The sequence below is a fragment of the Macaca fascicularis genome, chromosome Y (genome assembly GCF_037993035.2).
Source record: "Macaca fascicularis isolate 582-1 chromosome Y, T2T-MFA8v1.1".
In the NCBI taxonomy this organism is placed as follows: domain Eukaryota; kingdom Metazoa; phylum Chordata; class Mammalia; order Primates; family Cercopithecidae; genus Macaca; species Macaca fascicularis.
Window position 1 is genome coordinate 10,241,710 of NC_132903.1, and position 72,089 is coordinate 10,313,798.

General features: G+C 38.5%; 1 pseudogene; it reads left to right on the forward strand.

The window, feature by feature from the left end:
- The first annotated feature begins 14,392 nt into the window (after window positions 1-14,392).
- On the forward strand, window positions 14,393-58,022 carry LOC141409583 (testis-specific chromodomain protein Y 1-like; annotated as a pseudogene).
- The last annotated feature ends 14,067 nt before the right edge of the window (window positions 58,023-72,089 follow it).

A 72,089-nucleotide genomic window follows, 5' to 3' on the forward strand; every position in this document is an offset into this window, starting at 1 on the left:
ATTAGATGTGTGTATTTTTTTATGTAATAGCTGCCTACAATAAGTGTAATAGTAATAATTACGTTTGCTAGGTAATAGTAATAGCTTTGTTTTTTCAGGGGAGGGTTAGAAACACATTTCTTTAGCTTCTTTTTATCTAGATGTTTTTTGTTTGTGTATTATTTTAAAAGTTGTAACTTCTCTTCATTTCTTCAAGCCGTTTTCTTCATTATTGATAGCTTAGTATCGTTTCATTAACGTTTTGTATAACAGCAATATACAAGCTAGTATTAGAAAAATACTGAATATGTATTAACAGATTGTCAATTATAAGATATAACTGCATTGTTTTCTCTCAGTAACTTAAATATTTGTGACCCATTCCTGGCATTTTCAACCAAGAGTGACTTCTGAGTTTGGCAAAACAGAAATAAATATGATTACTCAATTCATCGTTTATCCTCTAGAAAGACTATAATAAACACAATAAATTTAGCACATAATGGCTGTTTTACTCCTTCCAGAATCAAGAATCAGGTCCTCAAACTGTACACGTGGATTTCAGTTTTGAAGGCTTCACCTGTTTGGGAGGCAGTATGGCAATCCAAACAATTTACAATCATAAAGTTGTCTCTCTTGATTAAGTGTTCTTGGATGATGTGAAAGATTATTTTCCTGGCTGTAGACAATTTTTGATTGGTTTGAGGTTTCTTTGAATGGTTTGACCCTGCCTGCTGTGCAATTTTGGTGTCAGTTTTGTTTGTGAAGCACTATTTTTTTTTCTGATCTCAGAGTTTACTTTTATTTAGGAGATCTACAATTTTGTCCCATGAAAATGTAGTTTCAAATGCTGATGTTAAATGTTACATTTTTAATTGGGGTTTCTAGACATTACCTTTTTTTTGTTTTAGTGGTTATACTATAAAGTTTTTTGTTTTCTTTGCATTAATTGATACTGTAAATTTCATATATAATGCATGAGGCAAAATTCTCTATTGTGAGTATTTCTTGGTTTTAAGTGAAACAAGCATACAAGAATTTGTCTCCAAAGTGACTTTGAAGTAAATATCTAAATAAAACAATAAGGGAATAATCATGTAAGCATGCATCAAGATCGACAAGTGTGATGACCCTCACCAGAAGCGTGCTCCAATTCTTTGAAAAACAGCCAGGTTACTATGGCTAGAGCAGAGTGTGGAAGGGAAAGTTGTAGACAATGAGCTCATAGAGGTAACAGAGAGTCCATGTGACTGGCTGGGCTTTCTATAGGTCAGTAGATTTTACCTAACTTTACCCTGGGCCTTGTTCATGACTGGAAGTGGAATTGATAAGGTTGTTACTAGCATCTAGCCCAAAGAGGCTAGAAACGCTGCTAAATATCTAAAAATCTAGAGTCTCAGTCTTCTCTTTGAGAAATTAACAGTGATAAACCATCTTTCCAGAAAAAAAGGTAAAAAAAAAAAAAAAAAAAAGCACAGTTTGATTTTATATTTTCAATATTACTTAAGTCAATCTTTGGTTTCTGTAAATCAGAAGAATTCTAAGAACATTTTGTAAAGTTCAGTTGACTCAAGTTATGGTGTGTGTTAGTAAAGTGAAGTTAGTTCAGTTAATTTGTGATTAGAAAGTAATCGATACATTTCTTTTTCTCTCCTATTCTTTCCCATTACTGTTTCAATATTTCCATAAAACAGTAATATAGCAAAATAAAGCCCTAGGCAGCCTCTATTTTTGGGGTGCCAATAAAGAAAACGCAATGAATGGCTTTTGGAATAGAACTAAGTTTGACTACAGCTGGAAGACATATGGAAAAGACAAGCACACATGTGGATTGATGCACTATATTATGCATGCACATTGGGCATAATATTTGGCGTAAGGCAAACATTAAATGTGTCTTATGACATAAAATTTGCTAAGGCATTTTAATAACCAAGTTAAATGAAAATAAAGATTTCAAGGATTACAGTCGGTGTTAGAGAAGTCTTGCTTTTGCTAAAGTTGTTGAATAGAATTAATACTCAAGTATCTTCTACGGTTTTAAAATTTTGATAGAAGACTTTTATAGTGGGAATCTTTGATCACAATTACTGATACTCTGTCATGTTCTAAATTAACCAGAAATAAACACTTTCACAAAAGTTTACATTAGCCAGTAAGAGAAAATAAAACAAGTGAATGAGGAAGTAGCTATAATAGAAAAAGGTATGTGGAAATGTTAAGATAAATCCAAAAAGAAGGGTAATTCATACAATGCAAAATCTTTCATATTTGATTTAAAAATTCGTTTGTCAATTTGAGCAGCTAGCAGCTACATGATATTTAACATTGGCTTGGAGGCTAGGCCCATCTCACCAATTTACATTTTTCTGCCTGATTTATATTTGCTGAAAAGCTAATTAGATTGTGCCCACCAGATTAAGGTGAATCTGCCTTCCCCAGCTTACTGATTCAAAGATTAATTGTTTTGGGGAAAATATCCAACAGATGCACACAGGGTTAATACCATGTATACTTCAATCAAATGAAGTTGACACTCAGTATTAACCATCACAAATCCACCCTTTGACAATTTGAACCCATACACATCTCCTAAGATCATACCTAATCTTCAAGTAAAGACAATGATAACATCATAATTACAACTAACATAATACAACTATCTTTACTACAACCAGGAATTCACCAATCCAATATCCAAACACTATTATGTGAAGTTAGCAATATTTAAATGCTGATTTGTCATCAATAAATCTTATGTCAAATGGTAAGGTGACTGTAGCTGGTGTTGTTGTCTACCTTCTTCTACCAAGCTTTATGTGTTCTCTTTACTTTCAGCAAGTGCCTCAGCAGGGATTCCTTAATCCCTTTCCTTCCTTCCCTCCCTCCCTCCCTTCCTTCCTTCCTTCCTTCCTTCCTTCCTTCCTTCCTTCCTTCCTTCCTTCCTTCCTTCCTTCCTTCCTTCCTTTCCTTTCCTTTCCTTCTCTTTTCTGTTCTTTTCTTTTCCTCTTTTCTTCCTTTCCTCCTCTCTCTTTTCATTCTTTTCTTTTCATTTCTTTCTACTCTTTTCTTTTCTTCTTTCATTCCTTCTTTTATTCCTCTCTCATTTTTCTTTCCTTTTATTTTCTTTCTGTTCTGTTCTTTACTTTCCTTCTTTCCTTCGTTCCTCTCTCTTTTACTTTCTTTCCTTTTCTTTCCTTCTCATTTCTGTTATTTCCTTTTCTTCTTCCCTTCCTTCCTTCTATTCTTCCTCTCTCTTTTCTTTCCTTTTCTTTTCTTTCTGTTCTTTTATTTTTTCTTAGCTTCGTCACTCTCTCTTTTCTCTTCTCCTCTCTTCTCTTCTCTCCTGTCCTTTCCTTTGCTTTCTTTTCTTTCTGTTCTTTTCTCTTCCTCCCTCCTTCCCTCTCTCACTCCGTCCCTCCCTCCTTCATTCCTTTCTTCCTTTCTATCTCTCTTTCTTTCTTTCTTTCTTTCTTTTCTTTCTTTCTTTCTTTCTTTCTTTCTTTCTTTCTTTCTTTCTTTCTTTCTTTCTTTCTTTCTTCTTTCTTTCTTTCTTTCTTTCTTCTTTCTTTCTTTCTGTATGTCTTTCTTTCTTTTCTCTCTTTCTCTCTCTCTCTTTCTTTCTTTCTTTCTTTCTTTCTTTCTTTTCTCTCTCTTTCTTTCTTTCTTTCTTGCTTGCTTGCTTGCTTGATTGCTTGCTTTCCATTCTTTCCCTTCTTTCCCTTTCCTTCCTTCCTTCCTTCCTTTTTTTTTTTTTTTTTTTTTTTTTTTCCTGGTGCAGCAACCCAAAACATATCCTGAAGAGTCTGGATAATTTACAGTCCTGCCAAATTAGGCTGTTATAGTTTTCCACTGACCTTAATCTCAGGGCATTTAAGTACTGTCAGGCACCCTAATTGGTCTCCTGTGTTCTATGCCTACTCTTCCATACCTCCATTTTGGAGTAGTAGACTGATTTTATCCTGATAATCCAGGTGAATCACCACAGCAAACATTCTCACACCCCTCTTAGTCTATTGACTGAATGGTAGGAGTACCCCAAAATGCCAGGGGGCAATTTGCACTGTCAATTTAATCAAATTATCATTGTGTCTCATGGTGGCAGCATTTCTCCCTCTGGAACTAAGAACTCTAAGCCAGGGGAACATAATGTCATGTAAAGATGAAGCAAACATTTTGCTAGTGAATCACTAGGGGTAATGATGAGTGAGGACATTTTCACTTCTACCACTTGATTTCTGTACCCATTATTTCCAACTATGGGAGAAAGCACTAAATGTTAGACACAGACTCAGAACATACATTACCTTCTGGAGAACTTTGCCCCAGCTTTACAAAGTCTTGTCACATAATTGGTATTGTAATTGTAACTTTAAAAGGCCATTTCACCATTCTATTGATCTAGCTGCTTTAGGATGATGGGTAACATGATAAGACCAGTGAATTCCATAAGTAGGTGCCCACTGCCACACTTCTCTATCCATAAGGTGAGAGCCTTGGTCAGAGGGAATGCTGTGTTGAATGCTATGATAGTGGATGAGGCATTAGAGAGTCTACAGATGATTGTCTTGGCAGAAGCATTGCATGCAGAATAGGCAAACACATATCCAGGGTAAGCGCCCTGAGAAATAGTGCCATAACGATAGATCAGTGTTGGTCTCTGTTGCTGGCAAATTGGGCACTCAGCAGTGGGCATAGCCAGGTCAGCCTTGGTGAGTAAAAGTCTATTTCACTGAAGCCATGCATAATATGCATCCCTGCCATCGTGGCCACTTTGATTATGGGTCCACTGGGCGATGAGAGGAGTGGCTTGGGAGAGAGGCTGACTGGTATCCAGAGGATGGTTTATTCTATCCATTTGCTTATTGAATTTCTCTTCCTCTGGGGTCACCATTGTTGAGCACTCACAAGAAACATAAATATCCTCACAGTTTTTAAATATTAAGAGAGGCCCATCTACATAATTCTCTCTCAAACTATTTTGCCACCTCTTTACTGATAATGGTTCTTCCGAGTTCCTAATCATCCAGCCAAACCACTGACTATGGGCCATGGACAAGTATATCATTGCAGGTCTGGCCATTTCCCCTTGAAGTTCCGTCTACTGGGAAGATGTGCCTTCAACACTGTTCTTCAGGGATATCTCAGAAAAAAAGCTGTAGTACTGCAGTCGTTCATTTTTGGGTGGTGGGTGCATATATTGTTCAGAGCCATCTGGAGCCAGGCCATAGACTTCTCTTATTCTGCCAGTTGATCATAGGGAACTATCCGAAAGACCATCAGTGCAGGTTGGAGGGGAGAAGGCAGGGTGGCAGGATTGGAGACCATGGGCCCTTGAGCCCTTTACACATGTAACATACTTGTGCCTTCAGGACAAGCTTGAGACTGGAAACATACATTCCACTTCCATTTGATGATGAACTACTGCTATGGATAACCCACTTTATGGCTAGATGGGTCAGAAAGCACCCAGTTCATGATAGACATATTTCAGTTCACTTGGTGACTTGATGACCTACTGACAAGTGTTCAGTTTCTACCAAACTCAGTAACAGGTCAAGACCTGTCTCTCAAATGGAGACTGGCTATCTGCAGAAGACAGCAGGGACTTGCTTCAAAATCCTAGAGAGCTATGCTGTGATTCACCTGGGGGAACCTGGCATTAGACTCCAAAGAGCACCCCTATCTACCACTGACACCTGAATCACCATTAGATCTTCTGAGTCATATGGCCCAAGTGTCAGAAAAGCTTGCCTGGACCTGCTGCAGAACTCTCTCATGTTCTGGACACTACTGAAATCTGGTAGCCTCTTAAGTCACTCAATAAATGGGGGAGAGTAAAAACCCCGCCTAAGGACTGTGTTTTCTCCAACACCCAAAGAAACCCACTAGACATTGTCGCCCATTTTTTTGTTTGTATGAGGGGCCAAATACAGCAAATTATTCTTTACCTTAAAAGGAATATGTCAACAAGCTCTATACCACTGAACCCCAAGAAATTTTACTGAGGTAGAAGGTCGCTGAATCTTAGCCAGATTTCTTTCCTATAATGTGGTATAAACGTGCCTCACCAAGAAGTCCAGTGGGTTTGCTGCTTCTTGCTCACTGGAGCAAATCTGCATAATATCATCAATGCAATGGACAATGGACAAGTGTGATATCTTGCAGCAGCCAAAAGCGATCAAGGTCTCTCTGAATAATTTTAACACACAAAGGTAGAGAGTTGGCATACCCCTGAGGTAGGAGAGTAAAGGCATATTGCCAGTATAGTCAGGTGAAGGCAAATTGCCTCTGGTGGGTCTCATGGACAGGAATGAAGAAAAAGGCATTCGCCAAGTCAACGGCTGCATACCAGATACCAGGAGAGATATTAATTTGCTCAAGCAATAAAACCACATTTGGTACAGCAGCTGCAATTCGAGTCACCACACGGTCAAGCTTACGAAAATCTCCTGTCATTCTCCAAGATCCACTTGTCTTCTGCACAGATTAAATAGGAGAGTTGCATTCAGATGTGCTGGCAATGACCAACTCTGTGTCTTTCAAGTCCTTAGCGGTGGTACTAATCATTGCAATCTCTCCGGGGCTGTGATATTGTTTTTGATCTACTATATTTCCAGGTAGAGGCAGCTCAAATGGCTTCCATTTGACTTTTCCCATTATAGTAACTTCATCCTACGGGTCAGGAAGCAAATGTGGGGTTCTGGGAGCAGCTATGTGTGTCTATGGCAATAATGCATTCTGGCACTGGGAAAGGACCTTAGGATGAGTCTATGTACACACTGGATTCTTTGTGAGTCTGACCAAAGTGAAAACTTTATTAATTTCTTGACCTTCATAAAATTCTACTTTCACTGTAAAACCACAATGATGATTTGGGTCTCCTGGAATGAATATCAGCTCAGATCCAGTGTCTTGTAGCCCAAAAAGTCTGATCATTTCTCTTTCTTCAATGCACTGTTACCCTGACTAAAGGCCAGATAATTACTTCAGGAAAGATGGGAGAAAGATTCACTGCATAAATTGTTGGTAATGGAGTAGGGTCTTCCCTCAAGGGGACCCAGCCTCCCCTTCACTCAAGTGTTTCTGTGTTTTTAAATTGACTGTAGTCTGGAAATAGAGTGAAAAGCTGTGGTTGTCTGTTTTTATAAATTAGAAGAGTTCTTCATCCATTTGACACCAAAGTTTTCTGTTTCTATAACTTAAGCAGGAATGCAGTAGACTTTCCATCAGTTTCACTTCCTGGAACACCTTGGTTAATTAGCCAGTGCCACAGCCCTACTGATTGCTGTGTTGCCTCTGCTGTCCATTATGGTACCTACGTCCACCTTGCCTTTTATGGTCGTGTGCTGTCACTTGGTTCCTGACTCCTTGGGATTCAATGATCCCTAGTGTATTAAAATTTTGTAGTTTAGTGACTGCAGTCCCAATCTTAGATCTGACACACAGAGAAGAGTAATTACAGAGCTGTTCGAAGATGCAGGTGCTGCTCTCACAAATCTATCTCACAAAGCATTGATCAAGAGTATATCCTCTGGACTCTGTCAGCTGGGATGAGTAGGTCTAAAGTGAACTGATCCACTTCACCATTCTAATCTCCCAAAGCCTTTGGATTTCTTTTTTTACATTAAACCAATGGAGGGCAGACATTTACAGAGCTGACTCACAATGGGCCATCTTTGAATCCATATTTTAGCTAAGCAAGCAGATAAACTATTAGAACTTTTTAGCTCCCTGGGCTGCAACTTTAAATGCAGTGTCCCTACTAAGTCAGCCGTTGTCAATAAATTCAGCCTGATACAACCCTGTGTTCCCTCCACTATTATCCCACACCCTTAACATCCATTTGCATGCCTGTTCTCCAGCCTCCTGGAGACAGTTCTATAATATATATTATAGAACTCAAAACAGTTGTTTTTGAGTTTACCACAGCTTCTCACGGAATGTACTCCCAACATCACCTCAAAGATGCTGCCAGAACTTTAGTTTAGTTATAGGCTTAAAACCAAACAGAGATCTTGGAGGTGGCTTCTGAGGAGAATCAACAATATCATGTCTGGCAACTGACTCAGGGGAGGCTATCACTGTGGCCTCAGCCAGGGCACAGTTTCTCTCTACAGATAGAGACAGAAAGGCTGAAGGCAGCATGTACCTCTTCCTTCCTGAATGCAGAATAACATTTCAGATCGATGTAATGGAAGTGCCGAAAGACCTGTAACACAACTGTGGATAAAACTTGCCCCGTGCTTATTGTCAAAACACAAAAGTAAGAGGACAGCTGTAGCCCTTCAGGGTGCACAGATCTGGGGGCTCTCAATACCATGACTGTGACACCCACTTTCAGGCTTTGCATTTTCTGTAATCTCCAAGCTTCTGGGCCCCACTACATTTCCCAGTGTCAGCTGTGGACGCTGCCTGCGGTATGCCTGGCCCAGCTGCTAATTCTCAGTGAGATGGCACTTCTGTTGGCACCTGAAAATTCTTGCTTTGCCATAGCTGGCATGACTGGCTGAGTTTATGTTTGGAGCCCACACTTGCTCATATGCCACTTGCCACTCAGCTATGCTTGCCCTTGGCAGGTAAAAAGTCCTGGCTCATAATGGATGCTGAGTGCAGCATGTCAGGCATAGTGAGTAGAACAAACGTAGCAGGCCTGAGAAAAACTCGAGCAAAGGCACCACTGGCCACAGACGTTTTCATCTGGCAAAGTGACTCCCCTAAAATTCTGTAACCAAAGAGGCACAGTTAGTTGTGTTTCAATGCCTTACTTCTCTTAAATCTTGAGATACTGATAATTCAGTGTCCAACATTTTAGTATTTTTAATCTTATTCAGAAAGTATTATATTTCAACATTATTTAGAAATAAAATTTGAATAATTGGCATTTGCATTGAACCACCTGAATCCCAAGGAAATATTTGCATGGAACCACCTGATCACCTGATTCTCATAATATATATTACTGAAATGTAGGCACTGGGCTTCAGATTAGCACTCTAGCACTCTTTTAGTAGACTACAAAACTTACCAATGGAATACAATTTCTAACCCCTGGGCATTGAGATTTTGTTCTCATATACATTTTTGGGCAGAGGCACTGTTTTTGTTTTGTTTTGTTTTGTTTTGCTGTGCACTGTAAGAGGATGGACAGCATTTCTGGCCCTTTCCACTAAGTTCAATAGTAACATCCTTTTTCCATGGTTGAAATCCCCAAATATCTTTGTTTCTTGTGGAAGCTAAATTGTTGACATAGACTATTCTAGAGAGTTATAAAGAATGAATAAAAAACCACTTTTAACAATTTTGCAGAGGCCATGCAGGATGGTTCACACCTGTAATCCCAGCCCTTTGAGAGGCCAAGTCGGGCGAATCGCCCTCGGTCAGGAGTTCAAGACCAGCCTGGCCAACATGGAGTAATCCTATCTCTACTAAAAATATAATAAATAAATAAATAAACAAACAAATAAAGATGAATAAATAAATAAAATTACCTGGGTAAGCTGACAGTTGCCTCTAATCTCAGTTACCCAGGAGGTTAAGGAAGGAGAATCAATTGAAACTGGGAGGTGAGAATGAGCCAAGATCATGCCACTGCACTCCAGCCTGCATGACAATAGCGAAATTCTGTCTCAAAAGAAAACAAATACACAAATTGTATATGATATCTTATTTTCTCTAACTTTCTGTTTTTCTAATATCCTGTCACTTGTGAAATGAACCAACATGTCCTGCATGTACCCTGGAACTTAATATACAACAAAATTAAACATATTAAATAAAACTAGAAAGGCTTTCTTTTCTTAGAGGTAAGGATATAGTAACTGAAATGTGTGCCACACTTTATTTAAAACTTTTTGTAATTACAAATCAGAGTTGTAACATACTGCACTGAAAAGCAAATAAGTAGTGTAACTCAATTCTTAGTTGATTGAATTTATTTTCTTTTGCTTTTAGAATGGAATCCCACACTGTCTCTCTGGATGAAGTGCAGTGGTGCCATCTTACCACACTGCAGCACCTTGCTTTCCAAGTTCAAGTGTTTAGTCTTCCTCACCTTCTTGAATAGCTGAAATTACAGGTGTGCACCACCACACTTGATGGGTTTTCATAATATTGGCTACCCTTGTCTCAAACTGCTGGCCTCAAGTACTCTGCCTGTCTTGGCCTTTAAAAGTGCTGGAATTATAGGTAGGAACCACCAAGCCTGGCTGGCCCTCGACTAAATTTCCAGTTGAGAAGAACATTCATTTTGCAAAACCTGATTTTTTAATACCATATTTTTGATGATTTTCTTTATATGTCTCATAATTAAAAAAATATATATGTACATTGTCTATATTGAAATAAATTTATTACCATTAATACACAATTTAAAGTGTAGATTTATTTAGAAAGTTGTTTTTCTGTGGTGGAGAGTTCTCGGGTCTTAGAAATGCTTTAAATACCTCATTTGGAGAACTCATTGCATTTATTGATTCCACTCGGGATTTTTTCTTTCGATTTTCTTTTGTAAGAATATTCAAAATTGTTTCAGGATACAATGAAATGTTTAATTATGTCAAATACACTTAAAGGTATTTTCTTTGAAAGACAACTTTTTTCATAAGCTGTATTTTCTATTAATAATGTGTGATCACTTTTTCTAACTTACTAGGAATCAATTGATGTTTAAATCTTCCCAGCATCAAAAGTTCACCTGCAATATCTAAGAAATAAGGAACTGCTAGCAGAGCAGGCTTTTCTGATCTGTAGCTCACCCACTACTATCACCTCTGATTTTGAGCTATCTGAAGCACCAGCTATTGGCTGGGTAAAGAATCTCAAAAAGATACCAGACTGTTTGACTGAAATGTATTATACAGACAAACAAATAACTATTGAGTGTTAAAATTAAAAAGAGGTTCTTTTCATTAATAATAGTTTTGTTTGAAATTCTATTTTTACAGTTAGTAAAAATTAACTCATGCTTTTTGTTTTGTTTTGTTTTTGATCAACTAGCTTAACATTTTGTAGCCATCAGGTATATAATCAAAACCATTTATGTCAGAGAATATTCATTTTTTAAATAAGATGTGTTTCTTAAATGTTCTCTTATAGCTGTTTTTGCTAATTTACCACACTGGGGTTCATTTAATCACATGGGAAAAATTGTAAGACATTAGAGTAACTAGAAATTAATTTAATGGTACAAAAGTTTATATTTAAAATGTATGCACTAAAAAGATTTTTCTAACTCAAACATTGAAGTTGCTTAATGTTGTTTTAGTTAAATTCCAAGAGAAGTATTATTTTAAAAATAAAAATGTGAAAAGAGGTCATCTGAGTGCACGTTATTACTTTTCAATATGTACATCAATTAAACAAAATGGGTAGCAATGTTCAAATCTTACAAAGAACTGAAACTCATAATGAGAGGTAGTGTAAGTAAATAAAAAAACAATAACACAAAATTTCATTCATTTCAAGAGAAATCAGAGAGTTATGAATGTAATTAACAACAGTATTCTGTACAGATATTTAATTGAAAAATGTGAATTTGTATTAGTTTATGTTTTTCTCTCTGGGAGTATATTTTTTGGCACATTGCTGTAGTTTCTAGCTAAACTCACTGTCTGAAAGGTGAGATCTTTATTGGTCCTGTGGCATTTATTTAGAGAGGAGAGTTTCCTTTTTAGAAACACATATTTTTATTAGTTTATTTAACTATTGTATTGGCAAAGTGAATATATATTTTGAAATGATTTTTTAAGACAAATGCTACTGTTACAAAACATTTAGCCAATCTTTTCTGTGGTTAATATACATTTGTAAATATACAAGAGGGCAGGTAATAAAAATTTTTAACTTGCCACCAATATTGTATTTCTGGTCCAGAGATATTTTTTGAAGTATGTGCTGCTGCTCTTCTTCTTCCTCTTCTTCTTCTTCTTCTTCTTCTTCTTCTTCTTCTTCTTCTTCTTCTTCTTCTTCTTCTTCTTCTTCTTTCTCTTCTTTCTTCTTCCTCTTCTCCTTTTTCTTCTTCTTCTTCAACTTCTTCGTCTTCTTCATCTTCTTCATGGTTGGTTGTTTTTACTTAGTCACAGACCCATCAATATATGGAGATCTGTTTATTTCTGTTTTTTTTTTTTTCAGCTACATAACAGTTCAATGTGCTCTAATTTATGCCATCCACATCTAAGATGGATGGATGTGTCAGCTGTATTCAGTTTCACAAAATAGAGAAGCATTTCCAGTTCTAACAGGTATTTTAAATACACTCCCTAAGTAACTTTGTCTCACAATTAAATGAATATAAAGCGATCATCACTATTTAATGAGAAAAAAAGATATTTATGTGAAGATGATAGTTGTTAGGTTTCAGAACAATATTTCTTATAAACTGCTCAATTTAAACTGAGAAAACGCTAATGTTCTATTTATATAAATTTCTGATGACCGTGTATCTAATACACTTATTTTAAGTACAAAGGTTTTTTAATCAGTAAACTCACAATGGTTAAAGTTAAGTGTATGCTAGCCCATGAAAATTTAATACTTTACCATATTATATAACTTTTTCAAAGAATACTGTTACAGAAGCAATGTCATTAAAATTGCAGACTTAAGATATCACTAGTTAATGACCTGTATATTGGATCACATTGCTGATGATATAAAAGTTTAAAGTGCTATTTCAAAATTGCTGTGTTGGCCTGATAAAATGAATTTCCCAGGCTGATTAGAAGCACAATGGACAGAATCATCGTTTTTGTAGCATAAGTATATTTCTTCTTCTCTCAGGTTAAGAAACAGTCAGTTACTAAGAATATCTGCCCCAATTGGATTCTGCCCACACAAAAAAACTTGTGGGACTCAAAGAAGCTACCCATACTAGTCACATAAATTGTGTGATCGAGGAACTATATACATAATCTCAGTTATCAGAAACAGTATTTCTAACAACTGAAAACACACGTGGTGAGGTAGACAATGATTGCTCAAAGATGAGAAACAAAAGTGTGAGGTAACTTTTAATTATTTATTTGTTTTTAATATTCTGATACCAGGTACTCTTTCTCTTCCTGACATTACAGTACTTTCATGAGATTTTGTCAGGACTGCATTTCGATGATATGGTTAGAATGTCTGAAATATTATGACTGGCACATTTGTTGTGCTCACTATCTAATAACTTGAAATTTTACTTGACAATGTTTACTATTTTTTCTTTGCTTTCAAAGCACAATTGATAAAATCACATTTGTATGACATGGTAAATGCAATTCAGAATTTCAAGAGTAAAAAAATATTTATTTTTAATAAGTGTACTCTCATCTTGTGTGTAAAGTATGCTATTTTTTTTAACTTTTATCCTATCTGCGTTATACAAGTTGTGTTTATTTTTAGGATTATCTGGGTATTTTTCTCAAATTAGTTATTTTTCTATTAAAAAAATTGTTTTTCAAGTAATGCGACATGGACTTGTTATCTACATTATTTCACAGTTACAATAAGTCTGCTAAAGTTATAAAATCACCTGCTCGAAAATAAAAAGTGTTTGGTTCATAATAAGACAGCAAAATGTTAGGCTTTATTGGAAGATCACATATTAAATATGGAACAATTAAGTAAGCGAATATACAAAACTTCAATTCTGGAAAATATTTGTAGTCAAACTGTTTATCATTCCTTTTTTTGCATAGGTATTGATAGATACTAAATAAATAAATTAGAATATTTTAATTGTAGTAAACAGTTCTAAAATTTCTACATTTCTTTTCCTCAGTGGTCAGAAATAATTTGGCTTTCAAACAGCATCTTGGCACCTATCATATATAGACATATAGACCTATTCCTCCTCCTCCTCCTCCTTCTTCCTCTTCTTCTTTCTTCTTCCTTCTACCTTCCTTCCCCTTCCTCTTCCCCTTCCCTTGCCCTTCCCCTTCCCCTCCTCCTCATCCTCCTCCTCCTCTTCTTTCTTCTTCTTCTTCTTCTTCTTCTTCTTCTTCTTCTTCTTCTTCTTCTTCTTCTTCTTCTTCTTCTTCTTCTTCTTCTTCTTCTTCTTGTTCTTGTTCTTCTTCTTGTTCTTGTTCTTCTTCTTCTTCTTCTTCTTCTTCTTCTTCTTCTTCTTCTTCTTCTTCTTCTTCTTCTTCTTCTTCTTCTTCTTCTTCTTCTTCTCCTCCTCCTCCTCCTCCTTCTCCTTCTTCTTCTTCCTTCTTCTTCTGCCTTTCTAGATCTGGTAGATCACACTATGCAGGCATTACAATCTGGGTAGAGTTCCTTTTACTAGAATCTCCTTATGGGATATCCACTCTTGGCTTGGATGTCCAGTAGTGGTTTGGTTAAAAGCCACTACTAGACCAAAAGCTAGAATTTAAGTCCTCATCCTGTAGCTGTTTTTTCCCCTAGGGTTTGGAACTTAAAACAGATAGAGATGGAGGATGGTACTGGCAAGAAGCGAATGAGGTAAACAGAATATAACATTCCAATAAAGTTCCCACCATTATGCTTTGTTGCTTGTGCTTTATGTTGTCTCCGTCGTTCACTGTGGCATACATGTCTGCCTAGTTACTTTTTCTATGGGTGAACGTCGTTAGGACAGGAAGCAGATATTTTTTATTTCTGTATCAAAAACCTCAGATGCAAACCAAAGCATAGAGACATGTTGCATATGCATAAAACAACTGTATTTTGCTTTGTAGCTATAAGGAATTTGTGACATTTGGAGCTTCTGTGTATGCTCTCAATCCTTCAAAAGCTACTCTTAATAGCCATATTTATTGATTGGTAATAATTCTCAATACATCACATAATTATATCATATAAACTGCAAAAATGCATTATACAGACAAGAAGACATTGAATTCTATCAGAGCAAATGAATTAGTTCTCGTACGGTATTTACGGAAGAGGACTGATTTCTTTCTTATCTTATCTACTTGACAAGATTGTAGTCTATTTTATTACCTGTGATGTATATTATTGTTTTTTTATTTCTAGTGATAACTTTTCTGTGTCCTCTTCCTGTGAAATAAACACTAACGCTAAACATTAAAAACAACAAGTTCTTTGAAAACACTATAAAATTGCATATTATTTTATTAACTCAGTTTTGGCATAAATTTCATTCAACTACATTCATCATGCTTGTAAAGTTGGATGAGTGCATCACTGCCTTTTTTTTTTTTTTCACTTATATGTGGCATTTTATTTTATTTTTTTTTCCTTTTTTGTTTTTATTTTTCTTTTTTCTTTTTTTATTTTTTATTATTATTATACTTTAAGTTCTAGGGTACATGTGCATAACGTGCATGTTTGTTACATATGTATACTTGTGCCATGTTGGTGTGCTGCACCCATCAACTCGTCAGCATCCATCAACTCATCATTTACATCAGGTATAACTCCCAATGCAATCCCTCCGCCCTCCCCCCTCCCCATGATAGGCCCCGGTGTGTGATGTCCCCCTTCCCGAGTCCAAGTGATCTCATTGTTGAGTTCCCACCTATGAGTGAGAACATGCGGTGTTTGGTTTTCTGTTCTTGTGATAGTTTGCTAAGAATGATGGTTTCCAGCTGCATCCATGTCCCTACAAAGGACACAAACTCATCCTTTTTGATGGCTGCATAGTATTCCATGGTGTATATGTGCCACATTTTCTTAATCCAGTCTGTCACTGATGGACATTTGGGTTGATTCCAAGTCTTTGCTATTGTGAATAGTGCTGCAATAAACATACGTGTGCATGTGTCTTTATAGCAGCATGATTTATAATCCTTTGGATATATACCCAGTAATGGGATGGCTGGGTCATATGGTACTTCTAGTTCTAGATCCTTGAGGAATCGCCATACTGTTTTCCATAATGGTTGGACTAGTTTACAGTCCCACCAACAGTGTAAAAGTGTTCCTATTTCTCCACATCCTCTCCAGCGCCTGTTGTTTTCTGACTTTTTAATGATCGCCGTTCTAACTGGTGTGAGATGATATCTCATTGTGGTTTTGATTTGCATTTCTCTGATGGCCAGCATGGCCTCTAGAGTAAAGCTCGTCCTCACGATGATGTATTTTCGTATTATCATAAATTTGAAGACAAACTAGCATCAAACAAGACAGAAGATTGAAAAGAGTATACTTATGGAATACTAAGACAACTTCGCGTCATCTTTTTGATTTAGCTGCTTTCTGACTAAAGTTCTATGTGCCGAAAATGTTTTGGAAAACTGTTCAGGTAAGTTATGGGTGAATTATCATTTCATTTTCATAAAATCATCTCTACACAAACTAAAAATTTTAAATATATCTTAAAATCCATAATGTATTTGATGTTAAATATTTAAACAATAGTAATATTATAGTGGTCTTTCCTGTTAATTTCTACTATTCTTATCCCAATAGAAAGAGGTTAAAATTGTCCCAGCAAAGACAGGCCATGTATTCTTTCATCTCTTAAGGTATAATTAACTTCTTATTATAAGAAGATTTATACTCTCTGTATAAACAGAACTTTAAAATATAGTCATCTTTTTGATTTAACAGTTCTCTAATGAAGCAAATCTCAAGCATATCATTTTATTTGTATAAACGTTTCAATGTATCTCTAAACCTTTTCCTTAAAAAGTTGACTATGGTGCTGTCATCACACATAATAAAAATCACTGTAGAAGCTTGGGCAACATGACAAAACCATGTCTCCACAAATAATGCAAAACAATATTCAAGTGTGGTGGTTTGAGCCTGTAGTGTCAGCCACTTGCTAAGGTAAAATGCCATTTCATTCACTGACTTTCGGTATTCACGTAAAGTTCCTTCATTAGAGTTTTCAAATTAGATTACTGCATCAATGATGTCTTTTAGTTTCTAGAGTAATATTTTCCGTGAGATTATGTATAATATAATCATCGCAAAGATCAGCGTTACTCATCATCAGATAAGCATTTTTTCTTGTCAAATGAACATTTTCATCACTGACAAGAAAGTACCCCTTTCTAGCCCTGAAAGAAAAAATATATATGATATACTCATAGATACATATATAGTATATAACTTTATATATGTGTATATGTATACATATGCATATATACGTGTGTGTATATATATTTTATATATCTGTACATTTTCAAACTTGTAATCATATAGCTATTCAGCCTCATACAAAAGTCACCAGCCACACTGGGTCTTTCTTTAGATTTGAAACATTCAGTTAGGCCGGGCAATGTCCTTCACACTGGTAGTGTTAGCACTTTGGGGAGCCAAGGCAGGCAGAGTACTTGATTTCAGGAGTTCAAAACCAGCCTGAGCAACTTGGTGATAATCTATTAAGATACACAAAGTTAGCTGAGTGTAATGATCTGCACCAGTAGTCCCTGCTACCTGGGACACTGAGGTGAAAACATCTCCTGAGCTGTGATTGTGTTGCTGTACCCCAACCTTAGCAGTGAAGAGAAGCGCTGCCCCTCCCCACCCTTACACACACACACATCTTGATTTTTTAGCTTTGTTATATTCATTTTATCAAAGCCTAATTTGTGGCATGCATGAAAATAAAACACTGTCACACAACTTTTTACTATATACTGTAGTATGTAACTCTTTCTAGTTCCGAAAACAAGCTGCACCCCCTCAGAAGAGTTTACTGTTCTTTCAAGGAGGTGCTTCTTAGATATCTCAGAGGTAGAAGGAACAAGGGATCTTCTGATTTATGGGCTGCCTTGCGTTTCACTCATAGCAGCTCCCTTCCCTGTATTAGCATATCACTTAGATTTCTTTTAAATGTCTGTAGTGCACCTGTAATGCGGTGACTCCCCATTATATCTCTCAGTACAAGTTTCCAGATTCCATAGCTAAACTGTAAACCTAGGCTTGTAAATGTAACTTGTTTATGTAATTCTTATTTACCTATTTCAGTTCCATAGCCTTACGGGTGACTAACGCTCCTTTAACCTTGGTCAACAAGATAATTTCATTTCCCTGATCTACTCAAAACAATTTTTTTTTTTCTGAAATCTAGTCAACATTTCTGTTCTTGTTCATTCAAATTATTATAACACTATGAGTTTCTGTCTTTGAATCTTTCACTCAATAATTCAAGTGCTCATGCATCTGTGTGTGATTGCTTCCCAACTATTGGCACCAGGGACCATGTTTGTGAAAGACAATTGTCTATTGTCTTCACAGGAAAACAAAACAAAGCAAAACAAAAATGTAAGGAATATATGTTTATAATCTGTTTCTTTAATAATCCCTTTTGGTACAAATGTGAAAAATCTGTTAATACTTTAAATGTGGACCCTAACAAGCATCAAAATCTTCTTGGTTCTTTGGAACAGTATATCCAATGAAAGGGACAAATCCACATTGCTGTAAAATGTGATAGAATGTATGCTTTGTTCAGTTTTCAGAGAAAAAAGATGTCATGGAACAGAACCAGAAGACATTAGAGTTGTTTGTGCTCATCCACAAAATGAACTTCTGGTTTCTGTTTCCCGTTTTAGTGGTAACAGACAGGTAGTCCAGATGATAACTGGTTTAAAGGAAAATAATATTGAGAAAATACAGTGACTGACTTGAAGAAAAATGATTCTTGTTAAATGAATAATTCTGGATATAAAATATCTCACAGATTGTTTTCATCTCTCATCTAAAATAAATTTCAATTTAATGACTGAATATTGAAGAGTTGATAGAAGAAAACCTTATACGTTTTCTACTGTAGATACCTCTTGAAGGAAAAAGTGCCTTCCTCTTTTGTGGCTACAACAGATTTTAACAACCATGTATAGTTTCACAAACAGATTTCATTCTTTAGGCCTAACCATTCTATTCTGTCTCTTTGGAACTTGTTTGGGAGATGGAATGATAAAATATCTTTGAAGATGTTGTATGTTAACTAACATGGATGTCTTCCTTGGCCTTCGTAACTTCTCACCTTCAAGCTGCCTGTATTGTTGTGCACCTTGCTGCCATTTAGATTATGGTTTATTTAGAACATCATACTGTCTGCTATTGACATCTCTCAGAATTGGAATAATTTCTTTTCACCCTTTCTCTCACTCTTAACACACACGTCTTAAAGTAACTACACATAGATCTTAACATTTTTCATAAGACACTGAGACTGGCCTGGTCAAAAGGGTGAAACACGATCTCTACTAAAAATATAAAAATTAGCCAGGCCTTGTGCCAGGTGCCTGTAAAATTAGCTGCTGGGGAGGCTGAGACAGTTGAATTCCTTGAATCTGGGAGGCAGAGGTTACAGTGAGCAGAGATCCTGCCATTGCACTGCAGCTTAGGGAAGGGCATGAAACTCCATGTCAAAAAATAAACAAATAAAAACATGTGAGAATTAAACTTACTAGTATCTGTGCGTCTTTTAGTCTATTGACTCTTCTTTAAGTGCAATAAGTATCAGCTGCTGTTATTATTGCTTATCATATATCTTCAATTTACCCACCCCAAACTCTGCTTAATAGTATAAAAGAAAACATCAGAGCAGTAACACAGTCAGACAGTAGTGTCTATATGGAACCACATGAGCATCAGCGTCAGCATCAGTAATGTTTTCTAATTTACAAGAATTAAGTGACCTTTTACACCCACAGATTCTGCAAACACAGATTTCTCAAAATGGAAACCCTACCTAGTGTAAGCATTTACATTTGCTTCTAATGACAAGTAATTTGTGTTTGGCTTGTAGGATTTCTTTTTAGAAGGTGTCAAATGTGTTTAACCTCTTTCTTCAGTCTTCCTCCTTTTTTTGTAAAATCATTAGCTCTAATTTATATGAATGTGTTGCCTTTTTGGTTTAGTTATTTCAAGGTAAAATATGTATGATATCTGTACCTTAGAATATGGTTTTTAATATATGGAAATGTAGAAGAGCATTTATTTATTATATTAATTATTATTTTTCATTCATGCAGTTTGAAATATGAGTTAGTGAAGTGATGAGATAATCACAAAGATTTAGTCTTAACTGACGTACACTTTATTAAGAACTTGAAAATAAAAATGTTTTTGATTGCATATGTAATTTCTATTTGAAGAGTAGAATTATTTTTCTGCCTGAAAGAACATAATTTACTATGATTAGTATACAAATTGCCTCTATATTCCTGATTACCACTGGAATTTACACCAAAAAAAAAGTCTGTGTTCCTGCCAGTGACAGGGAAATGGCTTTGGATTTCATTCGTAGTTACTTACAATTGGTTTGGTTGTCTTTTTTTTTTTTTTTTTTTTTTTAATATTATACTTTATGTTCTAGGGTACATGTGCACTACATGCAGGTTTGTTACATATGTATACATGAACAATGTTGGTGTGCTGCACCCATTAATTCATCATTTACATCAGGTATATCTCCTAATGCACTCCCTCCCCCCTCCCCCCTCCCCACAATAGGACCCAGTGTGTGATGTCCCCCTTCCTGTGTCCAAGTGATCTCATTGTTCAGTTCCCACCTATGAGTGAGAACATGCGGTGTTTGGTTTTCTGTTCTTGTGATAGTTTGCTGAGAATGATGGTTTCCAGCTGTATCCATGTCCCTACAAAGGACACAAACTCATCCTTTTTTATGGCTGCATAGTATTCCATGGTGTATGTATGCCACATTTTCTTAATCCAGTCTGTCAGTGATGGACGTTTGGGTTGATTCCAAGTCTTTGTTATTGTGAATGGTGCTGCAATAAACAAACGTGTGCATGTGTCTTTATAGCAGCGTGATTTATAATTCTTTGGGTACATCCCCAATAAACAAACGTGTGCATGTGTCTTTATAGCAGCGTGATTCATAATTCTTTGGGTACATCCCCAGTAATGGGATGGCTGGGTCGAATGGTTTTTCTAGATCTAGATCCTTGAGGAATCACCACACTGTTTTCCACAATGTGAACTAGTTTACAGTCCCATCAACAATGTAAAAGTGTTCCTATTTCTCCATATCCTCTCCAGCACCTGTTATTTCCTGATTTTTTAATTTTTGAGACCGAGTCTTGCTCTGTCCCCCAGCCTGGAGTGTAGTGGTGTGATCTCGGCTCACTGCCAGCTCTACCTCCAAGTTTCACGCTAGTCTCCTGTCTCAGCCTCCCCAATACCTTGGATTACAGGCGCTTTCTGTCAGGCCCAGCTTTTTTTTTTTTTTTTTTTTTTTTCTCCAGGATGATCTCCATCTCCTGACCTCGTAGTCCACCTTCCTCAGCCTCCCAGAGTGCTGGGATTACAGGCATGAGCCACCGTGCCTGTCTGGTTTGTTGTCTATTATATTGCTTTATACTTTCCTAATTGGAAAAACATTATTTCAATTTCAAATATACAAAAAATATTTTGGCAGTAATTGTGTGAAAATTCTGGTGAAACATAAAGTTCTCTAATCTAAATATGCATTTATTATTTAAAAATTGGCTCTCACTCCAATAATTTTTTTATTATTCTACCTTATCATTCAGCATTAAGCTTTATCTATTCTAAACAAAATCTTACCTTAAAATTGAAAACCTGGATCATTTTTTACACCAGATTTTGTTTCTCATATTGATAATTCCAATAATTGGGAAGGCCAAGGGAAAAAGAACACTTGAGGCCAGGAATTTGGAACGCAGTTTGGCAAAATATGAAACACCGTCCTAACAAAAAGTTTGTAAAAATTAGAAGGATGTGGTAGCTCAACATCCTAAAGTGCTACCATAAAGTGGTAGCACTTTATGAGGCCAAGTTGGATGTATCACTGTAGTCCTAGAATTTGAGGCCAGCCTGAGTAACATGGCAAGATTCTGTGTCTATGAAAAAGTTAAAATATAAATAAGTTATCAGTTGAGCCTACTGGGCTTTTGGTCTAGAGGCAGCTAATTGGGAGATTGAGGAAGCAGGATGACATGAGTCCAGCAGTTAGAAGCTGCAGTTAGCGATGATGGCACCACTGAATTCATTCTGGCTAGAGCGTTATAGAGTCTGTCTCTTAAAAGGAAAAGTAAAATGACTAGTACTTAAGTTAGTACTAATTGTAAAAGCATAGAATACATTGCAATAACCTGACTTCGCAGCTCTTTCAGCATTGCTTATATTAAAATACGTTAAGATAATGTTATTGAACTAAAAAGTGTTTGATATAAATTTTCAGAGACCTACACACATTTGCATTTTACTTACTTCTTAACTTGACTGTGAAACTAAAGTCGCAGAGCTGTACTAATCAATCTCATATTTGTACTATTTTAGTCAATTTTCATGCACTTATAAAGATGTATGCTAGACTGGGCAATTTATAAGAGGAAGAGGGGTTTATTGACTTAGAGATTTATATGCCCGGCAAGGCAAAGAGGAGCAAGTCACAGCTTACACAGTTGGCAGCAAGCAAAGAGAGAGCTTGTGCAGGGAAACGCTGATGTTTAAAGCCATCAGATGTAATGAGACTTATTCACTGTCACAAGAACAGCACACACAAAAAACAAAACACCTGCCCCCATAATCCGATTACTCCCTATCTCATCCCCCCACCACCACATGTGAAAATTCAAGATAAAATTTGGGTGGGGACACAGTCAAATCATATCATTCCAACCTGGCCCCTCTAAAATCTCAAATCCTCACATTTCAAAACCAGTCATGCTTTTCCAATAGTACTTCAATGTCTTAGCTCGTTCAAGCATTAACTCGATAGTCTATAGTCTGATAGTTTATGTGAGACAAGGCAAGTTTTTTCTGCATATGAACCTGTAAAATATAAAGCAAGTTAGTTACTTCCCAGATACCGGTAGGTAGTGGAATTGGGAAAATATAGGCATTCCAACTGTGATAAATTGACCAGAATAAAGGGGTTATGGGCCCTAAGTACGTCTCATATCCAACGAGGCATGAAAAACCTAAGGCTCCAGGATGACCTTCTTTAACTTAATGTCTCATATCCAGGTCATGCTGATGCAAGAGGTGGGTTTCCATGGTCTTGTGCAGCTCCTCTCATGAGACTTTACAGGGCACAGCCTTTCTCCCAACTGCTTTTAGCAGCCTGACTTTGAGTGTCTCTGGGATTTTCTGGGCACCCTTCAAGTTGTCAGTGGATCTATCGTTCTGAGGTCTGGAGGATGAAAACCCTCTTTTCCCAGCCCCACAATCATCATCTATGTCACTACTTGTGTTTTCAGTGCTAGAAATACGGTTGCTGATGACAGGGATCAGGTACAGGTGTCGGATCACCGAATGTATTTGAGAAGCAGCACCAGCGTCTTTGAGCCCCACAAATCTTTTCCTTGACTGGGGTCCAAGAGGGGCAGAAATTCCCACTCAGTAAGTGTTTCACAAGCTCAGATAAGAAAGAAAAACCACTTTCCTTAAAATAGTTACAGAATATAGTATAGTATTAAATTTTCATGTGTTAATCGCAGGCTTAGCTTTAATCATTATGGGTTTACTCATTAAAAACTTCTGCATTTAAAATGAGTGTTTCAATTGATTGCCATTAGAAGTTTGTATAAACAAAACATTAGAGATTTCCCAGTTTTAATTGAGATTGTTCTGACTCATAAAAACTATAACCTTCACGTAAATATCTGCTTTCTTTCCTCAGTAAAGAATGACAATTGCTTTGTCTGTACTCAGAGTTATGTGTGAGATGAAGTCAATGAGACGGTGTGTTTAAAATCATGGCAGAAGTATAAATTCTTCTTTACTTAGTGTAAAACTGAACACCACTTAACACATCAATCCACCTTAGAGGTGGATTGCACGAATGAGAGCACATTGAACTGCAAGTTACGTAGCTACAAACAGAATTAAGCGATTCTTCATCAACTGACACATATGTGACTAAGTACAAAACAAAGTTAACAATATAGTCTATTGTGTGTACTCGTTTGCGTAAAAATAAACAAATACTATATGGATGGATTACTGCAAGGCCAGAGATAACTCTGGAACAGGAATATACAATTAGTGGTCAGTTAATAATTGCTAGGTCATATTCTCTTATGTATTTGAAAATATACGTTAGCCATGAAAAACGGTTAGCTAAAGTGTTTAACAACAGCAGTGCTATTTAAAAAATCTCTTTGCAAATAATATTTACTATGTCAATACAGTCATTAAATAAATTAACCAAAAAGTATATTTAAGAAGCAAACTTTTCCCTCTACATAGATCTCACAACACAAATAAAGACTTGATCCTTTAAGCAGTGAGTTTATCTGGGTACTCCAACAATATGCTAGAAAAAAATACACAGAAAGAAATATATAAATATAATTTCATATTTACGAATTAAAGGTCTCTACAGAATATGTTTGTGATTTATATACTTAACCCTCACATTTCTCTTGAAATACACTAAATTTTATGTTATTAAGTGTTAATTTGCTTACATGACCTCCCACTTTGAGTTTCAGTTCCGTGTAAGCTTGAAACATTGCTACCCTTTTTGTGGAACGTATCTGGACAGTTAGAAGTAATAAAATGCACTCAAAGTTTCCCTTTCTATATCATGATTTTCAAAACCATATCCTTATTAGAGTTTAACTAAAGTAACATGAAGTAACTTCAATTTGGGGGTTATGAAATTCTTTTTAATGTATGTATTTTAAATATTAACTTTTTATAGCATTCAATTTGGCTCCTCGTTAATGTAACATTTCAGTATTTTTTTTCACGTGTGATTAAAACAACTCACTGTGTTAAGCTGCCAAAAACAACAACAACAGGATAGCACTAAAGAAATGCATCTTCTTCAAAAAGTTTATATTCTCTCACTAAAACTCTTCTAATTACATACCTGATGGCTACAAAATGTTGGGCTAGTTGTCCAAAAACAAAGGAAAAAATCATGAATAACTTCCTTTTCTAAATGAAAAGAAAGAAAGAAAGAAAAAAAAAAACATTTTTAAACCAAACTAAATGAATATTAATGAATACAAGTGGCTTTATAATTTAAGCTTCTCATTAGTTACTGCTTTGTCTATGTCATATGTTACAGTCAAAGAGCCTACTCTGTTTTTTAGATTTTTTACACAGTCTATAGCTGGTGCCACAAGTAGATCAACACCAGGATTCACTGTATTGGGTGAGCTATAGATTGGAACCACCTGCTCTGCTGGCAGTTCTTACTTCTCATACATTGCAAGTGAACTTTTGATGCAGGGAAGATGACAATATCAATTAATTTTAGGAAGTGAGAGAAAGTAATCACAATATTATTTGTGGAAAACCTAGGTTAAGAAACACCTGTCTTTTCAAAGAAAATACCTTTAAATTTACTTGACATAATTAAACATCGCATTGTATCCTGAAAGAATATAGAATTTTCTTACAAGAAAGACCCTTAGAAAACACCCATTTATATCAAAAAATGTAATCAGTTTCCAAAGTTATATTTTTAAAGAAATTTCAAAAACCTGAGAGTTTTACACAAAAGAAAAATGACATTCTAAATAGAATAACTTTTTAATTACACACTAATGGAAATACAAACATTTCCAATGAAAACAATGCATTAAAATTATATTATTTTTCTTGACTTATGAGACATATGAAGAAACTCATAAAACTACGGCATAGAGAATAAAGCTTTGCAAGATGGATATATTTCTCAGCTAGGAATTCAATCAAGGGCCAGGCACACTGGCTCACACTTATAATCCCAGGACTTTCAGATAATGGGGCAGGAAGATTACTTGACATCAGCAGTCTGAGACTAGTCTGGCCAACATGGTGAAACCCCATCAGCTGTGTTGGTGCACAGGTGCAATCTCAGCTAATCAAAAGGCTAAGGCAGATTAATCCCTTGAAGCTGGGAGGCAGGGGGTTGCAACATGCCAAGATTGCACCACTGCACTCCAGCTGAAGAGACTATGTAAGATTCCATCCTCAAAGTGAAAGGCAAGAAATTCAATCAACCGCAAATTGAAATATACTACTTTCCTACTTATTTACTTTTCAGTAGTTTGTGAAAACTCTGATTTGTAGTTATTTTACAAAATGTCTTAAATAAGGTGTGACACACTTTGCAAAGTTAATATAACCGCTACAAAAAGGAATGTTTTTAATTTTTACTTTATTTAACTGTATTTCATATTAATTTCAAGATATATATGTAGGACATGCGTGTTTACTTCACAGGGAAACGTGTGCCGTGGTTGTTCACTGAACCCATCAACCCATCACCTTGGTATTTAGCCCTGTCTAAATTAGCTATTTGTCCTGAACCTGTTTTTATCCCTGCCCCCTGATAAACCCAGATGTGCGTGGTTCCCCTCCCTGCGTCCATGTGTCTTAGATGTTCAGTTCCCACTCATGAGTGTGAACGTGCTGCGTTTGTTCTTTTGTTTCTGTTTTAGTTTGCTGAAGATGATGGCTAACAGGTTCATTCATGTCTCTTCACGGAACATGATTTTGGTTTTTTTTATGGCTTCATATGATTTTGTGGTGTATTGTGTACCACACTTTCTTCATCCAGTCTGTCACTGAGGGACCTTTGGGTTAACTCCATGTATTTGATAATGTGACTAGAGCCGTAATACACATACGCATGCATGCGTCCTTGTAATGGAATGACTTTTTTTTTGGGGGGGGGGGTAGGGGATCTGTACACCCAGTAATGAAATTGCTGAGTCCAGTGGTATTTCTCATTCTAGATACTCTAGAATTGCCGCACACTTTTCCACATTGCCTGTACTAATTTACATTGCGAACAACAGTGTAAAAACATTCCTATAATTTCACTACCATCTGTTGTTTCATGGGTTTTTCATAAACACCATTTTTACTGGCCCACGATGGTGTCTCATTGCAATTCAGATTTCTATTTCCTTCATATTTAGTGATGTTGAGCTTTTTGAGATGAAGATGGAAGACCCGTAACTCTTTTCTTACCCCAATTCGGCCTTTTTATACCGACTCTTAAACGCCCATTTCACCTGTGTTTTTACACTATCCTGCAAAAAGGAAAAGCATTATGGGCTTAATCTATATGATAGAGATAGTCATCAATTTTGCTTCCACAAGACACAAACATATTTGGGTATTTCTTCTGTGTAAAAAGGAGATACAATTCCACTTAATGGAAGAGGTCTGAAATGCTGCTCATCATCCTACAATGCCCAGTCAAAGCTTCTCAGAAAAAGAAATTATATGAGTATAAAATGTCAAAATCCAGGGATCAGAAATTTTGTTCCATGAGTAAGCTTTATAATCTACTGGAAGAGCGCTAACTTGAAGCCCAGTGTCATGAATTACAGAAGCATATTCTCATAGACTATATGTCTATGTAACTAAGAGAGATAGGGTGGTTCAATGAAAATACCAGTCTTTCAACTTTAATTATTAAAAGATTTTGAAATATAATGATTTTCAAATAAGGTTTAAAAGTTTCCAAATTGTAGGAGACTGAATTATAAGTATTTCAAGATCCAATAGAAGAAAAGCATTTAAACTCAACTAGCTATGCTCCTTTTGTCATGGGACTTTGGGGGAGTCACCTGGAAAGTTGAAAAAATGTGTGACCAGTGGTGCCTTTGCGTGAGTTTTACTCAGCCCTGCTAAGCTTGCTCTACCCACTCTTTCTGGGAGGCTGCACTCAGGTTGCCTTATGGGCCAGGATTTAACACCTAGCAGGGGCAAACGTGAGGTAGAGTATCAAGTGGTGCATCAGCAAGTGTGAGGCCCAGCCGCTGTGCACGGCGAGGCCTTCCAGCTGTGGCAAAGCAGGAAATTTTAGGTGCCAACAGAAGTGCCATCTCTCTGAGAAGCAGCAATTGGACCAGGCATACTGGAAGCAACTTCCACAGCTGATACTGGGAATGCACTGGTTCCCAGAAGTTTGGGGATTCCAGAAATAGCAAAGCCCTAAAGAGGGTGTCACAGCCCTGGCTTTCAGAGACCCTAGGTCTATGCACCCTTATGGGCCACAGCTATCCTCTTATTTTTGCTTTCACAATGTGATGGGCAACAGACAACTTTTTATCCCTGTGGATGTCACAGTTCTTTCAGCTCCAACATTCAGTGATTCTCAAATAGCTGTTCTCCATCCAGGAACATGCAGACAGACGGACAAGTGGAGAATGAGAAACGTATAGATAAGATTCACTGAGGGACAGAACTCAAATGAGATCCCCATTGGGGGATATTCTGCACTCCACAGGCTGGATGTTCTGATGAGTGTCCAGCTCTCAGCAGAGAGATGACTTTACAGTGGGCAGCTCCTCTACAGGCAAGCTGTCAAGGGTTAGTGTCCAACTCTCAGTAGGAAAGAAATCCTGGACTTGGTAGCTTCTCTATCTAGCTGATCATCTTCTGAGATGTTAAGCTCTCCACAGAGAGAAGACCCTGGAGTGGGTAGGGTAGGTCCTCTTCACACCTAGAGGCCCCAACATCAGCTAAAACTTCAGAAAGAAAAGACCCTCATGTTGGTAGCTCTTCACTCTTGCTGGCCATATGGTTACCTCCCCAGCTTTCAACAGAGGCTCCAGCCCACTGCTGATAGTCCTGACGTCTCCTCAGCTCACAGCAGAGAGATGGCCCTTGAGAGGGGAGCTCCTCTCCACAGCTGGTCATCTGAAAAGTCCTCAAATCTGGTTGAGTCCAGGAATATGATGTGCTTCAAAGGAAAGAAAGTGCTTGCTGAATGGATTATTTGGCAACAACAGGTGCCTTTCAGAAAAGCACCACTGGTTTCCATTCTTGACCAGCAGCCTAGGACCCAGACTTCAGGCTGTCACCAGCTTGAAGGTGGAGCCTTAGTGGGGACCAGCAAATTTATCGCCACGAGCCTGTGATGGGTAACACTGAGTGTCAACTTAACTGCATTGAGTGATACAGAGTATTAGTTTGGCATGTGTCTGTATGAATGTTGCCTAAAAGAGATAAACACTTGAGTCAGTGGGCTGGGGAAGGCAGAAGCACGCCTAATCTGGTGGGCGCAATATGTTAACTTCCAGGGAATATAAAACAGGCAGAAAAACGTGACTAAGTGAGATGGGTTTAGCCCCGCATCCTACCTCTTTGCCCTGTGCTAGATGCTCCCTGCCCTCACATGTTGGACTCCTATTTGTTCAGTTTTAGAACTCAGACTGGTTCTTGTTGCTCTTTAACTTGCCAAGAGCCTATTATCTGACATTGCAATGGTGTACTTTAGTACTTAATACACTGTGCTAAAGTACTGTGCCTGTAAGAGAACCCTGAGTAATAGAGATTTTGGAACCAGAAGTGGTTCTAGAAAAACAGAATATTAAAAAGGAAGTTCTTTTATTGGTTTTGGAGTTTCTGTGGTTGGCTGATAATTTAATTTGATGTATCAATGCTAAGGACTCTACTCCTAATAATATGGAGAACACTGATAATCCTTGGTGGACACTGTGTATAGAGTTATGCAAAGTAAATGCATTTGAGACTCCTGAGTCATCGATTGTGAGAGGCAAGGAGTTTAGTTACTCTCTTCATAATACCTCTGACCCTAGGTGGAGAACTAAGGATCAAAATAAAGCTGCTTTGTAGCTCTTAAGTCCATGGGCAAAATGATAAGAGGTAATGATGAATTCAGAAATTCTGTCTCCCAGATTTAGAAGCAGGTACCGAGTCCCAAGTCTGCTAATTTTGCCGTGAGTGATAGTCTTATCACCTGTAGGGAAAGAGCCAAATTTCCAGACTCTTATCATGTAAGTGACTGACCTTCAGTGAAAGATGCATGCACATCCTCAAAAGGTGTCTACACTTACAGTGAGGGCATTGATTAAATACAATGGGACCCTGCAACTTGGAATGAGGGTGTGTAGGAGGACGCTGACGAAGCAGAGGATACTGAGTGTTTAAACTCTGATGAAGCTTTTTTTGCCAAAAACAACAGCTTTCTTATCTCTGAAAAGGCCAACATCGTCTTTCTGATCCATGCTGTCATCAGTCTATCCAACTCAGTCTTAAGAGATAAACCCTGCACTGGGTGAGGCAACAGATACGGCCTTCCCTGAGGCAGTTGCCAGGCAAGATAATATTGATTCTTCTCAGAAGCCATCCTGAACACCTCCGTTTGATTCTAGACCGGGCTAGAATGCTGTGGTGGGCTCCTAGAGGTAATACAGAGAGCATGACGTATGAGGTGGTGTGCTACACAGACACACACACCGCACACACAAAAAAGTTCGAGTTACCTCATTTATATGAACATCAATCTGGAGAACAGGCATGGGAATAGATATTATGTGTATGGGATTATGTTATGTGAAAGGAACATAGAGCTTATCAGGCTGAATTTACTGATTAGGGCCCATGAGGTAGTGACTGTGTGTTTAATGAGGCAGCTTAGGGATTTACAAAAAATAAAAATAGACGTTCTAATAGTTAATTTGCTTAATTAGTTGAAATGTGGATTAAAAGATGGCCCTCTGTGAGTGAGCTGGAAATGCCTGGCCTACATTAGCTAAATGGAGAGGAGGAGATACAAAAGCATAGGGAGATTGGGATGCTGAAGTAAACTCATCCTTTAGACTTACTCATCCACTCTGGTAGGGTCCAGAACACATACCCTCATCCAATGCCTTGTGATATAGATTTGGGAGGTCAGCACCTGCATGTTTGAATATTCCTATAATTACTTTTCTCTGGAAACCACAGTAACTCAACTCCAAAATTTAAATACTATGAGAAAAGTTGCATCCCTATGTGACAGGGGCCAAGTGGCAGCATTAAACCATCCAAGGCAATGTGGGCACAGCTAAGGGATAGTGGCAGTCCGAATAATGTGACTTGTGTAGAGCTCTGTTGTTGATTATTTAATCATGTTGTTCATGGAAGTGAAATTGATGGAAAGCCTACTGCATTCACACTTGGAATATACATACAGAAATCCCTGGGTCATAGGGAAAAAGACAATTTTGAATGATGAAAACAGTGAAGTACAGACCCCCCATCAATTTCCAGGCTAGAGCCAGATTAAAGACCCAGAACCTGCTGAATGAAAGGCAGGCTGGGTTCCCTTGACCAAGAAACCCATTAGGTAAATGACGATTTATGCAGTGAATTTTTACATCATCTTTCCCCAAGGAGACCAGGCTTTTTCCCAAGGTAACTGTGCATTAGGGAAAGCGAAATAATCAGACTTTTCAGAAACTACTGGACTCTAGCTCTGTGCTGATGTGGGTTCCAGGGGACCGAAGATGTTATCGTGGTCCTACAGTTAAAGTAGGAGCTCAGGGAGGTCAGGTAATTAATACAGCTTTAGCTTAGTACGTCAGATTTACAGAGTGTCCAGTGAGTCCCTGGAGTCATCCTGTGGTCATTTTCCCAATGCTGAAATGATAACTGGTATAGATATACTGAGCAGCTGTCAGAATCCCACATTTCCCTGACTTGCAGGGTGAGGGCTGTGACAAGAAGGGAGGTCAAATGAAAGCCACTAGAGCTGCCCCTACCTAGAAAAATAGTAAATAAGAAACAATATCAAAACTCTGAGAAGATTGCAAAGATGGGTGCCACCATCAAATATTTCAAAGATGCCGGGTGGTAATTACTGGCACATCCTCATTCTACTCTCCCATTTAGCCTGCGCAGAAGACAGATGGATCTTGGAGAATGACATTGGAGAATTATAACAAGGAAACTGTGAATGAACTTGCAGCTGGTGTACTAGATGTGGTTTATTGTTTGAGCAAATGAGCACATCTACTGGTATGTGGTATGTAGCCATTCACTTGGCCAATGGCTTTTCTTTATTCCTGTCTATATGGACCACCAGAGGCAATCTGCCTTCAGCTGGCAAGGCCAGCAACATTCATTCATTATCCTTCCTCTGGGGTATAACAGCTCTCTTGTCTCCTGTCATAATCTTATTCAGAGAGACCTGGATTGTTTTCGCTTCTGTAAGATAGCACATTGGTCCATCACACTGATGCAGTTAGACTGATTAGATGAGTGAGCAAGAAGTAGCAAGCACACTTTGAATTATTGGTGGGATTTTTATGTACCAGAGGATGGGAAATACATCTAAAATTTAGACACCTTGTACCTCGGTAATGTTCCTAGCGGTCCAGTGTTTTGAATCCTTTCAAAATATCTTTTCCAGTGTAAAGAACAAGTTGTTGTATGAGACCCTCTTCTAACCAAGAAAGAGGCACAATGCCAACTTGTCCTATTCAGATTTTTGAGGAAGCACATTTTTCATTTGAATATGTTCCCCTGGCCCACGTACTGAGTGACCCAAAGGGCTGCTTGCTTTCAGGGGCATCCAGATTAGGAAAAGACCCTGCAACTACTGCAGACTCCGGTGCAAACCCCTCTACCTCTTGGGCCATGTGAACTAGCAGATTCAATGCTGCTTGAGGTTTCAGTGGCAGACAGGGATGCTGTTTGGAGACCAGAGCTACAGAACTGTGGCAGCGGTGTCCTGCTTATTAAATCTACTAGTCTTACCATGTTTCCAATTGTGCTGAAGCAGCTGGGTTAATAGAACAGTGAAATGGCTTTTTGAAGTTTCAATTACAATACCAAATATGTGACAATACTTGCCAGTGCTCCCACAGGTGAATCACAGCATACGCCTTTAGGATATTTAAGCAAGACACTGTCATCTTCTGCAGATAACTACTATTCTTTGGAGACACAGCTCTTGACCCATTGCTGGGCTTAGCTAGAAACTGAACATTTGACTATTGGTCATCATGTCATCATGTGAACTACACTGCCTATCATGACCTTGGTGCTTTCTGAAACAACAATGAGTCATAAAGTACGTTGTGGACAGCAGCATTTCATCATCAAATGGATGTGGTATATACATTACCAGGCTTGAGCGGGTCCTAAGGCACAACGAAGTTACATGAGGAAGTGGGTCAAATGCCCACAATTTCTACTCCGGCCACCACACCCTCTCTCTTTCAGCCTGTACCGATGGCCTCATGGGAAGTTCCCTATGATCAGTTGACAGAGGAAGAGAAGACAGAGTCCTGGTTCACAGATGGCTCTGCACGATATGCAGCCACTACCCAAAATAGGACAACTGAAGCACTAGAGCCCCTTTCTAGGACACCCCTAGAGGACAGTGGTGAGGAGAAATCTTCCCAGCGGGCAGAATTTTGAGCAGTGAACCTGGTCGCACACCTTTCATTGGAGGAGAAATGGCCAGATTTCTGACTATATACTGATTCTTGATCCAAAGCCAATGGTTTGGCTGGATGTCAGGCATAACTTATGAGATGCATAACTAGAATATTGGAGAGAAATAAATTTGGGAAAGAGGTAGGTGGACGGATATTTGTGAGTGGTCAAAAGCTGTGAAAATATTTGTATTCCATGTGAGTGCTCACCAACAAGAGAACTCAGTGGATAAAGAGTTTAATAATCAAGTGGATAGAAACACTCGTTGCGGGGATACCCTCTGTCTCTTTCCTCACACACCCCTGTTATCGCCCGATGGGTCCATGAACAAAGTGGCCGTGGTGGCAGGAATTGAGATTACACATGTGCTCAGCAACGTGGACTTCCACTCACACAGGCTGACCTAGCTGTGTATGGCCACTGCTGAGTGTACGGTTTGCCAGCAGCAGAGATGAAAACTGAGCCCTCAGTGTGACCCAGTTTCTCAGGATGATCAGCCAGCTACCTGGTGAGAGATTAATTATATTGGACCTCTTTCATCAACGAAATGTCAGAGACTTGTCCTCACGGGAATAGACACCTACTGTGGAAATGGGTTTCCCCATTCTGCACGCAATGCTTCTGACAAGACTCACATTCGCAGACTCACAAAATGCCCTATTCACCATTATGGTATGCAACACAACATTGCCTCTGACCAGTGCACTCATACTGCAAATGAAGGACAGCCATGGGCTCCCACTCATTAAATCTACTGGTCTTACCATGTTTCTCATTTCCCTGAAACAGCTAAATAAATAGAAAGGTGAAGTGGCCTTTTGACGTTATAATTGCAATGCCAACTATGTGACAATACTTTTGGAGGACTGTGCCAAAGTTCTCCAGAAGACCATGTATTCACTGAATCAGCATCCAGTATATATCATTGTTTCTTCCGTAGCCAAATTCATAGGTCCAGGAATCAAGCGACGGAAATAGAAATTTCACCACTCACTATCATTCCTGGTGTTCCACAAGCAACATTTTTATTTCTTTTCTTTTTTTCTTTGTTTTTTTTTTTATGACATTATGATCTGCTGGCCTAGAGGACTTAGTTCCCTGAGGGAAAATGCTGCCTCTGGAAGAAACAATAATGGTATCATTAAACTGGAATTTAAGATTGCCACCTGGAGGCTTTGGTCTGCTTCTACCTTCATCAACATTCTAAGGAGGCAGTTACAGTATTGACTGGGGTGATTGACCTGACCCATCAAGATGAAATCAGCCTACTTCTCTGCAATGGAGGGAAGGAAGAGCAAGCATGAAATACAGAAGATGCATTAGGACGTGTCTTAGAATTACCATGACATATGATTAAGGTCAAGGGGAAACTACAACAGCCCTATCCTGAGAGGACTACAGTTGGATCAGACTATTCAGGTAGTAAGGTTTGGGTCACTCTCCAGGATAACAACAACAACAACAAAACAATAAAAACTACAACCTGCTGAAGTGCCTACTGCAGGCAAAGGGAACAGAGAATGGTTAGTAGAAGTTAGTCATCCATACCTGCTCGAAACACGTGACCAGCTGCAGAAATGAGGACATTAATTGTCTTAAGTATTTCCTCCTTCTTCTGTGAAAAAAAAAGTTTGTGCACGTATACACATGTATAAGAAAATATCTTTTTGTTTTCCTTTATCATGTTACATAAGATTTAATGAGTTCTTATCAACATTTGTGTATTGTAAACTTTGTGAAATAGTGTTTGGATTGGGGTTGTAAGAAGATAATTTTATTATGTTAGGTACAATTATGACCTCATTTTTGTCTGTATTTGAAGATTATGTGTTCTAGCAGGAGATTTACATTGATTCAAGTTGAGAAGGGGTAGACTTCTGATGGTTAATACTGAGTGTCTATTTCATTGGATTGAGGATACAGAGAGTATTAATTCCGGATATGATTCTTGAGTGTTTCCAAAAAAAAATATTAACATTTGAGTCTACGGGAAGATCTACATTAATCTGTTGAGTAGAACTAATAAGCTTCTAGCAAATATGAAGCAGACAGAAACACATCAAAAAGTGAGATGAGTCTAGCTTCCAAAGCTTGTATCTCTCTCCTATGCTGGATACTTCTTCCTGTCTGACACTGGACTCCAAGTTCTTCAGTTTTGGGACTCTGACTTGCTCTCCTTGTTCTTCAACTTGAAGGCAGCCTGCTGTGGTCGTATACATAAGTACTTATAACCTCCCCTACGTACATATATATATATGTACACACACACACGTGTATATATAAAAATATATAAAGGGATGACAAATTAAACAGTTTGTAAGTGTTCTCCAAAAGCATTATTTGAATAAATACTAAAACTGTAAACCTTCTTTTAATAAGTCAGCTTTTTTGATGGTGGTATCGTAATTCCATACAAAAATTTCTGATATACACACACACACACACACACACACACATACATACACATACATGTGCATATATGTTTCAGTGGTCCGAATGCATGTCGGTAAAATATACACTTCCAAAGTAATTTTTTAAAGTTATTTACACTTTTTATTTTTTACTTATATTTTTATTTTTTATTATACTTTAAGTTCTAGGGTCCATGTGCATAACGTGCAGGTTTGTTACATATGTATACTTGTGCCATGTTGGTGTGCTGCACCCATCAACTCGTCAGCACCCATCAACTCGTCATTTACATCAGGTATAACTCCCAATGCCATCCCTCCCCCCTCCCCACTCCCCGTCATAGGCCCCGGTGTGTGATGTTCCCCTTCCCGAGTCCAGATGATCTCATTGTTCAGTTCCCACCTATGAGTGAGAACATGCGGTGTTTGGTTTTCCATTCTCGCAATAGTTTGCTGAGAATGATGGTTTCCAGCTGCATCCATGTCCCTACAAAGGACACAAACTCATCCTTTTTGATGGCTGCATAGTATTCCATGGTGTATATGTGCCACATTTTCTTAATCCAGACTGTCACTGATGGACATTTGGGTTGATTCCAAGTCTTTGCTATTGTGAATAGTGCTGCAATAAACATACGTGTGCATGTGTCTTTATAGCAGCATGATTTATAATCCTTTGGGTATATGCCCAGTAATGGGATGGCTGGGTCATATGGTACTTCTAGTTCTAAGATCCTTGAGGAATTGCCATACTGTTTTCCATAATGGTTGGACTAGTTTACAATCCCACCAACAGTGTAAAAGTGTTCCTATTTCTCCACGTCCTCTCCAGCACCTGTTATTTCCTGACTTTTGAATGATTGCCATTCTAACTGGTGTGAGATGGTATCTCATTGTGGTTTTGATTTGCATTTCTCTGATGGCCAGTGATGATGAGCATTTGTTCTTGTGTCTGTTGGCTGTATGAATGTCTTCTTCTGAGAAATGTCTGTTCATATCCTTTGCCCACTTTTTGATGGGGTTGTTTGTTTTTTTCTTGTAAATTTGTTTGAGTTCTTTGTAGGTTCTGGATATTAGCCCTTTGTCAGATGAGTAGATTGCAAAAATTTTCTCGCATTCTGTAGGTTGCCTGTTCACTCTGATGGTAGTTTCTTTTGCTGTGCAGAAGCTCTTTAGTTTAATGAGATCCCATTTGTCAATTTTGGCTTTTGTTGCCGTTGCTTTTGGTGTTTTAGACATGAAGTCCTTGCTGATGCCTATGTCCTGAATGGTATTACCTAGGTTTTCTTCTAGGGTTTTTTATGGTATTAGGTCTAACATTTAAGTCTCTAATCCATCTTGAATTAATTTTCGTATAAGGAGTAAGGAAAGGATCCCGTTTCAGCTTTCTACTTATGGCTAGCCAATTTCCCCAGCTAGCCGATTTCCCTATTAAATAGGGAATCCTTTCCCCATTTCTTGTTTTTCTGAGGTTTGTCAAAGATCAGATGGCTGTAGATGTGTGGTATTATTTCTGAGGACTCTGTTCTGTTCCATTGGTCTATATCTCTGTTTTGGTACCAGGACCATACTGTTTTGGTTACTGGAGCCTTGTAGTATAGTTTGAAGTCAGGTAGCATGATGCCTCCAGCTTTGTTCTTTTGACTTAGGATTGTCTTGGAGATGCGGGCTCTTTTTCAGTTCCATATGAACTTGAAAGCAGTTTTTTCCAATTCTGTGAGAAAACTCATTGGTAGCTTGATGGGGATGGCATTGAATCTATGAATTACCTTGGGCAGTATGGCCATTTTCACGATATTGATTCTCCCTGTCCATGAGCATGGTATGTTCTTCCATTTGTTTATGTCCTCTTTTATTTCACTGAGCAGTGGTTTGTAGTTCTCCTTGAAGAGGTCCTTTACATATCTTGTAAGTTGGATTCCCAGGTATTTTATTCTCTTTGAAGCGATTGTGAATGGAAGTTCGTTCATGATTTGGCTCTGTGTTTGTCTGTTACTGGTGTATAAGAATGCTTGTGATTTTTGCACATTTTTTTTGTATCCTGAGAATTTGCTGAAGTTGCTTATCAGCTAAAGGAGATTTTGGGCTGAGACAATGGGGTTTTCTAAATATACAATCATGTCATCTGCAAACAGGGACAATTTGACTTCTTCTTTTCCTAACTGAATACCCTTGATTTCTTTTTCTTGCCTGATTGCCCTAGCCAGAATTTCCAACACTATGTTGAATAGGAGTGGTGAGAGAGGGCATCCCTGTCTTGTGCCGGTTTTCAAAGGGAATTTTTCCAGTTTTTGCCCATTCAGTATGATATTGGCTGTGGGTTTGTCATAAATAGCTCTTATGATTTTGAGATACGTTCCATCAATACCGAATTTATTGAGAGATTTTAGCATGAAGCGCTGTTGAATTTTGTCAAAGGCGTTTTCTGCATCTATTGAGATAATCATGTGGTTTTTGTCTTTGGTTCTGTTTATATGATGGATTACGTTTATTGATTTGCGTATGTTGAACCAGCCTTGCATCCCAGGGAGGAAGCCCACTTGATCATGGTGGATACGCTTTTTGATGTGCTGCTGGATCCGGTTTGCCAGTATTTTAGTGAGGATTTTTGCATCTATGTTCGTCAGGGATATTGGTCTAAAATTCTCTTTTTTGGTTGTGTCTCTGCCAGGCTTCGGTATCAGGATGATGTTGGCCTCATAAAATGAGTTAGGGAGGATTCCCTCTTTTTCTATTGATTGGACTAGTTTCAGAAAGAATGTTACCAGCTCCTCCTTGTACCTCTGGTAGAATTCAGCTGTGAATCCATCTGGTCCTGCACTTTTTTTCGTTGGTAGGCTATTAATTATTGCCTCAGTTTCAGAGCCTGCTATTGGTCTATTCAGGGATTCAGCTTCTTCCTGGTTTAGTCTTGGGAGAGTGTAAGTGTCCAGGAAATTATCCATTTCTTCTAGATTTTCTAGTTTATTTGCGTAGAGGTGTTTATAGTATTCTCTGTTGGTAGTTTGTATTTCTGTGGGGTTGGTGGTGACCTCTCCTTTATCATTTTTTATTGCATCTATTTGATTCTTCTCTCTTTTCTTCTTTATTAGTCTTGCTAGCAGTCTACCAATTTTGTTGATCTTTTCAAAAAACCAACTCCTGGATTCATTGATTTTTTGGAGGGTTTTTTGTGTCTCTATCTCCTTCAGTTCCGCTCTGATCCTAGTTATTTCTTGCCTTCTGCTAGCTTTCGAATGTGTTTGCTCTTGCTTCTCTAGTTCTTTTAATTGTGATGTTAGAGTGTCAATTTTAGATCTTTCCAGCTTTCTCTTGTGGGCATTTAGTACCATAAATTTCCCTCTACACACTGCTTTAAATGTGTCCCAGAGATTCTGGTATGTTGTATCTTTGTTCTCATTGGTTTCAAAGAACATCTTTATTTCTGCCTTCATTTCGTGATGTACCCAGTAGTCATTCAGGAGCAGGTTGTTCAGTTTCCATGTAGTTGAGCGGTTTTGATTGAGTTTCTCAGTCCTGAGTTCTAGTTTGATTGCACTGCGGTCTGAGAGACAGTTTGTTATCATTTCTGTTCTTGTACATTTGCTGAGGAGTGCTTTACTTCCAATTACGTGGTCAATTTTGGAATAAGTGTGATGTGGTGTTGAGTAGAATGTATATTCTGTTGATTTGGGGTGGAGAGTTCTGTAAATGTCTGTTAGGTCTGCTTGCTGCAGAGATGAGTTCAATTCCTGGATATCCTAGTTAACTTTCTGTCTCGTTGATCTGTCTAATGTTGACAGTGGGGTGTTGAAGTCTCCCATTATTATTGTATGGGAGTCTAAGTCTCTTTGTAAGTCTCTAAGGACTTGCTCTATGAATCTGGGTACTCCTGTATTAGGTGCATATATATTTAGGATAGTTAACTCTTCCTGTTGAATTGATCCCTTTACCATTATGTAATGATCTTCTTTGTCTCTTTTGACCTTTGATGGTTTAAAGTCTTTTTATCAGAGACTAGTATTGCAACCCCTGCTTTTTTTGTTCTCCATTTGCTTGGTAGATCTTCCTCCATCCCTTTATTTTGAGCCTATGTATGTCTCTGCATGTGAGATGGGTCTCCTGAATACAGCCGACTGATGGGTCTTGACTCTTTATCCAGTTTGCCAGTCTGTGTCTTTTAATCGGAGAATTTAGTCCATTTACATTTAAGGTTAATATTGCTATGTGTGTACTTGATCCTGCCATTATGATAATAACTGGTTATTTTGCTCGTTAGTTGATGCAGTTTCTTCCTAGCCTCGGTGGTCTTTACATTTTGGCATGTTTTTGCAATGGCTGGTACCGGTTGTTCCTTTCCATGTTTAGTGCTTCCTTCAGGGTCTCTTGTAAGGCAGGCCTGGTGGTGACAAGATCTCTAAGCATTTGCTTGTCTGTAAAGGATTTTATTTCTCCTTCACTTATGAAACTTAGTTTGGCTGGATATGAAATTCTGGGTTTAAAATTCTTTTCTTTAAGAATGTTGAATATTGGCCCCCACTCTCTTCTGGCTTGGAGAGTTTCTGCCGAGAGATCTGCTGTTAGTCTGATGGGCTTCCCTTTGTGGGTAACCCCACCTTTCTCTCTGGCTGCCCTTAAGATTTTTTCCTTCATTTCAACTTTGGTGAATCTGGCAATTATGTGTCTTGGAGTTGCTCTTCTCGAGAAGTATCTTTGTGGCGTTCTCTGTATTTCCTGGATTTGAATGTTGGCCTGCCCTACTTGGTTGGGGAAGTTCTCCTGGATGATATCCTGAAGAGTGTTTTCCAACTTGGTTCCATTTCCCCCCTCACTTTCAGGAACCCCAATCAGATGTAGATTTGGTCTTTTTACATAATCCCATACTTCTTGCAGGCTTTGTTCATTTCTTTTTCTTCTTTTTTCTTTAGATTTCTCTTCTTGCTTCATTTCATTCATTTGACCCTCAATCGCTGATACTCTTTCTTCCAGTTGATCGAGTCGGTTACTGAAGCTTGTGCATTTGTCACTTATTGCTCGTGTCACGGTTTTCATCTCTGTCTGTTCGTTTATGGCTTTCTCTGCCTTAATTATTCTGGTTATCAATTCTTCCACTCTTTTTTCAAGATTTTTAGTTTCTTTGCCCTAGGTACGTAATTCCTCCTTTAGCTCTGAGAAGTTTGATGGACTGAAGCCTTCCTCTCTCATCTCGTCAAAGTCATTCTCCGTCCAGCTTTGATCCGTTGCTGGCGATGAGCTGCGTTCCTTTGGAGGGGGAGATGTGCTCTGATTTTTGGAATTTCCAGCTTTTCTGCACTGCTTTTTCCCCATCTTTGTGGTTTTATCTGCTTCTGGTCTTTGATGATGGTGACGTACTGATGGGGTTTTGGTGTGGGTGTCCTTCCTGTTTGTTAGTTTTCCTTCTAACAGTCAGGACCCTCAGCTGTAGGTCTGTTGGAGATTGCTTGAGGTCCACTCCAGACCCTGTTTGCCGGGGTGTCAGCAGCAGAGGCTGCAGAAGATAGAATACTGCTGAACAGCGAGTGTACCTGTCTGATTCTTGCTTTGGAAGCTTCCTCTCAGGGGTGTACTCCACCGTGTGAGGTGTGAGGTGTCGGTCTGCCCCTAGTGGAGGATGTCTCCCAGTTAGGCTACTCAGGGGTGAGGGACCCACTTGAGCAGGCAGTCTGTCCGTTCTCAGATCTCAACCTCCGTTTTGGGAGATCCACCGCTCTCTTCAAAGCTGTCAGACAGAGTTGCTTGCATCCCCAGAGGTTTCTGCTGCTTTTCGTTGTTGTTTGCTGTTGTTGTTGTTGTTTAGCTGTGCCCTGTCCCCAGAGGTGGAGTCTACAGATACTGGCAGGCCTCCTTGAGCTGCTGTGAGCTCCACCCAGTTCGATCTTCCCAGGGCTTTGTTTACCTACTTAAGCCTCAGCAATGGCGGGCGCCCCTCCCCCAGCCTCGCTGCTGCCTTGCCGTTAGATCGCAGACTGCTGTGCTAGCAATGAGGAAGGCTCCGTGGGCATGGGACCCTTCCGGACAGATGTGGGATATAATCTCCTGGTGTGCCCGTTTGCTTAAAGCGCAGTATTGGGGTGGGAGTTACCCGATTTTCCAGGTGATGGTGTGTCTCTGTTCCCCTGGCTAGGAAAAGGGATTCCCTTCCCCCTTGCGCTTCCCAGGTGAGGCGATGCCTTGCCCTGCTTCAGCTCTCGCTGGTCGGGCTGCAACAGCTGACCAGCACCGACTGTCCGGCACTCCCCAGTGAGATGAACCCAGTACCTCAGTTGATAATGCAGAAATCACCTGTCTTCTGTGTCGCTGGCGCTGGGAGCTGGAGACTGGAGCTGTTCCTATTCAGCCATCTTGCTCCGCCCTTCAAAGTAATTATTTTTCTATTTACTTACTGCCAAGTCTCTAGAACCTATATCAGGGGAACTATTTAATATATGGTTACAATTAGTAAATAATCTTCATTTCTTTAAAAACAAAGGGTGTATTATGTCTTCTTAGAAAATGACAATTTAAATTTCACAAAGATTTAGTAAATACTGATTCTGTAATCACTGTAAAATGTAGCCATTAAAATCAGGTTTAAATTTAAGTAACCTATAAAGCTTAACTACCTCAATGAAAAAGCTTTTATAAGTAATGATAGTAATAGTAATAACACTAAAACAGTGCCAGCACTTTGAAAAATTAGGAGGTCAGTCACAGACTTCAATAAATCTTCCTCTTTCACTACAAGCTTGACTTGAACAACTTTGTTTCTACAAAGAAAGCCAGCTTCTGTACACAACTTAATATCTGCCAGTGCCTTGATTTCATACTCTCCGCATTGTTCCAAGAATGTGTCTAAACAGCAGAGCTCTCCCTTAGTATATTAAGAAAAACAAACAAACAAACAAACAAAAAAAAACTTGTCTTTTCATTTTAGGTATTGAATGACATTTTATTAACCTTGGAACAAAGCTAGCCCTATATGGGTGGGAAGAGTTCTGCCTTGTGGAGAAGGCTCTAGCATCAAGAACAGAGTCCACAGGTCAGGGGCTAAGTGGGAACTGAAGAAGCAGTGTAAATGTGGATAATTACCGTGTTGTTGCTACCTGCAAAAGTTCCGATACAAATTTTTATTCAAACAAAAACAATTGTACCTTGCAGAAATTCACCTTCTTTTGGATTCATATTAACATTTTCAGATATTTTTCCTGTTACATCAATTTCCTCATTCATTGGTGTTTATTTTCTCTTATTATCTACTATGCATTTTTTGAATGTATTTTTTTTTTATTATGTTGGAACAAGGTAGAGCACAGAGAATTCTGATCAAAGATGCCCCAACTATGCAAACTTCTATCAAATACTTTTTTAAACAGTAGAAGATACTTGAGCGTTAGTTCTAGAAAACAACTTTAGCAAAATCGAAAATCCTCTAACCCCGGCTATAAGCCTTGAAAACTTGATTTTCATTTGACTCACTTATTGTGATATCCTAGGATCATTCATATCATAAGACTTTCTGAATATACCATGTGTATCCATAATATGGTGTGCCAACGCACATGTAGTCATGTCTATTATTTATTCCTTTCAACTGTAGTCAAGATTAGCTCTATCCCAAATGCCACTGATTGAGTTTTCTCCCTTGGTTCCTCCAAAACGGAGGCTGACTGGGGTTTTATTTTTTGCCATTAATGTTTTACAAAAATATTTAAAAATAATGCGAAGGAAAAGCAGAGAAGCAGAAAATATATCATTTTGTTTCTAATCATTGATTAACTGAACTGATCTTGCATTACTGATGCTTACCGTAAGTTGAATCAATTGAACCTACATAAGGTTTTTCAAATCCTTCTGCTTTATAGAAACCAAATTTGGTGCTAAAAAAAATCTTGCAAATACAGTATCAAAGAGTTCTAAATGTGTATTTTTAAAAATAATTTTCTCAAGAGATGATTCAACATTGTTAATTTCTCAAAGGTGCCTGAGACTCAAGATCTTAGGATATTTAGAAGCATTTCTAACCTCTTAGCAATAGAGGCTAGTAACAGTCTTACCAATTCCACTTCCAGTCACGAACCAGGCTTACAGTGAAATCTAAAGTAAAATCTACAGAACTATTAAAGCCCTATTCAATTAGATGAGCTCTATGAGATCATCCTCTATAATTTTTCCCCTTCTACAGTCTCCTGCAGCCACAGTTAGCTGGCTTTTTTTTTTTTTAAACAATTTAAACAGGCTTCCACCAGGAATCATCGAACTTCTTGATCTTGCTGCATGCTCACATTATTTTCATATTATTTTACTTAGATATTTCTTTGAAAGTCACTTTGTAAGCCACTTATTGTATAGTTGTTTTACATAAAACCAAAATGTACTTTATAACAGAGATTCTTGTCTCATATATTTTACATTAAACTGATTATTTCAATTAACAAAAAGCAACCACAAACTTTATAACATAAACACTGAAACAAAAATCTAACATCTGGGATTCCAAATTGCAAGTATAACATTCAGTTTTAGTATTTTAAACAATAGACAAAACATAAACCTCCTAAATAACAACAAACTCTGAAATTAGAAAACACTCAGTGTTTCATAGCTAAAAATAAAAGCAAAACTGCAGGGCTGGAAGTTTCAAAAAAAAATCAGACCACGAAACACAGTCTGGATCCTGAAAATCAGTAGTTTATATCAACCAAGTAAACATTTAATCAAGAAAGACAATTATAAAATGGTAAAGTTTTCTTTGGTTTTGTTTTTTTCTTTGTTGATTTCCGTATCACCTCCTAGTCACAGATGAAGCCTTCAAAATTAAAATCCACATTGTCAAAGTGAGGACATGAGTTCTGCTTCTGTAAAAAACAAAGAAGGCCTTATGTGCTAAATTACTGTGTTTCTTTTTTCCAGTATTTCGAGAGGATATATGAAAATTTGGTTAAATAATCATTTGTTTCTCTTTTGTCTAACTCAGAAGTCACTCTCAGATAAAAATGCCAGCAATTGGTCACAAACGTTTAAGCTGTTGAGAAAAAAAATTACACTAGTTTTATACATTAGGCCAACTATAAACAAGAGCAAAGGTTGGAGAGATTTGCCATTGCAAAATATGAATATTAAAAGGCAGTTTAATCTTTAACCACAATACAGTCAATCATAGCCACATCAGAAAATATTATAGTCAATCCAGAACCAATACAAAGAAAGTTGTAAAAACAGAAAGGAAACAACAACTTGCTATGTACAAGAAAGTCTTGATTGAAAGTAACAGGTGACTGTTCAGCAGAAACCACAGAAGTCAGAAGGTGTTGAGATATCCAAGTTTTAACAGAAAAGAATGCTATCAAACCTGAAATTTTTAACTGGTTAATTGATGCTCAAGCAAAAATATCTCAATAAAGAAAAGCTAAAGGGAATTGTGACTAATGCTTCTCTAAAAGAAAAATGCTATTACTATTACAACCCTGGCAAACTTAACTATTAGTGAACACTCTGTGTACTCAGATAGAATGAGAAACAATAATATAAATTGGGAAAGATGCAACACTACAAGATCTGCGTATTTTTATACTGTTGACCTTAAACATTAGATTATTCACACGTTAGTACTGTTCACAGTAGACTATTTTAAGTTTTCAACATTAATTGAAGTCCCAAATATACCTCACTGTGATATAAAAAATACAACAAAAGGTTTTTAAAAATTAACCAAATTTTTAAAATGAGAACAAAACCAATTGAGGATCAAGTAAGAAGAATATATGGAAAACAAGTCAATGCCAGAATATGTAATATTTTACTTATAACAAATCTAAATGTGGGCTTGAGAGGTGACAATGTGCTAGCAGCCCTCACTGTCAGCGCCTCCTCGGCCTCCAGCCTCGGTGTCCACTCTGGCGGCGCTTGAGGAGCCCTTTAGCCGGCCAGGGCACCGTGGGAGCCCCTCTCTGGGGTGGCTGAGGACGGCGCCTCCTCCCTCTGCTTGCCCAGAGGTGAGGAAGGGTAGGCGCCGGCGGGAACCAGGGCTGCCCTTGCCGGCCAGTGTGAGTTCCAGCGGGCGCGGGCTCGGCTGGCCCTGCACCAGGAGCGGCCAGCGGACGCCGCCAGCCCAGGGCAGTGAGGGGCTTAGCACGCAGGCCAGCAGCTGCAGCAGTTGCGTCGGGTCTCCCAGCAGTGCCGGCCCGCCGGGGCGGTAATCAAATTCTCGCTGGGCCTTAGCTGCCTCCCAGCGGGGCAGGGCTTGGGACCTGCAGCCCACCATGTCTGAGCTACCCTCCTGTGGTGGGCTGCAGCGCAGCCTGAGCCTCCTCAACGGGCACCGCCCCCTGCTTGGTGGCGCCAGGACCCATCCACAGCCGAAGGGCTGAGTGCAGGTGTGGCTCCCGACTGGCAGGCAGCTCCGCCTGCAGCCGCAGTGCGGGATCCACTGGGTGAAGCCAGCTGGGCTCCTGAACTGGATGGGGACTTGGAGAACTTTTATATCTAGCAGGAGGATCCTATGTGCACCAATCAGCTGTCTGTATCTAGCTAACCTAGTGGGGACTTGGAAAAACTTTCCGTCTAGCACTCTGTGTCTAGCTCAAGGATTGTAAATGCCCCAATCAGCACGCTGTATCTAGCTCAGGTTTGTAAATACATCAATCAGCACTCTGTGTCTAGCTCAGGGTTTGTGAATACACCAACTGGTACTCTGTATCTAGCTAACCTAGTGGAGACTTGGAGGACTAGCACTCTGTGACTCTGTGTCTAGTTCAAGGATTGTAAATGCACCAATCAGTACTCTGTCTAGTGCAAGGTTTGTAAATACACCAGTCAGTACTCTGAGTCTAGTTAACTCTGGGTCTAGCTAACTAGCATTCTGTGACTCTGTCTAGCTCAAGGATTGTAAACGCACCAATCAGCACTCTGTCAAAAGGGACCAATCAGCTCTCTGTAAAATAGACCGCTTAGCAGGATGTGGGTTGGGGTCAGATAAGGGAATAAAAGCAAGGTGGGGCAGTCAGCCGGGGACAACCTGCTGGGGTCGCCTTCCTGGCTGTGGAAGCTTTGTTCTTTCCCTCTTTGCAGTAAGTCTTGCTGCTGCTTGCTCTTTGGGTCCAGGCTGCCTTTATGAACAGGAACATTCACTGCAAAGGTCTGCAGCTTCACTCCTGAAGCCAATGAGACCGCGAAACCGCTGGAAAAATGGAACAACTCCAGAGGCACTGCCTTTAAGAGCTGTAACACTCACCATGAAGGTCTGCAGCTTCACTCTTGACAGCGAAACCCACCAAAAGGAAGAAGCTCCTCTCCATCTCAACCTCTACAGGAACAAACTCTGGACACACCGTCTTTCAGAACTGCAACACTCACCGCGAGGGTTTGCGGCTTCATTCTTGAAGTCAGTGAGACCAAGAACCCAGCAATTCTGGACACAAGCTCTTTCTTAAAAAGGCACACACAGGTGTAAGTGTACTCTTCAATGAGGGATTCACTTTTGTGACTTCTGTGCAAGGCATGCTTTAGCTGCAAAGACAAATAAACCAAAGCAAACTGATCGTAGATTCAGGGAAAGTGCTGCAATGTACTGCGGAGCACTGCATACCTGTCTCTTAAACTATACAATAGGTGCAGTGGCAGGATTAGTATGAGGCAAATATTATAGATTACCGGAGTCTAACTGAAGTTTTACAGCTTCCAAACAAGTTTGTATAATAAACCAAAACTAAAATTTATCAATTCTATAGCACAGATCAAGAGCAGCTACTTATGCTTTATTAACCACAACTGTGGGTTACTGCCTTGCAAATAATTCTGAAATGGCTTACAAGAGCCATGATGAACAAAAAGGACCCTGTCCTCCAGATCTCAGGAGGAATTGTTCACTGATGGCTGCTTCTGCTTTATGGAGGTCCCGACAGAGGTGAACAGTCGTTCTTTAATTCCCCAAACATCATGCAGGCTCTTTGTCCTTCTGCGCAACCGTCCGAAGATTTAAAAAGCCGGAACGTTTTTTCCTTATTGTTCTTTTTCTCTTAAGAGGTTAGACATTTGTGGACAAAGACATTGAAAACTAAACACACAAACACACACACGAATATAACACAGACACACAAATGTGTGTGTGTGTGTGTGTGTCTGTATATATATATGTGGAACAAATTGTATTTTTAGCGATATGCACCCCAAAACAATGCGGCTCAAATAAGATCCAAGAAGAAGTCCAGTAAGACTGATTTACAGCACAGAAAGAGCTGTAAAATGAATAAACAAAACCCTATCAATCCACAGAATAAGAAAACCTTGTTTTCAAATTACAGCATTTTAAATTTAAATGCCCTTTTACAGCACCAGCATAATCATAAATCAGAGAGTGAAATAGAGAAATATGGCTCACTTTAAGAACTGAAAAAAAATTATGTTCCGAAACATTTTTTAGACAGTCCAAATGGCAGTCTTATTAAAACATAATATTTAAAATTAAGCTTCATAATAAGCTAATAGAATAAACAAAAGAAGCACAAAATATATGAACAAACATTATTAATACAAAGAGTAAAATTGTTTTGAAACCTAAAAATGTCTATATATATATAAAATACATATTTATTTATTACAGATATTTAAAAGCAGGCTTGATCCGGGGGAAGAACAAAATATGAGCAAATCAAAGAAAGGGTAGTTGACACTATTAAGTTAGGAAATGATAGAAAAAAAAAAAAAAAAAGGAATGAGAACGCAGCCTAAAATGCTGTGGGACGCTATGAAGCAGCCATATTACACATACTGGAAGTTGAAAGGATGAGACAAAGAATCAGGAAGACTATTTAGAAACAGTAGTGTTAAATAATATCAAGCTCAATAAACTCCAAGTAGAAGAAACTCAAAGAAACAAATGCAAATTATATGATAAACTCTTTAAGAGAAAGACAGAGAAAATCTTGAAAGCAGCAAGAGAAGTGGCTACTTGTGTTCAGAGAACCCTCAAAAATAATCAGCAGATACCTGAAAACTCAGAGGACAGAATGCAATAGACGAACATATTCCAAATGCTGTAAGAAAAACATTTGAACAGAACTCTTATGTTCAAAAAGTTGTCCATCATGAGTGAGGGAAAAATTATAACATTTTCAGATAAAAGCGGGGACCTTTTACCAGTAGACTACCTTTTTAAAAATGCCCTATGGGGTACTTCGTGGTAAAACGAACAGACACTGAAGAACAGTATGAGTGAATATATATTAAGATAAATACATGAGCAATTATAGAACATAAAAAATTAACAATGTACAACTCCACAATTTATTTCCCCTGTAATTAAAAACACTACTATACATAATAAAAATACTATCACTAACTTGTGTTTTTGACGTACATTTCATAAAGGTAAGATTTTGAGAACTCAATAAGTGAAATAATGAGGGTGAAGCTATACAGGTGTAAGGGATTTGTATGTTATTGAAGGTAAGCTACCATATCTCTAAAAGTGGAATAACTTTAGAATATTCAGTGCAATCATAATAGCAATCACAATTAAAGAAACAAAAAGAAAAGAAAAGAAAAAAAGAGTAACAGGCAGGTAAAAGCTTTCTGTAGTACACCAGAGTGTAGGAGCTGTGGATTTAGCTACCCTCACCTGAGGCTACTGAGCCAGCTATAATGTACCATGAGACAAAGCCCAAGCTGTCTCACCAGGGAGTAAGTGTGGAAAGCCTAAGGCCACATAGCTTAGCTGCTATTTCCCACAATTTTCACTACACCATTGGTGATGAAGCAGAATAGACTCATCCATACGAAGAATGTGGTGAAGCCCCGGAGGCAGAAAGAAGTGAGGTTGTGGAGATGCAACTGAAACAAGTTGATGCAGCAACTGCTTCAATCCTGTGTCTTTCTTCGTGGCTTCCCAGGTGTTTGAGGTTGAAATATTGTTGACAAAAGACAGGACAAATGTGGGAGGACAGAGGTCAAGCACAGTGGCTCACGCCTGTAATACCAGAACTTTGAAAGGGAGAGGCGTCCAGATCACGAGTTCAGGAGAGCCAGACAATCCAGGCTAATACAACGAAAACCCGTTTCTACTAAAAATACATAAAATTAGCTGGGTGTGGTGGCAGGCACATGTAATCTCAGCTACTTGGGAGCCTGAGGCAGGAGAATCACATGAATCCTGGAGGTGGAGGTTGCAGTGAGGCAGATTGCCCAACTGTGCCACTGTACTCCTGCCCAGTGATAGAGCAACACTCTGTTTAAAAAAAGAAAAGAAAAGAGAAAAAAAAAGAAGAGAAAGGTCGGGCGCGGTGGCTCTTGCCTGTAATCCCAGCACTTTGGGAGGTCAAGGCGGGTGGATCACGAGGTCAGTAGATAAGACCATCCTGACTAACACGGTGAAGCAAGATACAAAAAATTAGCCGGGCGGTGGTGGCAGACGCCCCGTAGTCCCAGCGACTCGGGAGGCTGAGGTAGGAGAATGGCGTGAACCCAGGAGGCGGAGTTTGCAGAGTCAAGATTGTGCCACTGCACTCCAGCCTGGGAGACAGAGCAAGACTCCGTCTCAAAAGAAAAAAGTATTTAATATTGGAAAGGTTAGGAGAAACGGGATGATACCTGGGAACCAGAGCAGCACAGGTGAAAAAGGTATATATGACTTTAACAAACAACAGACTGAAAAACAGAAAAGAAAAAAAAAAAAAAATGGCACAGATCAGAAAAAGCAGAACTTTTTCAAACAATGCCAGAAGAGGAATTTCTAGATCTACCAACCCCAAGTTTTCTAAGAATGCTCCTGTAATGCTAGTTACTGGCAAACACCACAAATTCAAAAGCAGCCAGTTATGTGCTGCCAGCCAGAAAGTCAGCAGAAACCCAGTGTCACCTCTCTTCAGCCCAAAGCATATGGAGCTAGTAAATCCAAATATCGAGAAAGACACTTGCCCTCACAGCCCCTTTAACAAGAAGAAAACAGTGAGTGGCATTCAGGAACTGGACCCTATTGGACCCTATTGAGAGAGATCAGCAGGATATAGTGGTCTTCAAGGAGGCAGAAGGGAAGGTCGTCAGGTTTTTATCAGACCGCAGGACAGAACAGTGTGGAATACAGAAAAGACCCAGATTCACCCCTATTTTCTCAGATGTCTGGCTCAGACTGAGAGCCAGACTTCCATGACTTCCATGACTGCAGACGCAGGCACCAAAAAAGGTATAGTGGTCTTAATGGGCCCATTAGCAGCCAATGGAACAAGAGACGTGCATACATTAGTTCCAAGCATGAAAGGTGGGCAAAGAAATGCTACTGATAATGGCAGAGTCCAGCCTTTTGTCAAGAGGATATACTTCACCATAAGGCTAACAGAAAGTGCCAGCACAAACAGAGACATAGTAGTGAAGAAAGAGGACGAATTCACCCAGATATTGCTATCAACTTGATCAACAGAAAAAAAATGCTCTGAATACAGCAGTAATTAAGAAATGGCGAATGCTCTGAATAGGGCTGCTGTGGGTAACAGCCATCTCATGATGTTCAGTGCAGCTGGAAGTGTCTTTTGCTGTGGTCTGTATTTTGGTACTTTGTGAAGGACTTAAGGAATGACAGAAACAGAACAAGCCTTGAAATGTTGCACACCATCAAGAACTTGGTGAATATTTTCAATCAATTTTAAAAGCCTTTTGTTTTACCAGTCAGTGGCACATCCTTTGGAATAGGTGTATTCACACTGCCTCTCTGTGCTTTCATGTGACCTAATGAAAAGGCTTGGTTTCAAATCCTTGCATGACTTTTGGACAGAGTGCAGATGGCTGCTCTACAGTTACATTTCCCAAGCAGATTGGTGAAGCGTCTGCCAATGAAATGTTAATTGCTGGGTGAAAACTGACAGAAGAGGAGGCATGTGTCACAGGTCTGGTCTCTAAGGTTTCTTTGCAAGTTTCACCCCATAGGTTATGATACAAATGAAGGACTCTGCCTCATGTAATCGAGTTGTGCTGGAGACATGTAAGGCCCTTGTATGCAGTAATATTAAGATGACATTGGAACAAGCCAAAGAGACAGAGTGTGAGTTACTAAAGGAAATCTGGGACTCAGACAAAGGGAACAATTCCATGTTAATGTATGTGGAAAATACAATTGATGAGTTTTAATTGTCAGTCTGTCTTCTCAGGACACAAGAACTGAGCTGAACCAAATACATCATAAGTTGCAAGATACCCTAATCCATCTTCATAACCCAAAACAATTTCAGCCATAGCTGAGGCCTGAAAGGAGAACTGAAAATGTCCAAGCTATGTATTTAAATTATCAAGGAATGTTTAAGCACTGCAACTTTAAAATAAGTAATAAAAAAATCTTCTTTGCCTTATTGTGATTATTTTATGCAAACACAAGCCCAAATATAAAAGCAGACTGGTGAGTAATAGACTGTTTTAGCAAAATCTAAGTTCTATCTATGTCTTCTACTATATATAAGACCATAATTGTTTTTATGAGATTTAGATGACAGAGATTTATGAAATAATTTTTTTTTTTATATCCGAGAATGCAGAGATATCCTGGGTATCAGGCAGCCTCCACTCCCCTCCCACACACAAAAAAAACACACAGAATTATCAGAGATGGTGCCTTTGACTTTAGAGTGGCACACGTATCTCAGAGACACAAAATTCTGGATTGAAAGCCTTATCTTTTAGGATAAATATTTCAGACACAAAATTCACTGATGATCATTCTCCTAAACCAAACATACGATTGGAATTTGTGCTGAGATACCACTTGATTTTTTTTTCTTTTGTAAATGTCTAGTTCTTACTCAGTTAACAAAAATAAACCTTTATCTCTCTAAAGTAAACTTCTTGCACCATATTAGTGAATTATGGAACAATCCTTGTGGAAATTTCCACGTTTTAATGTTTATCCTGTGCAGATGACATTTAAAATTATTGTTGTCTGTTTTTATGTGCACACAGTTTTCTGGAACTCTCTACATTTTCAGCTATCCAGAAGCTCTCTGAATCCTTTCCTGTTGGTTTCTATGGAGGCTCCATTATATAGCCTGATTGAATAATCCACTGGCCACTTGTGATGAACATGACATTTGTCACAGGATCGCTAGGGTGTCACTTCAGCAGGCAAGAATCTCTGTGGATGACAGCACATTTGCACAATGTCATAGTGGGCATGGGAGCTGGGAGAGGCCAGGCAATGGGAACAGGCACTTCGGGGCCATTGTTGGAAAAATGGCTTGCCAGGTCTCAGAAAGCTGAGGGATGCCTGAGTCTGCATCTGTGGTGGGGCAACTGCCACTGCTCCTGAGTAGGTGGGGCTCCTGTTAATTGAACTTGGGTGTGAGTGTGGTTTCTGCCTTTTCTCAGTTTCCAGCAGTTTCACGGAGTGCACAGCCCTGGCTTCGCCTCCCTCATTGCACCTGGTATCTTTGAAGCAGCCCCTCTAAATGGGCTGCTGCTGCCATTATCTGCAGCACCTGTGTCATTTTGGAATGATGCAGAGTGAACCCTATAATCCCTACCCTCAAATAATGCCTTTGTGTTTTCACTGACAAACCCCAGCATGTAGCTCTGAATCATCATTATCATATTAAAAGGCAGCATTTGGAGATTGCAAAGATTTTTAGAGTTCTATGGCAGAAAGCAGACAAATGTCAAACATCTTTTACAACCTTACAGCTATGAAAAAGAGACCCCTAGTACTAGACTGTTCAAATGTTGAATTCTAAGAATTAAAACAATATATTCCTGTATTAGAAACCTTTATTTTAAAAGAAGAAAGTACAGATTGAACATAGCTAATACAAAAATTTCACATGTGCTCTAAAGTGAACCTTGATTCCATGTCAAAAGTGGAAAACTGTACAGAAAAGCCCTTAACACAATCTTTATTTTATCTACAAAACACACAAAATTACCTTCATGAAAGCGTAAGAGAAAAAACAATGAGGAATCTAGAAGTGGTTCTTGATTAACTTTTTTATACCCAGGAACAGCCTGAAAACTCAGGCTGCAGACACCGATTAAAAAAAGTTGAACATGAGGATATCCTAAAGGTATAACCACAGCTGCACTAATAAGAAAACAAGGTAGAACATGAAAATGCCTTTGTCATTTTTTCCTAAAACATAATCACACCTCCAGAGATAAGAGGACAAGGCCAAAGGAATAAGTGCCTCTGTCATTCACATAATCAGCAGACTTCAAGAAAATACACACTCCTCCCATTGTGGGCATGATACACAGTAGGCTCCAGTGGGCTCTGATGAAATATTTTTCTTTTCTATTTTGGACATGCTTTGAAGGCAAGCAAAGCATTTATGAATTATCCCTTCAGCTTCTGCTTTTCCCCAGCCCAGTGATCCAGACAAAGCTTTTACTTTAGCCTCTCATTTCTCCCAGGCCAGGTTCTGAACCTAGCTGAAGTAGTGCTTTCTTCAAGGCAGCCCACAGACACCTCAGAACATTTCATTCTTTCCAGTTCCTAAAAAGTAATGACCCAGCTTTATAATTGGAAACCCTCGAAATCCCCTCTTTACTGTGGAGAGTTTTCTTCTTTTGCTTATTAACCTTTTCTTCCTACTTGAAATTTGCATCATCCAGCCTCCTTAATTATTGTGGCCATGAGACATTACTTCAGCCTGTGATTGGTCCCAGGCCAAGGTCTCAGGTCAAGCTGTCACTTCAGCTCCTTCTTGGTCCAGGGCCAGGTTGCAATGCTGAGCTTAGTAGCTTCTATAAATCATCACTTCATTTGCAGATTAATCTAAGTCCAAGGTTCAGGGCCAACCCGAAAAATGCTTACTCCAAGACCACTAAGCACATTTCTTTACTTCTCTGCCTTTAGAAACCGTAAGCCTCAGTCTCAGAGTAGGTAAACCACTTGTATTCCACCTCCACAGTGAAGAGGTTTTTACTTTCACTTATAAAAGTTTTGCTTCAAACGATTTGCATCCATCTCCTTAATTTTCTTGGCCATGAGACCAAGAGCTCCGTGTGCCTCACAATTAGAGATTGCTACATTGTGGTGCACTAATGAGACTGCAATAATTGAAGTCTAGGAATCGAAATCTGGGATGCATCAGCCTTGCGAGACCAACTGACAAACTTGCCCCACACTGTGATACACACCCTTAGGGGCAGTCAAACACATAGTGGTCACCAACACAGGCTGGAAAGGTTCAAGGTAGCTTTACACAGCCTAGAAACCTGAGGGACACCATGAAGCCACCATACATGTGCATTTGGGGCTTTCAAAGGGAGAGATATATAATCAAGGAGACTATTTAACAAAATAATAATAAAGAACATAACAATTTAAGACAACAAATAAATACCCAATAAGTTCAACAATTGCCAAATAAAAGAAACAACAACCACCAAAAACAAAACAAACAAACAAACAAAAAAACCACTCAAGCTTATCTGATAATTAAACTGTCTAAAACATATACAAAGATAATTTTGCGGATTTTCAAGGAAAGCAAAATAACCAGTAGATTTCTTATCTGAATAACCACTGAATAACCAGTGGATTTCTTATCTGAAAACTAAGATGGTAGAAAGCTGTAGACAAATATATTCCAAGTGAAGTCAGAAAAAAACTGTCAAACCTAAACATTATGATCAAACAAATTGTTCATCAAATGTGAGGGATAAATTATGATATTCCCAGATAAAAATGGACACCTTTTACCAGTAGACCACCCTTTAATAAAGGTTTTGTGGAGTACTTCAGGGTAGAATGAACAGACACTCAAAAGCAGTATGAATAAGTAAAGATTAAGGTAAAGATAAATGCATGAAAAATATAAAAGATAAAAAATTAACAATGTGCACCTCCATAATTTGTTCTCAACACAACTTAAAACAATAATATATTTAATAAAAAATACCACTAACTGATGTTTTTGACATACAATGCATAATTTTGAGAAGTGAAATAATGGAGTTAAGTTACACAGTAAGTGAATTAAGGGAGTTAAGTTACACAGGAATAAGGATTTTTATGTTACTGAATGTAAGCTAGGGTAACTTTAAAAATGGAATAACATTATAGTGTTCAATATAATCATCATAGCAACCACAATTAAACAAAGAAACACAAAAGAACATCAGGCAGGAAGAAAGCTTTCTGCACTACAGCTGAGAGTAGGAGCTGTGGACTTAGTTACTCCTACATGAGGCTACTGAGCAAGCTATCATGCACCATGAGACAAAGCCCAAGCTGTCCCACCAGAGACTAAAGGTGGAGAGCCTAAGGCACAGGGAATAGCTGCTATTTCACACAATTTTCATAAACCAGTGGTGACGGAATAGAAGTGGCTCATCCATACGCAGAACCTGGTGAAGCACTGGAGGCAGAAAGAAGTGGCTATGTGGAGACACAACTGAAACAAAGATGGCACAGCAACTGCTCCAATCCTGAGTCTCCCTTCATATCTTGCCAGGAGTTAGAGGTTGAAACTATTGTTGACAAAAGACAAGACAAAAATGGAAAGAAAATGTATTTGGTTCATGGAAAAGTTTCAACAAACAGGATGACACTTGGGAGCCAGAGCAGCACCTCATGAGCTGTGAAAAATGTATAAATGAGTTTAACAGACAACAGATAGAAAACAGAAAAAAACTGGCATGTACCAGAACAAGTAGAATGTTTTCAAACAATACCAGAGGAAGAACTTCCAGATCTACCAATGTGAACTATTCTAAGAGCTCTCCTAGAACATCGGTGACTGTCAAACACCACAGATCCAAAACCAGCCTGTTATTTGCTGCCAGCAAGAACATCAGGAGAAAGGCAGATTCACTTCTCTCTCACACAAAGAATATGGATCTAGTAAATTCAACTATCAAGACACTTGTTAACAACAAGAAAACTGTGAGCGGCTTTCAGGTACTCGAGAAACTGGACCCTATTATGGTAGATGAGCAGGACATGGTGGACTTCAAGGTGACAGAAGGGAAACCTGTCAGGGACCCTTTGTCAGGTCCCAGTGCAGAACACACTGGAATAGAAAACAGGACCCTGCTACACCCACTAATGTCTCAGATGTCTGGCTCAGTTACTGCTTCCACGGACATAGGCTCAGCTCCCCAAAAAGCTATAGTGGTATTAATAGACCCATTAGCAGCCATTGCAACAGACATACACACATCAGTTCCAAGACTGAAAGGTAGCCCAAGAAATGTTACTCATGACGACAGAGAGCAATCTTTTTTCAAGAAGACGTAATTCACCATAAAGCTAACAGAAAGTGTCAGCACATACAGAGACATTGTAGTGAAGAAAGAGGATGGATTCACCCAGATATTGCTATCAACTAGATCGACAGACAAAAAACGCACTGAATACAGAAGCAATTAAAGAAATGGTGAATGCTCTGAATAGGGCTGCTGCAGATGACAGCAGGCTTGCGTTACTCAGTGCATCTGGAAGTGTCTTTTATTGTGGTCTTGATTTTGGGTACTTTGTGAAACATTTAAGGAATGACAGAAAGTGAACAAGGCTTGAAATGGTGGACACCTTCAAGAAATTTGTGAATACTTTTATTCAATTTAAAAAGCCTATTGTTGTATCAGTCAATGGCCGTGCCAATGGACTAGCTGAATCCATACTGCTCCTTTGTGATCTTGTGTGGGCTAAAGAAAAGGATTTGTTCCAAACCCCTTATACGAGCTTGGGACAGTCCAGATGGCTGTTCTACTGTTACATTTCTGAAAATGATGGGTGACGCATCTGCCAATGAAATGTTAATTACTGGGCAAAAAGTGACAGCACTGGGGGCATGTGCCAAAGGCCTGGTCTCTCAGGTGTTTTTGACTGGAACTTTCACCCAAGAGGTTATGATTCAAATTAGGAAACTTGCCTCATATAACCTAGTTGTGCTGGAAGAATGTAAGGCCCTTGTTCGCTGTAATATTAAGATGGAGTTGAAACAGGCCAATGAGAGACAGTGTGAGGTGCTGAGAAAGATCTGGGGCTCAACCCAAGGGATATAATCCATGTTAAAGTATGATTGATGGGTTTTAATTGTCAGTCTATCTGCACAGGACACAAGAACTAAGCTGAACGAAATGTATCATGAGTTGCAAGATGCCCTATTCCATCTTCCTAGTGCAAAACAATTTCACCCATTGTGAAATCTTGGAAAGAGATTTGGAAATGTCCAAGGTATGTATTGAAACTATCATGGCATTTTTAAGCACTGTATCTTTAAAATAATTAATAAAACATTTTTTTACCCAAGTGTGATTATTTTATGCACACATAAGTCCAAATATAAAGCAGACTGGTGGATACTAGGCTGTTCTTGCAAGCTCTAAATTGTATCTGTGGCTACTACTATATTTCAGACCAGAATTGTGTTTTATTAGATGTGGATGACAGAGAATTCTGTAATGACTTTTATTTTTCTTATTTTTATATACTATAATACAGAGTCTACTGAGTTATGAGGCAGCCTCAGCTTCCCTCCCACAAAGAAAGACAAAGAACTGTCAGTGATGGTGTGCTTGACATTATAGTGGCACAAATACTTCAGAGGCACAGAATTATAAATTAAAAGACTTTTCCTTTAGAATAAATATTTCTGACACAAACTCACTGATGGTCATTCTCCCAAACTGAACATATGATTAGAATTTTTGCTGAGATATAACTTGATTTTTTTCTCTTTTATAAATGTCCAGTTCTTGTGCAGTTAACAAAAGAAAACTTTATCTCTCCAAAGTAATACTTGTTAAACCCTATTAGTCAACTATAGAATCATTTTAGTGGAAATATCCGTGTTCTAATGTTTGCAATGTGCAGATTTAGGTTACTTTAGAGTATGTTATAGTTAATAAGTTAAAATTATGGACACATTACTAAAGGACTAAACTTCTTCCAAAACGAAGAAAAGACCCTTACACTCTGCATGTCATTTAAAATTGTCAGTGTCTGTTTTTATGTGCACAAAATTTTCTGGAACACTCTACTTGTTCAGTTACCTGGAGACTCTCTGAATCCTGTCCTGTTGGTTTTTACAGAGGCTACGTTTCATAGGCATAATTCAATAATCCACTGGCCACTGGTGATGAATGTTACCTTTGTCCCAGGATCTCTAGGGTGTTGCTTCACCATCCAAGAATCTCTGTATGTGATGGCACATTTCCACAAGTTTCTCTTGAGCCTATTTGTCTAAATTTACACACTCACCTTGCAGGCAGACTGCACTCAGCTCAAACTATGGGTACCGGTGACAGCTTCCTGCAAATATTTAGGTGTTTAGGCATACCACAAGCTTTCCTTTCTGCAGGCACAGAAGAATGCAGTGGCATCAAGAAAAGTAGAAATGCCAGAAACTGCAGAGATACAAATATGTTGTCACAGCACTGGCTTGGAAAAGGTTTAGATCTGGGCTCTTTTAAAGGCCAAAGTCCTGCTTTCATTTTTTTCTTTCTTTCTTTCTTTTTAATTATCTATGGCATCAGTATGGCTTAAATTAGGGTTTTCAAAGGGCTCTGTCTCTTTTGCTACTAGAAAATAGGATCTTGTCTTTTCTTCACTCTTCCTCTCTTTGATTGTGTTTTATTTATTATGACATGCTGTATTAAGAAATGTGGTTTGGTGCAACATCTTTCTGTTGCTTGAAGGTCTATATCTCAGAAGCAGTAAGATTGTGGCTTAGGAATAACACAACATCTTCTCATGTAAGACCAAAAACACGAGTGAGAATTAGAAAGGCTCTATATATGTATTGATGTATCAGAAACTTCCCCAGGTCTTTATTTCTTTAAGGTACTGTAATGAAAAGGAAACTTGCACTTTACTGGCACCTCATTCATTGGGTATTTCCTACAGGGGTAGTAATGAACTTGGAGGGTTGGATATTAACACTGGAAAACCTGATGATAATGTGACTAAAAGAGTCTGTAGATCAAGAAGATGAGAAAAGCTGGGACAACAAAATTTGGTTTTGATTTTTTCCAGGGAGAATGTCACTGTGACGTTTGGGAGTTGTTTACTGTGGGGTTTTCTGATATGACTGCCAAGAAGCCATGGACAATTTTACAATATCCACAAAGATTTGGGTTGTTTCACATTGCAGAGAAGTCTTGCACATAGGAAACTTCAAACAATGTGCCTTCCCACCCTCAAAAACCATCTGCCTCTTCAATAGTGTTGACAAAGAAAAGTGACATAGTTGTGGTGAATCATTGATAAAATTTGACAAACAGAGAAACAGCCTGAAAAATCAGGCTATGGACACACATTTACAATCCTGCACACCATGTGGCCGAGGCAAATAATTTTTTGTTAAAAAAGCCCAACTTCTTTGGGTGAGTTTGCTTAAGACTTGCCCACAGCTACTCAGATTAAAAACAAGAAAAAAAGACCCCACATTAAAATATTATGTCTTTTGTGTGACCAGAGAGATTCCAAGAAATAGCTTCTCTCTTTTTCTGAACCCACGTACATATTGGACTCCAGTGTATTACAAAGGGCTCATTGTATTACTAAACATGCTTTAGAATCCAAGCCAAATTTCTGTAAATTATCATTTTAGCCTCTGGTCCCAGTCCAATGTCCCAGGCCATGCTTACTTTAACTCTTACGTGGCTAAGAGCCAAATTCCTGAGCCAAGCTGAGTCATTACTTCAGCTGTTAATAGTTCCAGGTGCAAAGTCCCAGAAAAGATGAGTAGCGCTTTCTTGAAGACTAGTTAGCACATTTTCCTTCTTCAGAATCTATAAAAATATCAGACTCTTCCTCAAAGTGAGCAAGATACTCTACTCCGCCAGAAGTTAACTTATTAAACGTGTGCTATAATCTCACCTTTTGCATTCCTAATTTTTAATTTTCTTGAGATTAAGAAAATCTGTGTGACACCTCAAAATGAGAGACTGATACATTGTGGCGCACTGGGGGACTCAAGGTTTGTTTTTGGTGCACGGATTTGGAGAGGATTTAATTAAAAATGTCAGTAGGGGCTGAGCACAGTGACTCATGCCTGTAATTGCAGCATTTTTGGAGACCAATGCGGGTAGATCACAAGAAGATCATCCTGGCTAACATGGTGAAACCCATGTCTACTAAAAACACAAAAAATTACCCAGTGTGGTGGTGGGCACCTGTAGTCCCAGCTACTTGATACACTAAGGAAGAAAAGAATGGCATAAAACACAGAGGAGCTTGCAGTTAACCAAGGTTGTGCCACTGCACTCCAGCCTAAGCGACCGAGCAAGAATCCATAAAAAAAAAAAAAAAAATTGAGTAGGAGTGCACTTCTAACTGTTAACATTCACAGCATGCAGCTTGTCCTGTATTTATATTCATATCTGCAGCTTGTTCTCAGTTTTTCTTTTGTTTTGTTTTGTTTTGTTTCAATTTCTCAAGAACAACAAAGCTCTGGGCCAGTGTCAGATAAAATCCAATAGATTGGCTGCCATCCTTACAAAGGTTAGGAGAAAGGGATGCTACACATTGGTAGTCTCCTTTCACGCTCCACTGTTGAAAAGCTTGCCTCTGTCCCAACTGTTTTCTTTAACAGAGGATCTAGCCATAACATGAGATTGAAAGAGTATCTAAGTTAAATGAAGTTTTCTGGTTAAGACCACCACCAGTTATGTGTTATGTGAAGTGTTATGTGAAGTGTGATGTGAAGATCACAAAACTAACTCCAGTTTCTGACAGCCCATCAGAGTGTTGCCACCAAAATTCCAGACTTTTCCGTTGCTTTTTTTTTTTTTTTTTTTTGGTCATCATGTGGCTACTCTGCCTCCTATTTCTCCTCTGCATGCAATTTTGTAACCTGGAGAAATAATCTTACTTGTAAAAGTCAGTAATTAGAATGTAATTAAAAGAGTTACTATTTTGTGATTTTTTTTTTTTTTTCAAAGCAGTAAGAATTCAAACTTGTAATCTAAAAACTTTTACTTAATAAGGGTCTTTTTGTCCACCTGTAACAGATATTTATGGCCTGGTATGGAATGGTATACATTCAAATAAAATTTCTCTTTTGGGGTAGTTATTTCTCTTTAAAAGGCTCAGCACTGCCATATATAGCTAAACCGTTTCTTTGTGAGACACATCTTTTTTTCTGCAGAGACACATGCTGTGGGGACAAGTGATAGAGCATTAACTTTCTTTTTCTAACTCTTGACTATATAAACCTGGGATTCAGCATGTTCATGGAACATTTTAGATCTTAAAATGCAACCTAGTGAGATGAGATTTCTCTGTGTGGGAAACCTTGTCAGTACTTTGCACAAAACAATTGGCTTTTTAACTCCTTTCTCTCCTATGTCTCTCTAACAATAAGACTCTATGCCCTATCTATAAACACAAAATTTCCAGTTTCAATAATTGGAAAGAAGGTGCCTTTGAGAGACATATTCTAACTAAGTGTTGTCTTATGACAGCCAGCCATGTAAGCTTTACATGTTTTGAGGTACACATTCTTCATCAAGCAGCACTGACATTTAAACTAAAAGGGAATTTTATGTTTCAAAGTCAATAGCTCTTATTTCCTGGAATTTCAGTGTTTCTCTAGTCTATAGCAAGGGAAGCCAGAAATGGTATTAAAATTCTTACTCTATACAAGTGTCTTTCTCAAGTCCAAAGACTATATTATCATTTTTTAGGTTTCCAAGTTACTTGGGGAATCTTCCTGGTTCAGTAGGCTGAACTGGTTCAACAAAGAATCACCAGTGTAGAGCAAAAGTCTGCGCAGGTAAACATTACTTGTCCTGCTGTCTAGCTCCTCTGGAACTGTGGGTAAAAGTTTGACTTGCAACCATTGGGGAAACCTATGTCAGTTACCAGACTCAGAAAAGACAAGAGGAATGCAAAAACAAGGAACATGCTTTCTGTCTTTTTATTCAGTCAGGGCTACTTCAAAAGGGAGAAAAATAGTATGGGATGCTTTCTCTCTCTATTTCTTTAGAAAGTTCACAAACAATCTGCAGTGTGCACCTCTCTAGATTACATTCTGAAACACAGAAATTTAATTGGCTCTGTGACTCTGAAAAAGAAAGTGGCTTATTTATTTATTTATTTATTTATTTATTTATTTATTGCTCAAAGGCATGACAATCTTACCAGCTCCAAGACAGACATTCTTGGCTTTCTGCGGGAAGTGTTCAGTTTACTACTGTTCAACAGGTACATCTTTTCTTCAGATGGCAAAGAAAAGAGTTTTTTGTTTTGCTTTGTTTTGTTTTCTGTTTTGTTTTATAGAAACTTACGTTGACTTGGGAGACAACCCAGCTCTTTCTAAGCACTGTAAAACAGACTCTGCTCTCTTGGCCAGTTTCAAAGCAAGTGTCAAAGAGATAATTCATTAAAATCAGAGACAATCCCCTAAGGAACACTCAAATGTAACTTCTAAATGCCATACCTGCCACCCTCATTTAGCACCACCAGCAGCCATTTCATCAGCTTGTCTTGGTGTGCAACTAAAGAAACCCCCAACTTCACTGTTGCCCCTGTAGGAAATATCTGATAGACTTAATACTATTAGAGTACAAGTTTTCTTCTCATTGCATGTATTTAGACAAATAATGAAAAACAAATAAGAATCCTCTGATGACTTTGGTGGATATACAGAGGCATTTCAAAATCTAACTCAAATGTTTAAACATACCTGAATACATGATCCATTATTTCTAAACTAAACACCAACTGTTGTCCTAAAGCAGGCAGCTTTACAAATAGAAGAGTTATCCATGGTGAACCACAAGTCTTCTATAAAACCTTGAAAAAGGGAAGATGAAAGGAAAAAAAAAAAGTTGCATGACAACAGAATTATTATTCCTAATAGGAAAGAATTCAGTGCTGAAAACACGATTGGAATCCTAGTGATCCTATAGATGAGTGAAAAAAAATTATCTAATGAGCATATTGGAAGGCATATGAGGGAAGAGAACAAAATATCTTAATTACTCTAAACTACTTATAATAGATTAAAACCACATAAAAATATGGAGACTTTTAAAATCCTGAGAGAGGCTTTAATGAAGTACATTTTTCTATCTCTCTGTTGAGTCAAGAGAGAGTTAATCTTAAGAGAAAAGTTTATTACTCAAGCACACCCTGACATCAAAAGAAGGCTGCAAATATATGTCATAGGTTCAGGTGATATTGTAATTATATGTAATTTCTCCCTCAAACATATACTCTTACTAGATTGGTGAGAGGAGCTTAAGGCCTGGTAATTGCAAAATGAAAAAGAAAAAGAAAAAATTTGAGAAGAATTTTGAAAATAAACATGCATACTTACCATTCAAAAGTTTCAACCTTCTGCTTTAACACTGCTTCTCTTCCTCTTAGCTAACCAATGGGTTTTTACTTAAAGTAGCCTTTGTCCATAAATTTCTTTTATTTAAATCTACACTGAAAATCATCAATTTTTAGCAAGAAAACTGATGAAAGCCAAACTGATGTAAATGAATATACTGTTTCCTAAATTCTACAATCAACAATTTCGCCTTCAGAAGGTACAACTTTGCTGGTTACTGTGGCTCATAACCATAATCTTAGTGCTTTGGGAGGCCAACGCAGTCAGGTCACCTGAGGTCAGAAAGTTGAGCCCAACCTGGTTAACGCTGTAAAACCACATCTCTAACAAAATGCAAAAATTAGCCGGGCATCATGGCAGGCACCTGTAGTTTCTGCTACTCAGGAGGCTCACGCACGAGAAACACCTGAACCTGAGAGGCAAGGGTTGTGGTGAGCTGATAATTACCACTGCACTCCAGCCCCAGTGACAGGGAGAGACTCCATCTAAAAATAAAAACAAAAATAAAAATAAAATAAAAGTAAAAATCCAGGCTTGAATATTTTCAACTTATTGGAAAACAAAGTTTCAAACTTATTCAATATATTATAGCTGCATACAAACTGACTCTCCTAGTTACTACTAAACTGTATTTTCACATCTTCCTAACATCCCTAATGTAATATATACTACTTAGTTCTTAAACACCTATCAGTCTTTTATATTAAAAAAATAAAAAATAAAAAAGACAGGGTCCTGCCCCATTGCCTAGGCTGTAGCGCACTGGTGTGGTCTCGACTCACTGCAAACTCTGCCTCCTGTGCTCAAGGGATCCTCCTACATCAGTCTCCCAGTTAGCTGGGACTACAAGCACACACCACTGACTCTGACTAATTCTTTTGTATTTTTTTGTAGAGATGGGGTTTTGTCATGCTGCTCAGACCGCTCTTGAACCTCTGGGTTCAGATGCTATGCCCACCTCGGCTTCTCAAAGTGCTGTGACTAGAGGCATAAGTCACCACACCTGTTCCTGTTAACTAAAAGTTGATAAGATCTTCAGGAAGAACTGTTGAACAATATGCACATTCAGCAATAAAACTCTAAAAGAATACAATCCTTCAGTTTAGTGGTTGTGCTGTCTGAATGTTGCAGTCAGCAATGACCCACAGAATAATTCAGAAAATTATTCAGTTTCTTTAATTATTTTAATTTTGTTTTAGAGACAGAATATTGCTATGTTGTTCAGGCTTGCCTCAAATTATAGGCCTGAAGTGATCCACCCTTCTAGATTTCTAGATCGCTAAGGTTACCGGTGTGAGCCACCATATATTCCTAATTTTTAAAAAATTTTGTAGAGATGTAAAAAGACTTTTTTCACTGTGTTTCAATATGTTTCTCTGTGGGTCATTCTGACTCACATTTCACAGGCTCATATGAACTTCTAAATGAATGGGCCATCCTTCCATTTATGTTTTCACAGAGAAAGCAGTTACTAACTACCTAACATATATCAAGCAGCATACTGGGAAACAGATATACAAATGTAGACCGATACAGCCCCCATCTGTTAAGACTTCACAATTTATTCAGAGAGAAATAATCACAATAAGGTATGATAATTTCATAACTGAGGTAAATAAAGACTGCATGCAGGAAAGAGACCTATATGATTCACTCAGTAGGAGTCAGGGAAGATATCACAGGGGTGACAGTCCAGCTGTGTCTTGAAAGAAAGTATGGTTTCATCAGGATGAGAAATGGATTGACATCAGATACTCACAGTTAAATAAACAGGAATTCAGTCAGTCACCTATCTTGAAGATGAAATTATTAGTCTAAACACAATCCAAACATCTCAAAGATCTGTGCTTCCATTATTCATTTTTATAGCTGGAGCAAGCTCAATTCCCAGGAACCCTGTACAAAATTGTAGAGGGTGTGACTTTAGCATTAAACAACTAAGTCTCATTGAGGAGCCCCAAGCAAGACTGGATGCTAGGGTGAAGTCTTGCTACTTTTAACATCTGGCAGCAGCAGTTATCAATATAGGCCAAAAATACATCTGTAAATTCAGTGTCATCCAGGACATACCCTTAGAAACAGAATAATTTCTTTAAAAATAAAATACACTCAATCCCACTTGCCAATATAGACTCCCAGCCACTCTTCATCCTGACTTTCTCTTGTCCAGTTACTTCCCGGATGACCAGATCAAATGGCCACATGAATGACCTTTGCAGCCCTGGTACCTCCTTTACCTCACAGACCTTCAACTTTGCTCATTGTCATGGCCCCATTCAAGCCAGCACAGTGCATTTTGTTTCCAGTCTCCACCTGAAACATAGTCTTGCAATTCTATACTTTTGGACAATCATTATAATTCCACCTGCCACATTCTCCAGATCTAGTCCTTGATCCCTAAGACTGCTATTCAACTGCTATTCCCTCTGGGTTAGCAGCCACTTACCCTCTCCTCTGCTTCCCTTTAGAGAGTCTTCAGTTAAATAGGCTACCATTCTTACTTATAATATGGTAGGCTATCCAAAGCTCCAGTCCTTAAACATCTCCATCTTTCCACCCTAATTGAAAGGGGCAGAAAAAACAGATGCTTACAGTTCATCCCGAGAACTACCAAAACATAAAAATAAAAAACAAACTCATGTACAAGCACGTGGTTTGGCCTCACTTTATTTCAAGCTCCCTCAACTACAGCTGGGCCCTCAATATAGGTGATCAGTGCAAAGCAATACTGATCAGCTATATAAGGTGGAGCTTATTTAGGGTGTGTTTCTCGTAATCCCAACTTGACTGTTCACCTCTGACATTCTTCTTTGTCCACTTTTCCCACAGGAAGTGAATCTGTATATACGTTTCAAGTCCCACCCTTCTTTTACTTTGTACTCTTGACCCCAGTCCCTATTGCTCTTCCGTGGCCTTGTTATCTCAATTATATCATCTCATTCCTGGAACATGAGCCAACCTACTAATAGCTGCAGGAAATTGTTACACAGCAAAATATTTGTAAATGCCACCTCTTGGTGGTTTTGAAGTCTCTCAAGTATATGCTTTTCCCAAAACAGTGATGGCTTCAGACTCTGATTGACAAGCCTTCTCAAAACATTTCCAGAACACAGCTAATTTCTTCTCATACTTTCTTTTGGCTTTCATTTTAATTTTTGCAATCTCAGCATCTTTACAAAACTATAACTGCAAATTGATCACAAAAAAGCTAAAAATTTTATCTATTATACTATAAGAAGAGTAACAAACACTCTCTGCACGTCTAGAATCAGCATTAATTTCTGCCCAAATATACTACATTCATCTTCAGTTTTATCTCACTCACTGCATTTGTGGGACTCACTCAAAAGACATGAACAAATGTCAACAGAAATAAAAATGATGTGCACAATAGTAGAGTATTCCATTCTTTATTAAAATTTAAAATTCCTAGATTCTTTTTATTTTGTATACCTAAGATTAAGACTTTAGAAGACTGTTGGAGAAACCAGCCCCACACCACCCAGAGGGTATCCTGAGTCTGGCGGGATCAAAGGAGTAAGAAAGACACAGAATAATTGTTTAAAAGATGGGTCTAGGGGACTGGAGGGTTGCAGGCTTTCTCAGGGCCCAGAGTTCTCGGACTCCACCCAATTTCTTGCTTTATAAGCTCTTTTAACTTTGGACAGGTAGGAGGGGTAGGAAGTGATGAGGGAAAGGATTAATCAGTGAAGGAGAACTCATGGGTCATTCAATAAGATTGATAGCAGTGGCGGTTTCTGTGAATTTCCTTGAGCAAAGGCGTGTGTCTAAACTACTTACGATCTTTAACTTATTGGAACTGAAACAGGTGGGAGTGCGTTTCAGGAGGAGCATAAATACATAAAGGCAATAAACACTGTATTATATATATGTATACATACATATATTATATATAACATATATATTAACATATATATTAATGAACGCCATTGCTATTAAGGCTTGTTCATGGTGTCTGGGTACTATCTCAAGGAGCCATCTGCATCTCTCGACTAAAAACCAAGAGCATAAGCAGACATAAACCAAATAAAATTTGCAATTATTGATCCACTTATGGTTTTAATCAACTTTAAAGGAATGATATTAGAATGGCCATCAGTGGTTCCAGCACGAATATCAGCTGCAGACAACAGAATGAAAGAAGCCTGAGATGTCCCCAAAACTTGTATTTTTTTTTTTTAGTTTAGCAATATCTAGTGTTAAATTATCTTGTTTTCCTTGTAGATGATGTCTAATCATCTCCCAATGATATTCAGTAGGTCTATAAGTGCTAGGAGTAATACAAAAATCAGAAGTATTCCAATCACATTGCATTTGAATTCTGTGCTCCAAGCTCCTATCCCTCCCATCTGTCCATCCAAATTAGTGTCTGATGGAGATCATTAATTTGATTTGCCAATTTTTGATCTATTTGGCTTTGGGAATTCCAAAGTTTACAAGAATTTTTCTGTGAACTATTCACAAAGACCAATTTGAATAGAAGAGTGCAAAGCAACACCAACAGCAGCAGCAGGAGCTGTGACAGCTATAAGACCCATAACCATATCTATTAAAGTAAATATGAATCTCTTTGATCTATTAAGTATTCCTTTTAGTACTTCAGTGATAAAATTTATGGAGCGAGAAGCCTCCTGAGGTCTATTGAGGGAAATGAGTATCCAAACTCCTTCTCAGGTCCTAACTAGTAAAAATGTTATTAGCTTTATTTAATGCAGTTAAAAAGAGACAGTTAAGGCATGTTATGGTGTGACAGTCAGGTAGGATATTAGTTTTCCCCACTGCCAACATAAAAGGAGGTTTAACACAACTCTGCGATGGGACCATCTGATTATAGGTCATGGCTACAACAAATAAAAGTGTTTCACTGTGGGTCTCTCTTTTATATTCTCCTTTCCAAATCCAAATTGGGATTGAGCCGTAATTAACTTCCACAATTCTGGATGTTCTGGTCTTATAATTTGATTAATCATTTTTGGGCTTGGAGGAGACATACCATTCTCTTCCTACCTAATACAATAATTTGTTTCAATTCTTCTATGTAATTTTGGTGCATTATCTGCATAGTTGTTTACAAAAGGAGTCCCTCCACAGTCTTCTTGCTGTCCAGTACAATTCACTGCAAAGTGTCCCCTAGGGATCCAATCAATGATGATTTTATAAGAATTCTTTCCAGTACAGCAGTGCTGTTTGCAATACAATCTTTCCAGGTTAGCACGTCTAGCTTTTCAGACATTTAATGACCTGCCTAGGGCAGGGCTTCTATTAGGTTTAAATTTATTACTCTGAAAATGTGTCATAACATAGCTGTGCTCAAGGTATTTAATAGTGTTGAAAGTTTAAAATGTTCCTCCACTGATTGCATGAATAGAGGTTTGTTATCCATTGTGTGTAGGGACATAAACCATCCAACTTTGCTTTCGTAATGTAAACATCCTGCTGTCAGCCCCAGGCCAATGGGAGGAAAGTGATAACCAATGGAAACATTCATTAACATTCCTGCCTCCTCTGGATGAGTGGGACCTTGGTTATCTGTTGGTCCAGGCATCCAGATCCTATCATTAATATAAACGCCCACCAGGGGTTCTAACTATATAACAGGCCTAATCAGTGGTGGGAGTGGAATGTAGGCCCAGTAAGGGTAACTTTGATCTGACTCTCCCTTAATAGGTCTAATTGCTGCCTGACGTTCTGTATTAGTATTTTCATAAGCAAGCAGCTGAACAATCACTTTCCTGGCATGAGAATCCCAAATAGCCTCTTGGGCTGCATCTTGCAAAGGAGTGATCAAATCTGGATAAGGCTCCCTTGGAACCTGTGGAACTGAGTTAAAAGAAGGCTATGTAGCACCAGGGTAGTGAGTTGTTTCCCGAGCTCTTAGGCATAAAATTCTGAGCTGATCAATAGCCTCATCACCCATTACCATCTGTTGATTTACAGTACCCAATACCTGTCTGATTCCAAGCAATTGATCAGATGTGATATTAATGGCAGGTTGGGCTTGGGCATTTCTGTGTGCCCGATTTGTTGCTTCATCCATCCACTGGGTTTTAAATTGGAGAAATTCAGAGGGGAACAGGGTGGATCAGGCTAATAACTCCCAATCCATAGGTATTAAATGGCGGTTATAAGCCACAAGTTGTAACAAGGAATGAACATAAGGAAAATTTGTCCTATATTGTGCAATTGCTTGCTTTAAGTCTTCTACCTTTTTAATAAGAAATGGCTCCTAGCATACTTGAGCATGTTCTCCAGGCTCCTCAGCTGGCAAAATAATTAACAGAAACTGTCAAGTAACCAAATCCCCTATTACTCCTGCCTGGTGAATAGATGCCTGGATTGTCTCTGCACCATAATTTGTATTTGGACTGGCTCACAGCATTCCTTTACCATAATTAACAGGTGTATTGCAGGATCTGGACAGCAGTCCGCGATGCAATGGGGATCTTTATTTGTTCCCCGGTGGATCGGCAGATCAAGAAATAATAGACACACAAAAGATAGTGAAAGGTGGGTCTGGGGTATCACCACCTGCTGATCCTGTGATGCTGCCATTGCACTGGGTATGCCAGCATTTATTATTAAGTTTAGTGAGGGCGGGCATAGGATAGTGAGGGATTTAGGATCATTTGATTATGAGGTGAGATGGTCACATGGGAATGAAGTAATTCTTTAACATAACATCAGTATGCAGAAGTACAGTATACAGAGACAAGAATTTAAAATATAGTGTGTGCATCAGCAATTTCTAATGCTGCCTTAAAACCATTAGAAACCACAGTCTTTCCATAACCTATGTCTTTTGATCTGACTCTCCCTTAATAGGTCTAATTGCTGCCTGACATTCTGTATTAGCATTTTCATTTTGTAAGCAAGCAGCTGAACAGTCACTTTACAGGGATGAGAATCTCTAGTAGCCTTTTGAGCTGTATCTTGCAAACGAGTGATAAAATCTGGATAAATCTCCCTTGGAACCTGTGGAACTGAGTTAAAAGAAGGCTAAGTAGTACCTGTGTCTTCTAGACTTAGGTTATGTGTAGCCATGGCAAGAGGAGGGCATTTATAGCCCTATCTTATCCATATAAACCGGAGCCCCTCATGCATCCATTTGTAGGTTCTCCACAAGGGCCACATTCCATTCCCAGAGCTATGAACATCTGCTTTTCTGGGAAAGGAATCTCAGTGATGTGAAACCTCCCTGCTGCACGTCCGTTCAAGGCACTCTGCAAGGGGAAGCACACCATGCACTGTTGGCTCATTGTGGTAGCCCAACCTGGTATTCTCTTTACACAATCCTGCATGCAATTTTGTATTTACAATAATCAGGAGCCTTTCATCTTTTATTCCATTGCAATAGTTTCAGGGGGTCTTCCTCCATCTCCCCCTTTTCTCTGATTTAAATGAACCGTAGCAATCATAGCTTGGCATCGATCACGATTGGATTGAAGAATATTTTTTCCAATGTTACACATGAACAATAAACCAATAACATAAATTTTACACGGAACAAAATTAATGATAGTGGATCCTACCAAGGATTTTACCCACTGAATATGGTTGAGATTAGATAACCCCTCAGAAATACCATCTAAAACTTCAGCAACAGGTAAAGCAGTTACGTGTGCCTGAGAGACCTCAAATATCTGTTCTTTTAGCTTGCTTATGTCTAAATATAAATTATCTTCACTTCCTTGAAAATGGCGTTTTACTGATTCCCTATTGTGAACAGACTCATTATATTGGAACGGAGGTATACAAAAATTAGAGGTACTCCAAACACATTGCATTCGTAATCTATGTTCTAGACCCATAATTCTATTTCCCATCCATATAACAGTTTGTCTTAGGTCACTAACTTGATTGGCCAGTTTTTGATCAATATCTGACTGAAAATTCCCCATCAAAGTAGAATTTTTTTGCCGTTTATCAACAAAATGAACAGTTTGAATAGACTGACATAATTCAACTCCAGCAGTAGCAGCATTTGCAGTAACAGCAGTCACAGTAACAGCAATGAAGTCCATTATTACTGAAATTAATGGAAAATTAAATCACTTACTCCTTTTAAGAATTCTCTGTAGGATATTATTAACAACATGGATAGAAGGGGAAGATTCCCAAGGACTATGTAAAACTACGGGGAGCCAAATACCTTCTCTTCTCTGGCTCTGACTATTAGAATACTGTAATATTGATTAAAGGATGAATATCAAGTATGCAAGGTAACAATTAACACAGGTTTTTATGTTGGTTTTTGAACTAATATTCATCTTTCCTACTAATAGCATATATGGTGGTTAACACAACTTTTAAGTGCTACAGTTTTGTTGGACTCCATAGTATATATGTTTTGGGATGTTACTCTTTTTTGTGAAGGTAGGGTGGGGGTAATAGCTTGTATGAG